General features: G+C 37.7%; 1 protein-coding gene and 1 pseudogene across 1 annotated transcript; one reads left to right on the top strand and one right to left on the bottom strand.

The window, feature by feature from the left end:
* Positions 1-6,060: 6,060 nt before the first annotated feature.
* SYDE2 (synapse defective Rho GTPase homolog 2) lies at positions 6,061-46,251 on the top strand. Its single transcript, XM_016220621.2, has 7 exons — positions 6,061-7,384; positions 16,770-17,468; positions 23,374-24,476; positions 28,485-28,611; positions 35,647-35,828; positions 38,868-39,099; positions 44,032-46,251. The coding sequence occupies exons 1-7, from the start codon at positions 6,076-6,078 to the stop codon at positions 44,505-44,507; spliced, it is 4,128 nt and encodes a 1,375-aa protein (XP_016076107.2). The 5' UTR covers positions 6,061-6,075; the 3' UTR covers positions 44,508-46,251.
* Positions 11,313-11,739, bottom strand: LOC107543163 (small ribosomal subunit protein eS24 pseudogene; annotated as a pseudogene).
* Positions 46,252-60,413: the final 14,162 nt, after the last annotated feature.

Here is a 60,413-nt window from a genome sequence, read left to right as displayed (position 1 = left end):
AGTTGAGGTTTTGCCAGGTGAGGAGGACCATGGGAAAGAGGGGCAAGAGAGTCGAGATTGTATGCAAGGGAGTGATTATACAAGGACCATGCAGCCTAAACTGGGAAAGCGTGGACGAAAGGACCCAAGGGCAGTGAGAGGCTTGGAGGGGTTGTGGGATTGAAGTATTGTTAGGATCTGGGTGCCAGAGGGAATGAGCTAGAAAATAAGAACTGGTGTGTGGAGAGTTTGCAGTTATTGGTTATGACAAACTCTAATGTATGACTCTGGGTTTGGGTGGCAGGGGTGGGTGGAGGGAAAGAGAAGTTCAAGGAAACAACAGGCCAGGGCATTGGACGGGTCCTTTTTGTGAATAATGAAATCACCTAGAGCGATGGCAAGGAAAAAGGCAGAGAAAGAGACAGTGAGGCAGGCGCTAGAATGAATGAAGGGGAAGTTGGTAAATGGCTACAAAAAGCACAGTTTGATGCCATGTATTTCAAAACAGCTGTGGGTTTTTAGGAGGAAGGAATAATGATTTGGAATTGGCAAAAGGTGAACAAGCGCTCTCCATGATACGTAGTCTTTGTGTATGTGACTGATCGAGGTAGGATATGAACTAGTTCTATCTGATTTCAAATCATCCTCATTTTACCACCTCAGATGGATCGAAATTATAATTCTTGGACCTAGATTCCAATGTTCTCTTGCCATCCCTGCAGTGCAAACGATTTGGCTGCCCTCAAAGTTATGTTGCTTTAAACAGCTGCCAGGGTCTATTTTAATAGTTTGATTCCTGTTAAAATAAAAATACATATTATGGAAAATTTCAAACATGTACAGAAGTAGATACACTAGTAAAACAAACTCCCATGTACTCCTCACCTAGTTTCAACAATTACCAACTCAAAGCTCATCTTCATTTTTCTACGTCCCGTCTCCTTCCTGAATTGTTTTAAAACAAATCTCTGATTGCATATCATTTTATCAGTATTTCAGTATTTACCTCTAAAGGGTAAAGAACTATTTTTTAAAAGTTACAACTAAAATTACAATTTCTCAGTATCATCAAATACCTAGTCAGTGTTCAAACCTTCCTGATTGGGTCATAATATTTTTTAAACAGATGTTTACTTAAATTAGGCTTTAAGCAAAGTCCATACATTACACATGGTTAATATGTTGAGGAAACTGGATACTCTGACCTGTTTTTTTGTTTGTTTGTTTTTACCATAGTCTGGATTTTATTGCATTCCCATGGTGGTGTTTTGCATGCTTCTCCTCTGTTCTCTGAAATTCCTGGAAATTGGCAATCAGATCTCGAGGCTGGTCAGACTCAGGTCCATTTTCGGTAAGAATTCCTCCTAGGTGGTGACGTGCGCTTGACCAGGAGCCACATAACAGCAGGTTGTGTCTCTCTCTCTGTGATGTCAGTAGCCACTGGTAGTTTTTGCCTAGATCCGTGATTTCATTAGGGTGCTAAACGGTAATATTCTATCAATTTTTTTTATTAGATTGACAGTTTTCTTGAAGAGAGGGACAGAGAGAGACATTGATGTGAGAGAGACATGTCGATTGGTTGCCTCCCACATGGGCCCAACCGGAGAGGGGATCGAGCCTGCAACCAAGGTATGTGCCCTTGGCTGGAATCGAACCTGGAACCCTTCCCATCAGTCCTCAGGCTGATGCTCTAACTACTGAGCCAAACCGGCTAGGGCAAGAGTGATCATTTTCTAAAGGGAGCAACTTCCCTCCATCAATCACGGGCTACCCAGAAGTACAAGTCATGTAGGAAGGAGGCTATGCCATCATTTTACTATTGAAAGAGGTTTACCTGAGCCCGGCCAGCGTGGCTCAGGAGTTGAGCATCGACCTAGGATCCAGGTGATCGGGGTTTGATTCCCAGTCAGGGCACATGCCTGGGTTGCGGGCTCGATCCCCAGTCGGGGGCGTGCAGGAGGCAGCCGATTGATGACTCTCTCATCATTAATATTTCTATCTCTCCGTCTCCCTTCTTCTCTCTGAAATCAATAAATACATAATTTTTTAAAAAAAGAAAGATAAGAAAGAGGTTTACCTGAGAGCTCCTGTGGTTTTAAGGATGCATATATTTTGCCTTTAAGATATTTAATTGTAGCTTGTCCTACTTTTAAAATTAGACTACATTTACAGGATGCAGTTTCATACTGTGGCTTAAAGATGAATAAATTTACTGTTAAATGGGAATATGTTATAGGATTTAGTTTTAACACCCTTGGAGAGGACTGCCCTGGGAAGCATCCAAATGTTCAACAAATAGCTTTCCAACGTTCAGCTGCATTTCACAGGTCATAAAATATTAAACTCTTTTCTGATAGGTAGCCACCTAAATAATTTATAAAAATTAAGGCTCAAGTTGGTGTAAGTGCTTTTATAGCAAGTGACAATTCTCTTTTTCTAGTCGAGGAAACATGCCAGGGTGTACTGGATGTGGTATCAGATAGACAGGGTTCGAATTCCCCTTCACTTACGGTGACCTTGAGCAAATTACTCTACCTAGCGTAAATATATAATAGGAGAATCTGAAAAATCAGCAAATATTCTAAAAAGTTAGAAAATACATTTAGCAAAAACGCCTCTATTATCACTTTAGTTAGGGGTGGGATGAAGTAAGAAATGTAGCCAGGTATTGTTAATTATGAAAACACAAGCAGTAAAAATTGCTGTATTGAGGACATGTCATCTTTAATTCTCAGGGCAATGGTAGTGTAGTCAGCTTTAGGCTGAAGCACTTTTTACTCAATATTGATGGAATTACATGGCAAACCAGGCAGGTCTACTAGACCAGAGGATCCCTAGAAGGCAGTTTAGAGAGAGAACTGGGCATTTGCCAGAGTTAAACTTGCCTTTGGTTCCACTAAGAGCACAATGGAAGACTGAGCAGCAGTGAGACAGAAATGCACTCTAATTGCCTAGAAAATAACCATAACATACCCAAGCATTTTCCTTCTATTACTGCTAAACTTAGCCCTCTGCCTCAACCTGCCCATCTTCTTTCTCCCCCTCTTCCAGATCATCAGTCCTGGCCCACGTCTAGTTTGGCTCCCTGCCTTACTGGCGCCCTATTATCCCATAGTTGTTTCATCTTTTGTGACAGTGCCGACACATAGTTGTTAATTCGCGGGGCATCAAAATGATTTCCAAGTCAGTGAGAAAAAAGTACAAACACTGGAAAATGTACCCTCCCATCCCTGATCTTTATAGGAATCTGTTGATTAGAAATATATGAAAATGAGCTAACTGGAGGAATAAGGTATAAATTGTTCAAACACAAAAAGGAGTTTACAAGCATAGCTTATTATGTTCCTGTCTTGTCACGGCCTTAACTATAATATGTATAATGTACGTTCTACGGGCACTGTCTTCTTAGAATGGAATTTTAATAAACTTTTTATTGAAGAGTAATGCACATAAAGAAAAGTGAAATTTGCATTTTTAAAGTTATTAAGTGACACATTGCTATGGCTGCCTTAATAATTTGTTGTGACCAAAATACATCTTAAAACTTGTGAATTTATGTGATAGAACATTCTCCGCCTTAAAGTTGCATTAAGTTCAGTTGTGCTGTGCAGCATCACACTAGTTCTGAGTAATGCCTGGAACAATGTACAGTATTATATATTGGCTAATGGAGTTTTATAACTCCTAAACTCAACAAGCTGGCAAAATGGGATTAAAAATGAGGTTTAATCTAGACCTTTAAGGTTATATGTTTCTATTCATTTTTACATATATATATATTTTACATAAACTTATGTTATCTTAATAACTATGTTAACCACAAAGACTAAAAAGATCTTGCAACCGAGAGTGGAATGGAAACAATTTCTGAGATAGAGATCAAATTGTTTATAGACACCATCATTGGCAGCTTTTCTATCAGTCATTTCCTGTGGGAATATTTCACTGGAACAAAACTTTATGCCTCCACTATTCATTAAAGAGCCTTGGTTCCATGGAATAAACATAGTGTAGAACTAAAAATAGTAAAATATGCAAATTATAATGTAACATTTCATGTTATTTTTCTAGATCAGAATTAAGATAACTTAACAAACTATGTTCTTCTCCATCACTGAAAGAATTTTAAAACAACACTAATACAGTATGGCCCAGTGAAGATTTAGGCAATAGACTGGAAATTAAAGCCATTTATTTCCTTCAAATTAAAGTTGACATTAATTAAAAAATATTTATTTGCTACCAGTATATGAGATACTATATTTACACTCTGTGGTGAGTACAAAAGTCCATTATAAATAGCCTCGATCCTTCAGGAGTTTATGAATTTTGTTCTACAGGAGATAGGGCATGTTTTAAATAAAACAAACAAAAAAATAAATATACTACGTGTATGAATAAAGTACTGTTGCAGTTTGGAAGAATGAGAGATCATGTCTATCTGGGAGATTAGAGATGACTTTATTTTTATTTTGTTTTAATCCTCACCTGAGGATATTTTTTCCTTTGCTTTTCAGAGAGTGGAAGGAAGAGAGAGAAACATCGATGTGAGAGACACATCGACCTGTTGCCTCCTGCATGTGCCCTGACTGACCCTGCAACGGAGGCACTACCCTTGGCCAGAATCGAACCTGGGACCCTTCAGTCCGCAGGCCAATGCTCTAACCACTGAGAAAACCAGCTAGGGTGAGATGACTTTCTAAAGAAGGCATCTTCTTCTTTTCTTTTTTTAGAATTTTTATTTATTGATTTTAGAGAGGAAGGGAGAAAGAGGTCGATCGAATTGTTCCACTTATTTATGCATTCATTGCTAGGCCCTTGCATGTGCCCTGAACGGGGATCCAACCCACGACCTTGGCGCATCAGGACGATGCTCTAGCCAACTGAGCCACCCGGCCAGGGCTAGTTGGTGGAATCTTAAAGGATGGGTAAGATTTCTGAAAACAGAGATGCAAGTAAAAATATTCCAAGGAGGCAGAGACCAGGTATTAACGACGTTAGTAGAGATCACATTTAGAGACTGGAGCCTTTGACTGGTGGGGGGAAAAAGGAGTTACATAGAGAAATATACTTGAATAGGGTAAATTAGAGATAAATTCTCTTAGTAAGGCAAGCTTTTATTCAGCAATTATTTCTTGAGTACTTACTATGTGCAAGTACTGTGCTAGTAAAAGTAATTCATGAGCTAGCCCACAAAGGCCCTTTCTAATAGGTAAACACTGAAAAACGTTACTGGAGTCAGGGATGATGCAACAGATTCCAACACCAGGTATTTTCGTGCACAACTGTTACTCAGAGTATGTCTTGAGAGCTGGTATTTCCAAATGACATTGTTTCTCAATTTCAATCCGATTGTTTCTCAACCCAGCTTTAATAAAAAGGCAGTGTTATCTGGGTGATGGAAGAGGCACTACAAATGTGGTTCCATTTTACAAGTTCTGGTTGATGTCAGAATGAATTTTGTGTTAGCATGAACTGACAGGGGGAAAAAGGCTTTGAAAAGGAATCACGGCCAAGGTCCTTGAAGGAGCTAAGTCCCTGTGCAAATAAAACGATTCGGAACGTTGCTATCAGACACGGTACCGAGATACACCTGTACTCATACTTTGTCCGTCAAAGCAATCTTTGTTTTCTCGCAAGCTACGGCTTGCTCGGGCAATGGTGGCAACGGGAAAGGTGGGGAAGACGATGGACGGCAGCCAGGAGCGCACTTTCTCTTTCTGTCTTCCTAGCTAACTTTGCAGCCTCCAGCCTCCTCAGGCTCACCCCGTTTTTCCCTGCCCCCCACTGCAGCCCCACGCTCGCCCTCCCTCCCCTCGGTGCACTCTGCCCCCCCTCCCCGCGCCGCCCGACCTGGGCGCGCGGCTGGGCAGCCCGCCGCCCGCGCGCCCCGTCGCGGCCGGCCCTGGGGCATGCGCTCTGCGGCGCCGCCGCCCTCCCCCACCTTCCCGCGGCAGAGTTATGCCAAGTATGTGAGGAGCCCGCGAGGGCCCGCGCCAACCATGGGGAGCCGCCGCCGCCAGCGCCGCGCTCTCCGGAGCGGGACTCCGACCTCTCCCCGCGGCGGGGGCGAGCCCGGCGCCTGAGGCCGAGGGGATGGCGGACCCTCTGAGGAGGACGCTGTCCAGGCTCCGCGGGAGGCGCGCACCCCGCGCCGCCGGGGGACTCGGGCTCCGGGCTGCCGCCGCTGCTACGGTGGCGGCCTCCTCCGCTGCCCAGGGAGACGCCGGGGGTGCTCTGGCCAGCCCCCCACGCGAGCGCGCCGGCGGCGCCCGGCCGAGCCTGGAGCCGCCCCCGCCGTCGCTGCCGGCGCGGGGTCCGAGGGCGCGGGCGGCCGGCCGGCGGCTGGAGCAGTCGGGGGCGCTCGGGCCTCGGCCGCGCGGCGCGAAGGAGGCCGCCCCTCGGAGCCGCGGGCTCCCTCGCGCCTCGGTGGCCGCCGCGCGGGACTCCGCGGGCAGCGCAGAGGGGGACGACGAGGACGCCGCCGACTACTACGAGAACCTGCCCGGCGGCTCGGCGTCCGCGCCGGAGCCCGAGGGGGCGGAGGCGGAGCGGTGGCCCCCTCCTCCCCGGGCGGCGGGCTCCTCCCCGGGGGCGGAGGGCGGCCGCCTGGAGACGGGCAGGCTGCAGACCCAGTTGCGAGAGGCCTATTATCTGCTGATCCAGGCTATGCACGACCTGCCCCCTGACTCCGGCGCGCGGCGGGGCTGGGCGGATCGCGGCTGCCCTGCGGGAGCCCGGGCTCTGGGCCAGCCGCCTTCCGCCGGCGGCGCTGCGGACCGCCGAGCGGGCTCCCGAGACTGGGAGCGAGGAGGCCGGGGCCGCCCTTGGCAGCAGGTGGCCCTTCCCTGGTCGCCTCCGAGAGAGCCTTGGGGAGGCCGCCTGCGGACTCCTCGGATGCGTCTGTCCTGCAGCAGAAGCCTCGAGAGCCTGCGGGTAGGTGCCAAGCCCACTCCCTTCCAGCGGTGGCGGAGCGACAGCTGCATCAGGTGCGGCGCGCGCGGGGACCGGGACGAGCCCCCGCCACGTGGAGGCGGGATGGACGGCTGGAGCGGAGGCAGCGCCCCGGCCGCGCCGCCCTACGGCCTCCCGAGTCCCCGCTCCAAGGACCCTGGCAGTTCCCCGGAAAGCGCTATCAGGGATCCTGCGGGGTCCCCAGGGATCTGCAGCAAAGGAGACGACCAAGAGGGGCTCCCCTTCCTCAAGCCGCCCGCCGTGACAGTCAAGAAGCTGCAGAAGTGGATGTACAAAGGACGCCTGCTGTCCCTGGGAATGAAGGGTCGCGCCTGTGGGACACCTCCCAAAGTCACGGGAGCGCAGGACACCTCTCCAAATCTGGACGCTTTGAAAATGCGCGAAAGCCAAGTCCTCTCCGTGCCTCCAGACGAAAGAATTACGCTGACAGGTAGAATAGTTTGCAATCAAAATGCTAACGGTTCGAGCCTTAATGTTTACTAACTGGGCTTCTGTCTTTAGAGTGAAAAATAAGGCATGTTTTTGCAGACAGATGCATGCCCGTGCCAAAGTAAGTGTCATGTAAGTGGCAGCTTAATGCGATTTCGGGGTTACTTAGTAAAACGCATTCACTCGTTTTGCTTTTTCTTTTCGTTTTTCAAGACAGTGGCGTGAGGAACTTAGAATTTTTGTTTTTTCTTCTCTATAAGCCAGTGTGCCTACTTCCTAAGCACAACAGTGAGTAAAGGTTAAGTTCACCGCACGCTTTTGGTAGGTTTGGAGTTGGGCGGTGCTGCCTTCATTTTTATTCTTTGTAGCTCTAGGCAAATCCGTAGACTTGTGGAGTTTGTTCATTTGAGTTTGATCCAAGGTAGACTTTACGGGCTTCATAAACTCTCATTTTACTCATTACACTTTTCCTCCCCCTTTCTCCCAGGAGCGCGTGCACACAAACACACATACACACAACCAAAACACAACCAAACAACAAAAAAAACTACAATAGTAAAATTTCTTTTTTGTAAGGTAGGATTTCGCATACCTTTCCCTCCCCTTCCCTCCACTTCCCACAAAAAACCCAACAAAGTAAGTAATCTTTTTATTGTGGAAAAACAAGGGCACTAGTATTTTAATCAAAAGAAAAATATTCCTTACATACTTTTAAAGAAACTAGACATTTAAAGTCATTTGTGAACTTAAATATACTTGTCCTTATAATAGGATTTTGATGCCTATTTTATATGTGTGTGATTTTCAATTTTCACTGAAGGTTTAGGTTATTAGTTCTGGAAATCTCTTAATTTTATGTTGTAAATAACAAAAAATCTCTTCTGAAAGAAGTATGATACCTTCAGATGGAGCCAAAAACAAGGTGATCTTTTGAATTACACTCTTAACTATAACGACTTTTAATAAACATGACTTACATATCAGTAATAATTTTTCAAGTATTAAGTGCTGAAATGTAAAAAGTATTCACAGTATTTGGCAGTTTCTCTGGTAAGAATTACAAATCCTACAGGACTGGGTTTGTACACATTAACTTTAACTAATAAACACGAAACAGTTGGGGAGAAACAAAGTTCACAAACTAATCGCACAATGAGAACAAATCAGATGATCCGTTTAAAGTGTGTAGAAACTTGAAAAGTTTCTTTGAATCTATAAATCTCTATTCCACACCTGTCAAAATTTTCCCTCAAATTTATTCCATTTCACTTGACTAACAGGATAGTAGAATGTAATGTTTTGTGTGTGTTTGGGAAGAGAGGTTTACTTTATGCTAAATTCAAATTAAAATATGCATTTCAGGAGTAAAGTATTTGTAATCATTTATTACATTTTATTGCCGTTATAGCATTACCTCCCCTGATTGTGGTTCAGTTAACTCTTTGTAGGAAAGTTAAATTTTAGCCACTACAAAAATCTGTATAAAACTTAAAATATTTTTTACCCTTTGTTGTAAAGGTTAAACATTTACCATCTGATGGCTTTTAATGCCCTCAGTTGTAGTGTAAACATTCAAAGATTTTAAAAGCAATAATAAATGCAAATAAATAAATTCATTGATCTTTTTTTCCATTGAGAAAGGAATTAAATGAAACTAACTTTAAAAGAAATTAAAATGAAACATTAGAATTACTTGCCCCGCCGATGTGGCTGAGTGGTTGAGCTTTGACCCATGAACCAGGAAGTCACGGTTAGATTCCCGGTCTGGGCACAAGCCCAAGGTTGTGGGCTTGATCCTTGGCAGGGGGCTTGCAGGAGACACCTGATCAATGATTCTCTCTCATCATTGATGTTTCTCTCTCTCTCCCTTTCCCTTCCTTTCTCTGAAATCAATAAAAACATATTAGCCTGGCCAGCTTGGCTTAACAGTTGAGCATTGACTAGTGATCCAGGAGACAGAGGTTCAATTCCCCTCAGGGCACATCCTGGGTTGCTGGCTTCATCCCCAGCAGGGGGCGTGCAGGAGGCAGCGGATCAATGACACTCATTGTTGATGTTTCTCTCTTTCCTTCTCCCTTCCTCTCTCTCTGAAATCAATAAAAACATATTTTTTTAAAAAAAGAATTACTATGTGATGGCATTTTAGATATTTTATAAGACATCTAAGCAGAAGCTTAATCTCTGGTTTAAAAAACTTTCTCAGATGTTACTTCCTTTCAAATCACCAATTCTGTATTTTACAAAAGATAAAAATAATTTGTGCAATGTTTAAATATCTAATATAGATTTGGAGACTTTTTTTTTAATAACTAATTTTTTAAAGGTTAAAGTTATTAAAACCATTCTGGATACTTTATGTGGTTCACATACAGTCTTTATTCCACACCCCCCTACATCCCCCCAAGGTATGACAACTGTCATTTAACAACAAAAAAGAGGAGGGGTGGAATAGTTTGCCCAAGGTCACTCAAACTAGTGTATGGTTTGTATATACTAGTACTGTATATGGATTCAAGCTATTATAAAGATTCAAACTCAGGTCTTTATGACTTTAAAATCCCTATTGATATAAGATCAAAGAGACTTTAAAGTTCTTTAGAGGTTTGAGTCAATTCTACTAAATTGCTTGGGTTGAGCAGATGGATGGAATTTCAACAAGATTTAAAACTGTTAGTGACTTCCTCAAAGTTGCAAAGAAGATGGGGGAATTCTAGAAGAGGTTTTAAAACACTGTTTAATCAACTGCTGTATCCATTTTAAACCTTTACCTCTTAATATATACTTAGTTGAAATTTATGTTACCTGGATTCTACTTTTAAATCATGTTTTCTAAAAAATTAATTGGGCAGTCCAGGTGAATCAGCACATTCTTTTAACAACAAGCAAAGAAGAGGAGGGGTGGAATAGTTTGCCCAAGGTCACTCAAACTAGCGTATGGTTTGTATATACTAGTACTGTATATGGATTCAAGCTAACATAAAGATGTTTTATAAAGATGTTTTATAAAGATGTTAAATAGCCTAAGAAGTTTATATCTATTTTTCCATACAATATTATTTACAAGTGTATTTTCTTCCAAAATAGTTATACTTAGAATTTATAATGCAGAATAACTATATAATGGGCTAGAGATACCTAATCTTTGTAGGTATTTTGGAAATTTTTTGAGACCATATGACAAATGGTAGCCAAAATGATACTCTTTTTTGATTTCTGGCTCCTACTAAGAACCACTAAAACTTTTGGTAGTATAATAATGCCAGTGATTTGATGCAGTTGGGGATACAGTGTTCACAGATTGGCCAATTTGTTCCTAATTGAGGCGATTATTTACGAAATCTTAAAGTCATTACATGTAGTAAATATTGTCAAGTTTCTGCAAGTCTTAATATTACAATGGACTTTTAACCTATTTACCAGCTATATTTCTTTATAAGTCTTTATAAATAAGTTTTAATTAGCATATAGTACTCAGAAATAAATTCAAGAGCTCCAGGTTGAGCTATTTTGTCCTTTTACCACTTTAAAAAATAATTAGCCTTACTTTGACTCCGTTTTTCTTGCTCTGTGATCTGTGAAAAAAGAAATTTAGGACGTATAACTTGTTAATATTTTGTCTACAAACTTTAGACACTTCTTTTAAAATAGTATTAATTAGTAGTATGATCTTGTGCAGTGTATCTTAAAGTTGATACTTTTAATGCAGATTCCCATCTATTCTCTTTTCTCACCTAATTTCTTACCTTTATGAGATAAATTATTTTCATGAATTTTTCCAACAAATTCTTTTAGGTATCTGCCCTTTGAGATTAGTAGCTATAGGCATATAGTTTTTTGCTGTCTTCTAGTTTTATTTATTTTTTATTTTTTATTTTTTTAAGTTCTTTATTAATCCTCTCATGAAAAATCTGCAGTCATCACAGATAAAGTCACTGAAGAATTCTATTTGTCTGTTGTCCAATCTCCAGCTCACCTTTACCAGCACCAGCATTGGCCTTTGTAGTCCCCCTGCCTTTCTTCATTCTGTTCTTGTGTTCATTTCTCTTTTTCCTTGAGATCTTCTTTTCCTATAGGCCATGCCTTGCAAGTCTGTGTTTGGGTTCATTTTTCTTTGTGTAATCCAAAGAATCATAAAGTATGCCAAAGCCAGTTGTTGTCTTACCACCACCCAAATGGGTTCTGAATCCAAACACAAAGATGACATCCTGTGTGATCTTATACATTTTTAGCTAGTTTTTCCCAAATTTCTGTCTTAGGTACTGTTGCCTTCCCAGGGTAAGGGATGTCAATGAACATTTGTTTCCATGGAAGTAGTCTATTGGTCATGAACTCCCTGGTCTGGAGAGTTACTGTCATTCATGATTGAGGTTTATCTTCAAGCTGTCCTCTAAATCCCTGTCGGAGAAATTCTGCCACTTTGGCCCTAGAAGCAAGTCCAGTTTTTTTTCTGTTTGTGCGTGTGCTTTGGGGAAGAGTGCCATAGAACATTGATGGTGGAAGGAAAACTGAGAATTACAAATTCAGCAGAAAGTCAGTCCTGTGTTGATTTGGAAGTCCTACATTTCTAAGTAGTGTTTATGTTTTAAGAATCATTAAGAGTATTTTCTAGACCTTTGCCACTCAATGTGTATATGTGTTTCACAGTTTTAGAGCAGTGCTTTTCAAGTTTAATGTGCATATGAATTCCCTGAAAATCTTGTTAAAATGCAGATTTCATGTGTGTGGGCATGGGACCTGAGAGTCTGCAATTTAAGACTCCCACTAAGGATGCTGCTGTTTGGTACTCATTTTAAGTAGTAAGTTTTTCTACAATTCTCAGTCTCCCTCACTTCCCAATAACCTATCTTAATACATTTGTTAAACTTTTGAAAAAACGTTATACTTTATTCTGATACTTGATACTAACCCCTATTAGAGAAAAACACTTGAGCTCTTTCTGCTTTAGTTTTATATGTATGAATTTATGCTTACTATTTATATATGACAAGTTTAAGCAGTTCCCTCCATATTGGTCTGATCTTGCACCTATAAAAATGAGACTTTGGAATCTGCAAACCATATAGTATGGTGGTAAACAGAATAGAGATTCTGGGTTTCTGATAAGACCCACCACTTACCAGGTTTGTGAGCTTGGACAAGTTACTCAACCCTGCATAGCCTCAGTCCTCAGGTTGCTGTGAGGATGAAAACAGATAATCCATTTGGTACCATGCCTGGTGCTTAGCTGTTATCAAGAGAAAGGCAAGCAGGCTTTGTGAGAATACTGCCTTGCCTCAGATCATTGGAATTCTGGATGGAGAGTGAAATAATTGGATGTTGAGGAGAACTGCCTTGCAGAGCACTGGGAATTGAGCTAGAGTATACCCCTTTAGGGGCACTTATTTATTCTACTCATCTTTTCTTTGGGGCTTCTTTTTTCTCGCTCCTCCTCATTACTATTGTGGAACTGAAAATAGATTCAATGTTTTCTTCTCTACTTTCCTGTCCCAAAGGCTAACACACAGCTTTTTTCTTAAGGGTTTTTATTGCTAGTCACAAGGGAGGAAAAATAAAAGATAGAAAAGAGCAATTCTTTCCTTTTCATTGTACTCCTCTCCCCATTTAGATTTATCTGGAAAAGATTATATGTATATACCTAAGGCGAAGGCTTAAGTTTATTCTAGTCATTTCTTCTGGGCTGCCAGACTTGACTCTATAAGCAGGGCTGCTTGTATTTATTTAAACTTGAATACAGGGTTCATGAGAATACTTTTACTTAGGTTTTTTTAAAGAGAAGTAAGCAAAAGCAACAGAGTTTATTTCTGTAGTAGAAATTTTTAAAATGATGAAAAGATAATCTGTAGATATTGTACATTTCCAATGAGGGTTGGAATATGTAACTTCTCAGAAAGTTTGCTGCTGATGATTTTGAGCTGAGGCACTAGTTAAATGTTTAGTAATAGTGAGTCATCTAGATTTATTATGAAATAAAAGTTGAGAACACAAAATTGGCTTGAGTAGTTCACCACTATGTAAATATTTTTCTGAGTAAAAAATTTTAATTACACTTCTGGATTTTCTTATAGGTTTTTAAAGTAAAGAGATTTTAATTAGAATCTGTTAATTATAACATAACATATGTAGTTACAAAAGAATAAAGACTTTTTGCCTTGTAATTTTGCCACAGTTATTTTTATATTTTTTACTTGTGCTTTATGTTTTATAACTTTTACATGTGTATATACATATATACATATAAATTCTGAAGCTAAAGGTAAGTTTTAAGTTTGTATCAATAAGGTTTAACATTAATTTTAGCATAAAAAGGGAATGAAGGAAAGATTGCAAATAGCTTTCCATTTCTGTGTAATGTACAGCCATATGCATCCAGTCAACTGTGATGCAAATGAAATGATTAAAATTATTTATAAATAATTTCTCAAGTAAAATTTATTGCCCTGAATAATGTGTTGCTAATAGTCAGTTTTTTGTATATGTTTTTAAAAATATATCTTTATTGATTTCAGAGAGAGGAAAGGAGAGGGAAAGGGAGAGAGAGAGATAGAAATATCAATATGAGAGAGTCATTGATCGGCTGCCGCCCGCACGCCCCCGACTGGGGATCGAGCCCGCAACCTGGGCATGTGCCCTGACCGGGAATCGAACCCCAATCGCCTGGATCTTAGGTCGACTCTCAACTGCTGAGCCACGCCTGACCGAGCTAATATTCAGTTTTAATAACTGAATAAATTGGCCTTTGTCAGAAATTATAGTCATATACCTATTTATCTAAATTTAAACTTTATCATCACGTATATTGAAATGTTCAGCAATAGCAACGAAACTTTGTTTTCAAGTTTTTGCAGTTTGTAGTCTCATGGAAAATAATGTGTCTCATGGTATAATTATTCCTTTTAATATTACACATTCATTAAATACTTATATTAATAGAAGTATTAAATTCACTCAAATAGGGGATGCTAGCAGCTTTATTTTTCTCATTGTAGTTCCCTGGAATGTAGCAGTCCAAGTAGCAGTATGTTGATAGCATGTATCAAAAACTCCAGTAGGACTCAAAATAATATGTCAAACTGTAAAATTTTGTGTGTTTTTAGAGACATCTTAGAGAAAGGTAAAATAAGATGTGGCTCATAGCAGTTATGAGTTGTATAGTTTTACACTTTGCACTTCAAATTTATAATTGTGTCAAAACTACATACAATGTCCTGTGAAGGTCTGAAATGCTATTAAATAATATGGGTTTTGTGCCCTGGCCTGTGGGCTCAGTGGTTAGAGCGTTGGACCTTGCACCAAAGATGGCGGGTTTGGTTCCCTGTCAAGGCAATGTGAAATAGATCTAGATTTTAGCTCACACAGCAAAAGGATATAGTCACTAAAAACCCAGAAGCTCCAGTGATTCGTGGGTATGTGTTGAATTTCAGCTCTGATTAAGTGTAAAGGAGACAGAACCAGAAAAAGACCCCTGAATCTTCAGGTTCTTGTTAATTAGATTAAACTAGATCAATTCAAGATATATATTGAATATCTGTCTGTTGCATGTTTGCATATTAAATCCTGGAAGGTGGAGGTGGGTATCCCCTCCTAATAGCCCAGGTGTACTACTCCAGACTTTGAAGCCAAAAGAGTTTATTTTGAGTGCTGCCTCTTCCATTTTCCAACTAGGTCATCTTAGGCAAGTTACTTGACTTTTCTGAGTAGTACTCTATAATTTTCTAACGTTATCTCACTTATCAGCAGCCATCACCCTGCAAGGTTAGTGGGGTTGATATCACCATGTTCAGAGAAGGTTGCCTCCTTCTGTATCTTTAGTGGGTATGGTGTTGGGAAGACTGGTAGGAGCATGTTTAGGGTTAGACAGGCTTAAATTTGCATTCTAGGGCTAGCACCTTGACCATATTCTACATATTTTTTGAGGCTTATGAAAATAATCATACCTGTCTCATAGGATTATTGTGAAGGTTAAATGAGGTTAAGGGCTTTCTTACTGCTTTCTCTCTCATACCTGGCACAAAGTAAGCACTCAGTAAATGTGTTGAGTAAATAAATGTCTGGGAGCTTTCTTCCCTTCTGATTCCTAGACTGTTCATGCCTCTGGAACTAATTGAACTTGAAACTCAGTTTGTTTAAGGTTTAAAAATATTTTGTTTGTTTATTAATTATTAAACTGCATGGTTGGACAATGTTTACAATAAAAAAAGACAAATTTACATTTTTTAAGGATTTTTTTTCAGTAGAGGGGAGGTTACTGGAAAGCTTGATAATGCACAAAATAATTTTTTGGTTGCTATTAAGCTTCACATAGTTTTGTGTGTTTTTATCAGCCTCTGTTATTAGACTATTATATTTTACTTGCTGTAATTCTAAGATGAATCAACCTCATACACACTCAAACTAGCATAAGACCATAATTCCCTAATTTACGAACCTGTCATGACCTTAAATTTTTAAAAATATGGTTTTGTTTTAATTATCTATATGCAGTGAATTTGTGTTGTAGATATATATTTAGCTTATTCACTGTCATTAAAGCCTGCTTTATGCAACTCTTTGGAAGCACAAAAAATTTTCCTCTTTATATGGAATTAATGTTGTATATACAATTCTGGAGTCTCATATTAACATATACATATATTTAAGTATTTGATATCCCCCATTGGACAATGAATTCCTTAAGGGAAGGGACATTTTTGTTTATTATTGCGGTTTAAGTTTGTGCCTGGCCAATAATAACAGTTGTGTTGTGCTCATGGTGTAACAGTATTTTTGGTTCTAATCTGGGGCCTTCTTAAGGGATTTTTATTTTTGCCTTAGATATTTAGAACTTAAACCCTACATAAGATGCTACTGTATTATATAGTGAAGAAACAAATGTTGAAATCTTAATAATCAGTAAGGAATTTAATAATGAGTAAGGCTCAGTTATTTTGAAAGATTTACTCAAAGTTAATCTTCATAAAGGTAAGAAAATTACTTGTGTTTTCTAAAGACTTCTGGTCCGTGTCGTGAGTTGAAAAGTACTCAAATATTAATTAAAGGTATACTGTGTAAAAAGCATTCCTTATAAACTTTTTATAAAGTATGTTTTACTTAGGGTAAGGCTTTGTTAGCCCTGTCATGTTAATAAAGCAGTCTCAGAGTTTGCCTATCCTTTTTCTTAGAATTCTTCTGACTTATACTTACAGTCTGATTTCTAAGTAATAGAAATAATATTTAGGTGGAAAATCCAAAATTTTTCTTGTTTAGTTTTAGTCTCTGAATATGATTAATATTACTTTTCTTTTTATCTTTTTAAAAATAGCATCTGAATAACTGATCTCAAGGGACATGTCTTTCTTGGTATACCAGGCATTATATGATATTCTACCTTCTTTTTTTCCTTAAAACAGATTTATTTGAAAACGTTTATGGGTCTTCAATGAAGAGAAGAGAACTTGATGATTTGAAGGGTAATATTGGATTCAGAAGTCATAAACCGCTTAACAGCATCACTGTGTCAAAGAAACGCAATTGGCTGTATCAGAGTACTCTGAGATCTTTTCATTCGGAGGAAGAAGAACATAAGAAATGCCAAGATATAAGCCATTTACCCATCTCACCTGCTTCTCTTCCTAAACATCAGCTATCACCACCTTTCCTCAAATCGTCTGAAGAATATTGTACGTATATGGTGTGTAATGCTACAGATTCTTCATTATCAAGAAACTGTTCTTTAGACTTTAATGAGGAAAATGATGCAGACGATGAAGGGGAAATATGGTACAACCCCATCCCTGAGGATGATGACTTTGGTATATCAAATGCTTTGAGTTTGGGTGAGGCAAACTCTGCTGTTCTGAAGTTTCCTGCTGTCAGTTTGAGAGTATTAGCCAGTAGTGACCTACTGAAAACAGAACAGCATCCTGAAGATGTGCTGTGCTCTTCTGAACACGCAGGCAGTGTTCAGACCACACAGTCAAATGAAACAAAGCCCATAGATTCTACTCATTCCACAGAGTTTGTGCAGCAGTACAGGCAAAGGCTTGGACACAAGACACAAGACGGTATAATGGTGGATGACTGTACCATATTGAAATCTCCTTTTGCAGGTAAAGATGATCATATATCTGCCTTTTCTTCCACTTTTCAGTTCTTTGGTGGTAGCTAAAACTAAATATAGATGTCTGTTGTAGCTCTGTACTTTTCCTTACAAAGTGAATGTATTTTCATGAAAATAAAACTCAGAATAATTTATAAACATTTTATACACATTATTTTTACGCACTTGGGTTTGTGTATTGATCTTTTGAGGTAGTAATTATTTTTGTCTCAGTTGAAAGAATGGCATGATGGGAAGTAGAAGAGAAATATGTATTTTTTGTTTAAATCTTATTTTGCTTCATTCGTTTGTTCATTCATTCATTCCCACCTAGCGTGGCTACAGCTGAAAAGTTGCATTTTCAGTGTACCAGTAGTCATTAGTTTGCACTTTTATGCCTATGTTTCCTCATGAACAAAGGAAAGAGAGAAGAGAAAAAGAAATGAAAGGTAGAAAAGTAAAGACCTTATAGATAGGTTCTACGGTAGTTATGGAATCCAGAAAGGAAATAATTGAGAGTTGATACATATTGGACTGAACCATATGAAATTTCTGATATTCAACCATTTTGGATCTGCAAAAAAGCAGTATTTCATATAGTTTTATTCTTATTGATTACCTTCAGTTTTCTGATTTGCTGGTTTTCAAATTTAATTACTGATACACCATCCAGGAAACAAGAGCATAAGGCATGTTTAGTTGTAAATATCAAATATTGACAAGAAAGCAATTCTGTTTTATATCATCATTTTAATTTATAAAATTTGAAATGGTACAGAATATTTAAAGATGTGGGGTGCAGCAGATGCTGTGAGTACCTTGTCCATAGCCCTCAGGTTTTATTACTTATTTAAATGGGGAAAACCTACTTCTAGCCATCAGCTTCTGCATCTCTGCTTGAGGCTCTTTTCAAAGTGTTAGGGAGTCTTTCTGCAGGGCAGCCTGGGAGTCTCAACCAGTGCTGACAGGAGTTGCAGTAGGACTCTGCTAGCTCCCTCCTTCCTTGGATCGATAATTCTACATTTTGCAGAATTTTTTCATGAGGTTAAACTCCAGTTGCCCATAGTGGTAGCAGTCTTGAGATAATTCACCTTGAATTTTACTATGAATTTTCTCACTTCCTTGCTGATGTTTCTGTACTTTACAAGTAAACTACCTGCAATTGAATCCCTTTCTTAGGGATATGAGGAGGTGGAGTAAATGTTATATTGCTAAGAGAAAAATCAAGTTACAAGACAGTGTGTACTATCTGATGCCAATTTTGCAAGAAACACTGCAAAGCTATACTGGAAATATTAATGGTTTTCCCCTCTGGATGTTGGGGTTGAAGGCAATTAAAAATGTGTGTGTGTGCATTTCTAATTGTAGACTGATTTTCCAGAGTAAATTTGTGTTTCTTTTGTAATCTGAATGGAGAGAAGAATAAATACTATATAAACTAATAGTTTAGAATGCAGGCTGTGATCAGAGTGCAGTAATAGGGAAAGCTTACAGATGTATGGCAAATTGTGATGGGTGTGGAATGGGGCAGAAAAGGCAAGAAGGCATTAGGATAAGAGCAGTTAGAAAGTCAGTGTCTGTAAAGTGTTACACATTTTAAGTTACTGTCTTTAAACTTTATTATTATTTTTTCTGTTCGTGGCAAAGTGTGAACCTGGAAAGACCAACAGACATTTAAAAAAGTACAGTGGCACCCTGGCCAGTGTGACTCAGTGGTTAGAGCATTGGCCTGTGCACCAAAGGGTCGAGGGTTTGATTCCCCATCAAACCTGGGATTGCAGGTTCAATCCCGGCCCCAGCTGGAGGCAACCAATCAATTTGTCTCTCTCACATCAATATTTCTCCCCTCTCTTCCACTCTCTCTAAAAATCAATGGAAAAAATATCCTCCGGTGAGGGTTAACAACAACAAAAACAAAAAACAAAAAAAGTACAGTGGCACTGTCATTTATGGGTTTTTTTCTTAATATCTTTCTTCCCTGTAACGTATTAAAATATAATAGACACAATCCTAAACTGACCAAAGGAAATATTTAGATTATTTATATGCCATGTTTTTTTGTTTTAGTTTGACCAGAAAGGCTACCTAAAGTGGTCAGTTTTCTTTAGCAATATTGCCAGGAAGCTGTTGAGAAATAGTTGAGTTTCAAAATAAATTTTGATCAAGGAATAGAAATTATGACTTGTTTTTGCTTATTAACTTCTAGATGTATATGTGTCTTTTACATAGTTGCAATCATAGTGGACTATTTTTGGTTTTTATTATTTTCACTTTTTATCTTCATCTGGTATTGTACATGTTTAACATTTTGTTAACATTGTTTCCCAGTCATTTTGGTATTTAATTGGGTTGATGCGCCCTAATCTGTGTGACTGGTTCCCTAATGGGTGTTAATAGATTGTTCCCATTACTGTTGCAGTGATTTTCATCACTGTCTTTTTTGCTTTATTAGGATTGATTACTAGTATCATTACTGGTTCTTTTTGGCCGGTAACTACTCTAGGTAATTTCTATATTGTATTTCCTAAAAAGTTTACCAATTTACAGACAACTAACAATTGGCTGATTAATCTATTTATTCAGTAAACACTGAGTTTCTGCTATGTACCAGTTACTGTTCTAGGTGCTGAAGGAGTGAACCAGTTTCACTTGATTCTAGCCTGGTTTATACATTTATATTTAAGCATTTTCACTTTGTATTTTACCCTCATTGATAGTCTATGATTTGATTAGTATAATTGTGGTTTAGTTTTAAGTGATTATTGAATTTGATAATATTTCTACTCTTGGATTTTATAAAAACAAAGCATTTTTGGTTTTATAAATTCAGTCTTGTATGCAGTAAAAATTGCTAACATATGCAGTACTTTATTTTAATAATTAGTTAAGGACTTCAGTAGGCAATAGTTAATGTACAATTAAATATTTGTACTGGAAAAAGTCAGAATGTTAGATTAATTCCTTTATAACTTAATAAAACCTAGAGCAATTTAATATACTGGGTAGCTTTTTTTATGCCATGACAAAATAGATTGTAGACTAAAGAAGGACTCCAATTACTATAGAATGTTTTAGACCAGTAAACCAGTAGAATTGTACTACAATTTACAGTACAAGGGAATGCTTTGTCTAGTTTATCAAACACTCCATTTCTTATTAGCTGCTTACCAGAAAAGCCTAGCAGGCATACTTAAAATAGTCCTTTCTCTATAAAGAAACCACTTCTTTGTCATTAGGATACATAAGAGAGGTGGAGGGAGAATATTATATTAATACTTTAAAGAAAGGTCATTTAATCTATTGATTTTTAGAATGAATAAACACTTTTTTTTCCTCATTTCTAATTTTACACAGAGTAACCTCTGATATTAGGGTTATTTGGGACTTTTATGGGGAATAGTAAGATCAAGTATGTAAAGTTTAAATTTTAAATAATTGGGATAATACCTGATTGCTTCTTTACTGGAATAGTTAAAGTTTATGTAATATTATATTTTAGAAGGTAATTTTATGTTGCTCTGTTAGTTTGAAAACTTACTAGAACCAGGTTCAAATTTAAAAATAAAATTGATTAGTTTGCACATTTTTTTAAACTGGGGGATTGAAAGTTTAAGGTTAAATAGAGTGCTTTAACTTCTTAATAGCTGAGAAAAGTCTCTAAAAATCAATTTAATTTGTACAGGGTGGGGCAAAAGTAGGTTTACAGTTGTTCATATGGAATATAATACAATAATTAATAAATAATAATACAAGAATAAACTCTGTGTTTTGCCTGTTCACAACTGTACACCTACTTTTGCCCCACCCTGTATATATGGAAAAGGTTAGGAAAAGGGTAGGAAAAGGTTTAGAAGGATGGGGAGGTTGAAAGTGTAGTGTTGAAGAGCATAGGCTCTAAAGGCCTATGGTTAGGTTTGAATTCTGGTTCTGCCACTTACCAGCTATGTTGTCTTAGACCAATTAGACAGCTCTGTGCATGAGGTTCCTTATCTGGAGAATACGGTGCTACTGGTATCTTAATTCATAGGGTTATAATGAGAATTGAATGAGGGTCTGTGCATACTAAGTATTAAATTAACTTTTCATATTTTGTCCAGCTCAATAAATGTTGGCTGGTGTTAATATTTTTAATAATAATTAAATATTAATAATTTCATATTAAACTACTTTTAATATTATTTCACCACAATATTTACAATGGTTAATCGCTTGGTAATGCAGTAAATTTAGGCTGTTATTTACTTTACTGGTACTTTTTTGTATCTTTTAAAAACTTGTTTATTGTAAACCTGGCTAATTTTAACATTTAGAAAAAAGTAAAGCTATTTTTGTGTGGAAAAAAAATTAAAAAACATTTCAGTGTTTTACTCTATGTGAAAACTGAAAAAAAATAAGAAAACTTGTTTATATCTGTATGTTGTCTGTTTAATATGTTGAAATTGCAAGGAAAGGCCTTGATTTAGTTTTTGAAGTTCTAGGGAATTATTGTATAGAAGTAACACAAGAAAGAAAATGTCTTTACAATTTTGAAAATTATTCAGTTAGATTTGATAGTCAATGTTCAGTTATTCTTGATTGACTAGAGTTCATTCTATGTAATCTTTGCCTGTATGTTCTAGTACAATTTTTGAAGAAGGAGGGGCTCTTAGTTGTCAAAATTATAAACTCGTTTGGTTTTTAACTTCTTTTTAAACTAGCACTGCTATGTGATAAAATTTATTTTATTTTTTAAGAGGAGATTATTTGTATTTTAAATTGATTTCTTAAAACAAAAGAAGGGGATTCACTCTATGGCTCCCTGATACATTTTCGATATTTGTTACCATATTTATGTTTATATATTTTCTTTTTTAAAAAATTTTTTATTGAATTTATTGGGGTGACATTGGTTAGTGAAATTACATAGGTTTTAGCTGTACCATTCGATGATACATCATTTGCATTTTGTATGGTGTGTTTACCACCCAAAGTCAAGTCTCCTTCTGTCGTCATTTACCACCTCCTTTCCTTCTAGCAGTCGCCATACGTTTGTCTGTCTATGAGGGTTTTTTTTTCTTAATTCCTTTACCTTTTTCATTTAGTCCCCCAAACTCTTCCCCTCTGACAGCTGTCACTCTGTTCTGTGTATGAGTTTGTTTCTATTTTGTTTGTTTGTTTATTTTGTTCCACATACAAATGAAATCATATGGTATTTATCTCTCTCTGGCTTATTTTACTTATAATATTCTCAAGGTCCATTCATGCTGTCACAAAAAATAAGATTTCCCCCCTTTTTATGGCCTAGTAGTATTCTACCATGTAAATGTCCTACAGCTGTTTTATCCACTCATCCACTGATGGGAACCTAGACTGCTTCCAAATCTTGAATATTGTGAATAACGCTGCAGTGAACATAGGGGTGCGTATATTCTTTTGAATCAGTGTTTCAGGTTTCTTAGGCTATATTACCAAAAGTGGAATCACTGGGTCAACATATATGTTTTAGAGGATTATAAATATAGAGGAAGCATTCTAAATAAACATTAAAATAGGAAATGTGTTAATATGTTAAAATACAAAGCTTTCCTAGTTTCCTCTGATATTCACTCTTCATAGTTATAAAGTAACATACTCACTGAAGTAAATTATAGTGGAAAAGATCTAAAAAGAACCTATATTACCCTTCCTCCAAACCTTCAGAATAGAAAGCAGACGGAGAAGGAGATGCTTCTTTCCTCTGTAAGCCATTTAGAGGTCATTGTTATTCTGCTTGAACATGGTTATGAAGATTCTCCTAAACTTATAACTAAATCTTTCCCCATTGAGATGTGACAAGGGGAGAATTTCTGCTCATGAAAGCTTGTTAGGTTGTTGGTCTATAAAGTAGAAGTAAAAAAATATCACCTTTTATAATATCTTTTTAATTTTTTTTAAAGGTCCTGGCATCCTAGCTGCTACAAATAAGACTGAATTGGGAGTTATAGAACCATCTTCTCCAAGCCCTAGCCCTGTGAAAAAAGGCAGTTCAATTAATTGGTCTTTCCCAGATAAAATAAAATCTCCACGCACTGTGAGGAAACTTTCCATGAAAATGAAAAGGTTGCCAGAACTTAGCCGAAAACTGAGTGTTAAAGGAAACTTGAATTATGTGAACAGTCCAGATAATACTCCTCCATTGTCTAAATGTAACTGTCAAGAAATTCATCATACTGTTATTCTGCGTTCTGGGAATACAACCACAGCTGCTAAGAGGAATGTTATAAGTCGGTACCATCTTGATACCAGTGTGTCTTCTCAGCACAACTACCAGAAGAAAACCTCTGTGAGTTCTAAGTATTCTTGCAAAGGTGGTTATCTCAGTGATGGAGATTCACCTGAACTGATAACCAAATCGAGCAAGCATGGATCTGAAAACAAGTTTGGAAAGGGAAAAGAAATAATTCCAAATAGCTGTAGCAAGAGTGAAATTGACATTGATGCTTTTAGACATTACAGCTTTTCTGATCAACCTAAGTGTTCCCAGTACATATCTGGGCTCATGAGTGTGCATTTCTATGGTGCTGAGGATTTAAAACCACCTCGGATAGATTCCAAAGATGTCTTTTGTGCAATTCAGGTAGATTCAGTAAACAAAGCAAGAACTGCTTTGCTCACATGCCGGACGACATTTTTAGACATGGATCACACTTTCAACATAGAAATTGAAAATGCTCAGCATTTGAAATTAGTAGTATTCAGTTGGGAGCCCACTCCAAGAAAAAACCGAGTGTGTTGTCATGGAACTGTGGTTCTCCCCACCTTATTCAGAGTGACAAAGACACATCAGTTGGCTGTCAAACTTGAACCCAGAGGTCTTATTTATGTGAAAGTGACTCTTTTGGAACAGTGGGAGAATTCTCTTCATGGACTAGATATAAATCGAGAACCAGTGATGTTTGGTGTTGATATTCGAAAAGTTGTGGAGAAAGAAAATACAGGATTGATGGTGCCACTTCTGATACAGAAATGTATTATGGAAATCGTCAAGAGAGGCTGTCAGGTATTACTTCGCTGTTTCTCTACTGCCCCCTTATCTGTCTATCTGTCTCTCTCTTAATGAATTAATCAGTTAATTAATTAAATTTATTTATAAATTCTTGGGGAGAGGAATTAAAGGTAAAAAAATAATCTAATTTAAGCATTTCTCTTTTCTAGTCTTTATTTTCATTACATTCCTGTCTGGGTATAATTCATACCTTAACCTGTGTTGCCAGTGATTGAGAGCATGTTAGATGGTTCTACAGTTTATGTTGTAATGCAGAGCTGGTGGGTATTATACCTAGAGATCAAGGTTGTGTTACAAAGCATTCCTTGGATAAGCCAGAGCTGATAACACAGGCAAATAATTAATTTATTTAAGTAATGCTTGCCCGTGGTTTGATTCCTAAGGTGGAGAGCTCCAGTGGTGGATCTAATAGCCCTACCTTCTCTCCTAAAAGGAACTCCCTGCCCATATCCCGTACCTCTCTGCCCCCCTCTTTGGAAAGCATACGCTTATGCTTATCTGTCTCTTTGGGAGAGCGTGGAGGGCGAAGGCAGCTCCTACCAACAGAAACACAGAGTTTTCTCTTTTCCCTTTAAATATTTAAGATGGTAACAGCAGCCCATTAAAACGAACAGAAAGCCTGGCACTATTTGTGACCAGATATGTAAATGTTAACCAGTTAGTAGAACTTACTTTCCTTTATTTTCATTAATACATGTGGACTGTGACAATGAGAAACAGCATATCACAGGGTGTTATTCTGAGGTATAAGTAATGGTTGATACTCATTTTTGCAACACAGATTAAGCCTAAAAATCACTATGTCCTGAGGTATTTCTACTTCGGTGCTATGAGAATTCATAACATTGATTAAAAATAGAGTAAACGTCACAAAATCTGAAATATGGTTTCTTTATATATAAAAAGGAATTTAAAGTAATCTTCCATGAACTTATGGCAAATATAGAAACAGCATAAATTAGTGGAGTTTTGTATTAAGATGCAGGGAACTTGGATTCTGGTTTCTTCATTAATAGCTGTGTGATGTTGGGCAAGTCATTTAATCTCTGTGGGTGTTATGTGCTTATATCTACAAAAATAGATGCAGTAGCTTCCTGAAGCTGAAAGGTAGGGCAGCTGAACTTTTGAAACCTCTTGTTGGTGTGATACATCAAGTTTAATTTATGTTGTCTATGTGGGAGCGAGGCCTTTAGTTTCTAATCCAACTTTTGGTCCAGTTACTATTTTTTTAAGGTTCTCTGTTTTCACTCCATTTTTAAAAAAATTTTTTTTTAAGCAGCATGTAGAGTGGTCAGGGAGATTAGGCAGACTTTAAAGCTAATTATTAAACAGAAACTTTTACAATTGAGTATTAAAATAAGTAACTCAAACAGCACTGCAGTTTTATAGTCTATTTTCAGAAATATTTTATGAAGAGCAAGTATATAAGATTGTTGTAACATTTTAAATGCTGAGAAAGCATTTTTTAGCAATTCCTTTTATTTCTATACTTAAAATTTAGAAAGATTTATTAAAGACTTATTTTATATGAACTAAAAAGTAAATTTTACAGTTACACATTTGGAACTACACTTTTTAAGCATATATATATATATATATATATATATATATATATATATTTGTGTGTGTGTGTATGTCTTTACAAATTTTACAGTTACACATTTGGAACTACACTTTTTAAGCATATATATATATATATATATATATATATATATATTTTGTGTGTGTGTGTGTGTGTGTGTGTGTGTCTTTTTTGCTTCTTTCCACTCCCCTTCTTCCAGAAATAGGCTTATTCCATCTGCATTTTACAGACTAGCATACTGTTTAAATTTTGTTTCCCTTTTTAGCCGGTAATTATTCTTGGTTTTTCACCATGAAAATCAGGTTTTGATAGTCATGCACAAATAGCCTATGGCATCTTCCAAATGCTTTGAAGACTACTGTCACCCATCTTTTGCTTCCAAAAGGAAAAATTACTATAGAAATCATACTCGTGGGCCATCCAGTACAGATTCTATCTCTGATAGAGGCATCAAGCATGTACTTCAAGAAGTCAGCCTCTAAAGTTAGGAATATATTCTAAAATATCCTTTCCTGGAAATATCTATATTAGATTGTTTTTTCCTTTATTCACCTTTAAAAATGTTTCGTAATTTCAGCTTTTGGGATAACCTCTTCCATTAATGTATTACTTACTATTGAAATATTACTTCCTTTAATTTGTTCTAGGTTATCTCCTCCTCAAATTCAAGGGGGTGCATCCTTATGGGATTTTGTGACACTTACTGTGCCCACACAAGAAGGGCTCTCTACTCAAGTTAGTTTCTTCTAATGTGAGGGCATTTTCTTTGAATCTGTTTAATATTTTAATTTCATTTTCTGGACAATCTACAGTTCTACCATGTCTCTCTCTTGCAATAATGTGACCAGCATAGCACATGCTGTTCTCAATGTGAATGTGCTATGAATGTGGATAAAAGTAGGAAATTTGAATTTTCTTCCCAGTACATTACTTGGTTTGCCATATTAGGTTTATCCTTTTGACTATAATAGCACCTTGCATTACCTTCTATCAGAAAGATTTGTGGGTTCCTTACTGTCTTTCAGTTAATGTGTACTAGCTTATCATCTCAAATATTTTGGATAACATTTCTCTGTATCCATTATTGACACTTTCCTATATTGAGACCCACCTTCTATAGTGTATTCTATCAAATTTCATTTGTGTACTCCTTCCTCTAGATCATTTATAACATTTTAAAGTGATTCCTAGTTCAAATTCTTGGGGTTCTCCATTGTTTGTTTTTACTTTATTTCTGTCCTGAAATAATTTCTTTATCCATAACTTTCTTCAATTCAAGGTGATTGAACTTGCTAGATAGTCTTTGATGTGGAAGTAGAAGTCGCAACTGCTTATTTTCCTCAATTTTCTTGAAGGTTTATTTTTTTAAAAAACTTTAATTGCTTAATCAGGCTTGCCTTCTCTTTACAGATACTACGTTCATTTTTTCTCAGTGAATTTGTAGTGAACTTCCTAAGACTTAATGTTTTAGAACCTGTATGATCTAACAAGGTTTAAAAAACAAACCCTTTTAATGTAAGTTGAGGGGAGGATGGGTAGTATCTGTGCATCTTATATACATTTTGAACTGGAGGTTTTATTTTACCTTTACTATATTATTTTAATTGCATTTCCTCCATCACTTTATAATCAATTAATTTGATAAGTTTAAAAAACCCTAGGTTTGCTCAGCTGGCGTGGCTTAGTGGTTGAGCATTGACCTATGATCCAGGAGATCGCGGTTCGATTCCTGGTCAGGGCACATGCCCAGGTTGTGGGCTCGATCCCCAGTGGGGGGTGTGCAGGAGGCAGCTGATCAATGACTCTCTCATGATTGATGTTTCTATCTCTCTCCCCTCCTTCCTCTCTCTAATCAATAAAGATATATTTTTTAAAATCCTAGGTTTGCTCTTATTTCTTCCTGAGAATCTTTTTTTTTTTCCTGAAAAGATAATTTTACACAGACAGTATATTGGAACATTATTTCAACTATATACTTTTTTTAATGGATAAACAAACTGAGTTTTAAAGAGATTAAATAACTTGCCTAAATTCACCGAGGCTTTATGAATTCAAAACCCTGTTTAACCACTGTGCCATATTATTTCAGTCTAGAGCCAGAGATGTCAAGGGCACAATCTTGGCTGGAGAGATTGGTTGAACATATAAAACTAAAGGGAATGGACTGTATCTTTGCATAAGATAGTCAGCACTCCAGAAATCAAAGTATATTGTTTGAATTTAAATGAAAGAATAGAATGTTTTTATTCAACTAATCAATGTGGTCTATGGTGAAATTTCTAAAGCTGTGTTTGAAGTATTTTTAATTAAATGCCATCAGAACATATTTGATTGCCAAGCTCATGTGATTTATACATACTGTACTATTATATTTTCTCTTTATCAAATTTACCACAATATGGCCATAATTTTATTTCTAGGTAGTAGGCCTGTACCGATTATGTGGTTCGGCAGCAGTCAAGAAAGAACTTCGAGAGGCTTTTGAGAGGGATAGCAAAGCTGTTGTTCTGTGTGAAAACCAGTACCCAGATATAAATGTAATAACAGGTAATGATAGATTTCATTTTACGTACACATTTTGGAAAGACTACTTCTGCGGGAAACAGAATTGAAATACTGTTTTTTAGCCTAAACTTAATTTAGTTTTATTCTGTAATCTTAACTTTTTCTGGGAAAATTAGGGACAACTTCCTGGGAGAGGTGGCTCCTCAGACAACTTTTAAAAGGTGATCTGGACTTAGCCAGGTAAAGGTTGGAGGAGGGCACTCTATTAGCAAAAACTTCAAGGTGGGAAACTATATAACTTGTAGTGTTTGCTAAAGAGGAAAACGCCAGGCTGGTCAATGGTGAAAGATGGCTGGGATGGTCTCTCACCTGGAACCCAGAACTGACAATGGGGATCATTTGGAAACAGCAGAGTTAGAACCTGGTCATTTCCCTTCCCTTTCCTCCCCTCCCTCTTTCTCTCCCTCTTTCCCTCCCTCTTTTCCTTCCCTTTCCCCTTCCCTTCCTCCTGACCTCCTTCCTTCACTTCCCCCTTCCTTCCTTTCCTGACTTCCTTTCTTTTTTTCCCTTTCCTCCCCTCCCCTCGCTCCCCCCCTTTCCTTCTCCTCTCCTCCCTCTTCTTCCTTTCTCCCCCCTCCCTCCCTTCTTTCCTTTCTTCCTTCCGAGTTAGTTGGATGAGAGTTTCCAGGTAGTCAGTTTTATAATAGCGCTTCCACATTAGAAGCATACGGGTAGCTAGGAGAGCTGAAAGAAAGGTAAGGGGAAGTGATCACTCTTTATGGCGAATATGTGTAATTCTTTAATGAATCTTTTTTGTTGTTGTTATTTCCTGTGTGTTTAGGGGGAAAAAAATCTAAAAATTTGTTTCTTTGTGTTATGGTGCTAAAGGGTAAAATCGGAAAGAGTATTTTTGATTTTCTTCTCCAGATCAGAACTGGAGTTTTAAACCTCACACTGTATATTCCTGGGGTGCTAGCATGATAGTGGTAGTAGAAATTAAAGTGAGAATCCCAAAGGAGAAGGGAAGTCTGTGCATAGGAATGTCCAGAATCCACTTAATCGCTTACCCTTCCCTATCTGGAAATTAATTAATTTGTTTACTTACTAAATATTTATTGAACATTTACTACATGCCAGGCATTCTGCAGGGACAAATAAACAAGATGAACAGTTTCTCAATGGGGACAAATAAACAAGATGAACAGTTTCTCAAGAAAATCAGTAGTCAAGCCAATAAATAGTAAGATATAGAACTTACCTGTGATCAATGGTGCAATGGGCATGGTGCTAATCGGAGGCAGTAGTCAGCCTGGTGACTCCTGTACCAAGGTCTCAGAGAAGAAGGTCTCTCTGAGAGTTAACCATTGGAAGATCTAGGGACGGATTTCTTGGCAGAGAGAATGGGGTGAATTTTGTGATTGACAATGAATGAAAAAGAGCCTACTACAAACCAGCCCCAAGAGGCAGAAGTAGTTTTAGCGATTAGAATGTTGTTGTGTGTGTGTGATGATAGCAATATCCCACCATAGGATGAGTAGAATTTTCCTGTGTTAGTCTTTGTGCCTGAGTGAAGGTGAGAGGCATGTGGTTTCATAGTGTCTCTTACAGAGCAGCTTGAGAGATTTAGTCAGAACCATTTATTTATTTATCTATAATTGCCTGAATTTTCAAGTACATAATAAAAGCTTTACTGTGTTGCATTAAGTAAACTTCATCATGAGTTTCCTCCAAATCCCCTTAAATAGCTCCTGTAGCATTAAAAATTGTCTTAAGGTTTTAATCTTATTATCTTAAGATTTTTATGTCCCTAAAGTGTTTGAAAGATAAGAAGTCACTATGACTTAAGATGCCCCTGTCTTGTCACTTAGTTTTTGGGATAAGGCCATCTAGGTAATTTCTAGGTTGATGGGTAGTTACATTGTATGTGTCACAGCATTCATAAATACCTCTTCTTTGTATCATTTTATAAAATCTTTTAATTATTTTTCCTATGAACCCTTTGTGTGCTTATAGAAAAGAAACTGTAAGTTTACTTCATTGAACATAATGTGCATTGAGCATACTTTTAAGTGCTTAATATTTGTTAATAATTCTCCTATATTTGCCCTTCGAAGTAAGTAATCTTGAACTTAGATTAATTTAAAATTCTATTTATATTAATTGTTTAATATATTAATTGTGTAAAGGATAATGATATTTCAAATGTATGTTTCACTAAGCTATAAAGATATCTATTCTGGAGCTCATTTAGGTTTTAATTTAATATAATTGCATTATAGGGCAAGTCTCAAACTACCAAGAGCATACTGAGCTCTGTTAGAACTAACAAGTTTTGCTTTGTCAAGGAACATATATGGAATATTTTTGTTTTAAAAATTATGCCCTAGAGGGTTCATAGTTCCTTTATTTGGCAGCTACAGAAACTTTTATTTCCACTAATTATAACTCAGTTGTTCTTTAACACAGAATGTTGCTGTTCATTGTAGGTGGGGTTTAGACTGCAACACTAATGATGGTAGTAAAGATCTCGTGTAAGTTAAGGAATGGGCATAAACAATTATTGCATGCCTACTGTTTACAGAATGCTTTATCATTATCATTGCTGTATATCTAACATGTATTGATTGCTATGGAATGCCAAGCACTTTACACATGTCACATATCTTCATCATGTCAAAGAAGTTTGGTCAGTACTTTCTCTTGGTTCCCCAGTGCTATTTCCAGATTATACCTTTCACCGTGGAATAGAAATTTATGTTCTCTTGAGGAATAAGGCTCTCTTGGGGCTCATGGCACATTTCTGTGTCACCTTAACCTTTCTTATTTAACATCATCTACAGAACTTTTGGGCATTCCCATTTACTCAGTAAAGACTTTGATAATCTCGCCTATTGTTATGTTTCCAACCAAAGTCTTGTCATCATCCTAAGTGATTTTAACATACAAATGACCAATTCAGAATCCATTTGTTAAAAGGCCATTCTTTCCCCACAGAATTGTTTCTGTACCTTGTCAAGAATCAATTGACCATAAACATGAGGGTTTATTTCTGGACTCTAAATTCTGTTTCATCGATTTATAAGTCTGTCTTTATGTCATTACCACACTGCTTTGATTACTGAAGCTTTGTAGTAAATTTTGAAATTTTGAACTGTTAGTCCTCTGATGTTCTCCTTTTAAAAAAGTTTTTGGGTCTCTTGCATTTCCATATGAATTTAGAATCAGCTTATAAATTTCTGTGAAAAGCTACTTGGAATTTTGATAGCTTTTTCATTGAATCTGTAATCAATTTGGGGAGTATTGCCATGAACAGTATTAAGTCTTCTGATGTATGAACATGGGGTAGCTTTCCATCTATTTAGATCTTTAAATTTTTTCATAAACGATTTTTAGTTTTCAGAGTGCAAGTTTTGTTCTTCTTTTGTTAAATTTATTTTATAAGTATTTCTTTTTGAAGCTATTGTGAATGGAATTATCTATTTTTGGACTGTTCATTTCTAGTGTATAGAAATACAGTTGATTTTTGCATATTGATCTTGTACTTTGATAAACTTGTTTATTAGTTCTATTACTTTTTTAGTGGATTCATTAGTATTTTCTGTATAGGAGATTGTCATTGATAGTTTTACTTCTCTCTTTTCAAAATGGGGTCTTTTCATTTCTTTTTCTTGCCTAATTGCCTTGCTAGAACCTCCAATATAATGTTGAACAGCAGTGGCAAGAGTGAATATCCTTATCTTGTTCTGGATTTTAGGAGAAAAACAGTCTTTAACCATTAGTTATGCTACTGACTGGGTTTTTCATAGGTCCCCTTTATCAAGCTGAGGAAGCTCCCTTCTGTTCCAAATTTGTTGAGCGTTTTTCATCATGAAAGGCCTTGGATTTTGTTCAGTGACCTTTCTCAGTCTATTGAAATGATCCTGTGTGTTTTTACCTTTATTTTGTTGAAATGGTATATTATATTAATTGGTTTTCAGATGTTAAGCCAACCTTGTATTCCTGAGATAAATCCCACTTGGTCACAATGTATCCTTTTATTTCTTTTTTCTTAATATGTTGGTGGACTTAATGTGTTAGTATTTTCTTGAGGAGCTTTGTGTCTATACTCCTAAATATTGGTCTGTAGTTTTCTTGTGATATACTTGTCTGGTTTTGGTATCAGGGTAATACTGGCTTTGTAGAATGAGTTGCGAAGTGTTTTCTCTTCTATTTTTGGGAAGAGTTTGTGCCGAATTGGTATTAATTCTTCTTTCAGTATTTGGTAGTATTCATCAAGAAAAATATTTGAGTTTGCTTTATTTGTGGGAAGTTTTACAATTACTAATTCAATCTCTTGTTATTAAGTCTATTCAATAGGTTTTCTAATTCTTTAGTAACTTTCTAGTTTATATATCTCTATGAGCTCTACTTTCATGGGAGTTTTCTAACTTACTGGCTTACAGCTGTTCATAGTATTAGCTTAAAATTCTTTTTATTTCTGTGAGGTTGGTAATCATGCCCCCCCTTTCATTCCTGACTTTAGTTGAGTCTTCTCTCTTTTTTTCTTGGTCAGACCAGTTGAACGTTTGTTGTTTTTGTTGACCTTTTCAAAGAACCTACTTTTGGTTTTGTTGATTTTTCTTTATTGTTTTCTGTTACCTATTTCATTAATTTCTACTCTGATCTTTATATTTTTCTTTATTCTGCTCACTTTGAGTATAAGATGCTTCTCTCTTTCTAGTTTCTTAAGAAAGAAGCTGAGGCCATTGATTTGGTTAATTGAGAGTTGATCATACTCCAGAGTGTTCTCTGTGTGCTGGGAATACGGGGGTCAAAAGACCAACAATTCCTGTTCTCACCGAGTGGTGGGGGTGGGAGAGTTGGAGGATGGAAGTGAACACAATAGACACAAGAAGCTAAAGTGAAAATAAGATAGCTACTAATTATGTTTTCTCTTAGTCTCCCCCCACCAATTCTCCAGAGTGCCTGTTTAATGTCTTCTCGCTCTCTTCTAATCTTACGTCACCCATGCCACTCTTAGTGACGACCTTGCCTCCTGACTTCATAGAGAAAACAGAAGCCATCAGATAGGAACTTCCTCTACTTCTTGTGACTTAACCTGCCAGCCTGCCTTCTTCAGCATACATCCCTTTTCACTTTTCCACTATCCTTCCTGTAACAGTGTAGAAATGATCTTCCTCACATTTGGCACTAATTTTAATTCTTTCATGTATTCTCTGGAGCCTCTTCTTCCTTTCTTTTTGGGGGCTTTGCTCAAATGATTATATTTCTCTCTCCTGGACCTTAAAAACCATTTTAATATCTTCTTTACATTAATGTTTAAGTGTTAAAGTCCCTCCCATCTTTAAAATATTCCTACTTTGATCCTATTTCACCCCCACTTTTTCTCCTCCTCTGTGGTTATTGCCTTCTCTCAAAGCCAGATTTCTGGAATAGGTTGCCTGTCTTTTCTCTCTCTCTTTCTTTAATGTCCATTTGCTTCCTAACCAACTGCAGGTTGATTTCTGTGTCCTTCATTCTCCTGAAACTACGCTTACCAAGGTTGCTGATTTCCGTCTCTGGTGTGCATTTTTTGGTCTATCTTAAATTATCTCATTGCTTCGTATCCCTATTTGCAAAACCCTGCTGCCTTAGAACCACAACAGGAATTTGTCAAAAATGCAGGTACATGACCCTGACCCCTGGAGATTCTGATTTAGTAGGACTGACTCTGGGCTCTGGGATCTATTGTTTTAAAGTTCCTCAGGTGGTTTCATTGTGCAGCCAAGTTTGAGAAACACTGTTCTCCTTAGTATTTAAAAGTTCTTATCTAACCTAACTATTGTTGGGTATCAGTCGGTGCTGTAGACTCTTTCTTGAAACTTTCTCTCCTTGGCTTCCTTGGCAGCTTATTTGCCGGTCTCCCTCCACCCTCCTCTCCTCTTCTTCCCACTCATAATTTTTTTTTAAAAATATGTCTTTACTGATTTCAGAGAGAGGAAGGGAGAGGGAGAAAGAGAGAAATATCAATGATGAGAGAGTCATTGATCAGCTGCCCCCCTCACTCCCCCTACTGGGGATCAAGCCCGCAACCCGGGCATGTGCCCTGACTGGGAATAGAACTGCGATTTCCTGGATCCTAGGTCGGTGCTCAGCTGCTGAGCCACGCTGGTCCGGCACCACTCATATTTCTTTAGCTGTTATTTCGTTGTCACCTTTGGAAGATCCTCTTCCCGACAACCCATTAACAGCCGTCTTCAGGGCCTCCTCCTATCACTAGGCCTCATACCACTCGGTCTGCCTCCCTGCTAGTCTCAGTCATTCTCAAGCTTTTACTTACCATCTTCAGCTGATCATTCTCAGATCTGCGTCTCCAGCCATCTCCTTCCTGAGCCTCAGATTTTATATCCAGTAGCTTTCAGTATTTCACAGATACCTTAAGCTTAATATGTTCAAAGTAAAAATGCTTTCTAGCCCCTGAAACATGGTTGTCCTCCTTGTTCCCTGTTTCAAGTCATAGCACTGCTATTCACACCGAGATGCCAAAGCCCTAGACCTGGGCAACAGCCTTACTCCTCCATTTCCCTCAAATTTACAGATGCGTTTTTTTACTTAGCAGTCCTGTTTTGGGAATTTATCCTACACACACAAAGTAATGATGTGCAGGATTATTCATTGTAGCCTGTTTTAGAATAACAAAAGATGAGAAACAACCCAAGTGTCCATCTGTAGCCATTGACTGTGGGGCATCACATTCTGGTCTTTAGTGTCTTACCTACCTTCTTATGAGGGGGTAGAATCAATAGGATATATATATCAAAAATGACTTATTTTATGAGCAACAAACCTAATATGCATGATAATTGGAAATTCTATGGGTGCGTTTTTAGCATGCTTTCAAAATAAAACGTTAGTTAATGAGGCAATAAGAATACAAAATGCTATTGTTTTGTTATAATACTTTTAAAAATTATTGCTTTTATTATTTTCAGAATATTAAAAGTTGGCTGTAATAATACTTGAATTTTAAAAATCACCACAGTTTTTTATTTTACTTTGAAGACCAATTGCCACTTGTCTCTGGTTTGTTTTCTAAAGGTGTTCTCAAGGATTATTTAAGAGAACTTCCTTCTCCGCTGATAACAAAGCAGCTTTATGAGGCTGTATTAGATGCAATGGCAAAAAATCCCCTGAAAATGTCATCCAACGGTTGTGAGAATGATCCAAGTGACTCTAAGTACACTGTTGGCCTGCTAGATTGCCTGCCTGATGTTGAGAAGGTAAGCAAATGGTATACATTTTTCCTGAAAGCCAGCTAATGACTTGTGTACTTAGCTCCAGAGCTACAAATAACTTTTTGCTATTTTGACATTTGTGGCACTCATGAGTTTTGGCTCTGCCTTTACTAACTGCTTCTTAAACAGCATAAATCTAGAAACTGCTTCTTAAACAGAATAAAATTTAGAAAAGTTTTTTATCTTTCCCCTGTATGATTTTAGCCTAGGCATAAATACTCTCATAAGTTTTTAAAGAGTATTGCTATCTTATTATTAAAATAAAATGTTTATTATAGAATAATTTGGAATACATAGAAAAGAAGAATGGAAAATTACAATGATCAAAACCTAAAGGCAACTATAATTAACATTTTGGTGTATTTACTTTTAGTATTTTAAATATAGTAACTGTTTTGATGTACATGGCTTGGCCTCAAGATTTAAACAACTCTCACCACCATTTCCCTCCTCCTTGCCTCTTCCCATTAGTCCCCTCCCCACAGTCTAAATCTTGGGATCAATATCTTCTTTCAGGTATGCTTGCAGGAGAGATAGATGGGTGTGCAGAACCAGTCTTAACCTAACTTGAGCTGCTATTTCTTAGAACAAAAAGAAAAATAAGAGAAAAACATGTGGTTGGGCTTTTCCAGAGAGGATCGACTTTGCCTGTATTTCTTAAGTGAGGTCAAGAGTTAGTGGGTAGAAATGTTAATAAGCCCAATAGCTTCATTTACTGGTTTACTACCGTCTTTTAAACAGCCTGTGTGCTCTGTCCAGTTAGATTAGCAATTACCACTCCTTTTGTTGTGGGGAGGGGAACAGCTATAAAGAGGTGAGCAGATGCAGAAGGGGCGGAGGGTGAAGGGGTAGAAATAGTCCCTCACCAACACCAGGTATAATTATAAGGGTGATTTTAAATGTAAGTGAAGAAATGAATGTCAGGGAATTTAAATCACTTGCCCAAGGCTAGATAGCTTTTGTGAGTGTAGTAGTCTGTCACATGAATTTAGGTCTTTCTGGCCTTTAAACTCACGTTATTAACATCCTTTCTAAAAAGGCTGTATAATATTCCATTGAGTGGATTTGACATATCACTGTTCTCTTTTGTATAATACAGGGTGTCCCCCAAAATGTACACATACTTTAAAAGCCCATAGCTCAATTTTGAAAATTAAATGTATTTTAATAAACACTACCTTTATAATTATTCAAAGTGTGTGCATACATTTTTGGGGGACACCCTCCTTATAATTTGGTTTTGAACCTACTTGTATATATGTGTTCACAGATTTCTTTTCAGCTAGAATTATTTATATGAGAATCTCAGAGTGGAATTGCTGATTTAAATATTGTGAACATTTTAAGGCTCTTAATACATGTTTTTATGTTACTTTTCAAAAGGGACAAAACAATTACATTTTTTTGGCTCATTTTATTTAATAGACAAAATAGATTTCTTATTTTAAGTTGCATTTTTTGGGTTTCCATTGAGATTGGATGTAATATTTTTAACCATTTGTGCTGTTGTGTATGTATGTGTGTATGTGACAGATTTTGATTTCAAAATAACAATTTGTAGTCTTCTCTAGCTTTCATTTTCTCTTAATTCTTTCCCTTCACAGCCAGACACTGAAAGAATGTTTATTCCAGCTGTCATCACTTCTTTACCACTCATTTATTACTCAACACATTGTAATCTGGCTTTCTCATCCATCTGTCTGAGTTGCTCTTGCTAAGGTTACTAATGACCTTCTCATCACCAAATCCAAGCGTCAGTTTTAGCTCCAGAAATAATATATCATTTTAGTTTTTTTTATAATTTTTTTAAATTAAAGTTTTAGTTGGAATTCATTTCTTCAGTACAGTTATGAAGAAGAAATCACACACTCATTTTGTTTGTTAAATGATTGGTTATATGCCACTACTTCAAAGAAACAACATCATTCCTTTTCATAATTGCTTAAACTCAAATAATCATCTCACTTCTTGAGCAAATTCCCCTTATTAGACTAGTTTCTTCAAGAACTAAAAAAAAGTTTTTTCAATAAATTTGCTTTAAATTCTAACTGAACTACTATTCTCTTTTCCATGGTTTGTTTTCTTAAAATATTGATGAGTTAAACCGCATGTTGGTCTTTTTCCTAACCTAGAGCACAGTAGAACCTGGCCATGTTCTGAAATGTTTAGCCTCCTAGATTTGAGGATTGTAGTACCCTACTTTTCGACTACAGGATTCATCTTTACTTAAAAATGAACTCTCTTTACCCTAATCCCCTTTTTATCACAGCCTTTTTGCTGTCATTTTGGAGGAGGGAAGAGAGGAAAATGTTGATGGTATGTTTACCTAGGGATTCCAGCTGAAATCTGGAATGCATTCATGAACATTTTATAAAGAGCATATATTTTAACCACTTAGTGGATCAAGTTATGTTGTTGGAAACTAAGGGTTCTATGTAACATTTCTATAATAAAGTATGTCTCAAGTTCTAAAGATCCAACTTATAAGCAAATCTTTGAAATAACCTTTTATTTATTTTTATTTCAGGGGGAGTTTCTATTTAAAAATTTTTAAATTAAATTTATTGGGGTGACATTGGTTAATAAAATTGTAAAGCTTTCAAGTGTACCATTCTGTAATACATCATCTATATATTGTATTGTGTGTTCACTGCCCAGTCAAGTCTCTTTCTGTCACCATATATTTGACCCCCTTTACTCTCTACTACCTTCCTCTACCCTCTTTTCCCTCTGGTATCCACCTTTCTGTGGTCTGTGTCTGTAACTTTGTGTTTGTCTTGCTTGTTCATGAAATAACCTTTTAAAAGTAACAAGTACATTGGTATGGGGAAAGCCTGGGGTTGAGCTGGATGTGGGGTGGAGGGGATCAGTGGGGAGAAAAAGGGGACATTTGTAATATAAAAAAACCCCAAAAAACAATAATAAAAAAAATGAAAGTAACAAGATGCCTGTCTATGTTTTCTGCTATACATTGTGCCCTTGACTTTCCCCCTGTATATTAAGTGACAATTTAATTTAATTTAGGCAACCCTGAAGGTGCTGTTGGATCATTTGAAATTGGTGGCTTCTTACCATGACGTGAATAAGATGACCTGCCAGAACTTGGCTGTGTGCTTTGGACCAGTATTACTAAGTCAGAGGCAAGAGACGTCCAACCATAACAACAGAGTCTTCACTGATTCAGAAGAACTGGCCAGTGCTTTGGATTTTAAAAAACACATTGAAGTTCTTCATTACTTACTTCAACTCTGGCCAGGTAAATGATTCTATGGAAATATTTTTCTCTTTCCATGACAGAGTGTTTGAATTAGCTAACCATTAAATATGCCCATATGAGATTGAAGAGAATCTTTTCTGGATTTTGCTTTTTGCAATAGTTAGGAATTGATACCTGCCCTTTAGATTTCTCCATTTAAAATTTCTGCTTTTGCTGATAATATTGTAGACATTTTGGATTTGGTCAGATCTGGATTAGAATCTGACTGTGTAACTGAGCTGTCTGACCTTGGGCATGTTCCTTAACACCTTAGAGCCTCAGTATCGCCATTTGTCATATGGATTTAGAATGTTCGTAGAATTTATAGGAGGGAGAAGTAAAAAAAATTCTGCATGTAAGTGCTCAGCACAGTTTTTGACACATAATCGGTACTCAATAAATGTTTGTTTCTTTTCTCATTTTCAATTCAACTTGTATGAAGGAGAGCTTATTTTTCCCCTTAAATCAGTTCTTCTTCCTGACATCATCACTGTACTTATGGTCATTCAAGTTATGCAGGCCTGAATTGACAGCCATCTCTGATCTTTTTCTGCTTTCTTATTCATCCCTTTAACAGTCAATAACAAAAGGCTGACCATTATTTTCCTCATATATCTCTTAGGTAGTTTCAGAGCTAAAAGGAATGTATACTTAATTAGATGTTTCATAAAAGATCCTGTATTTAATTCCCCAAATTTTCTTATCCTGAAGTAATCCCTGCTCCCGTCCCCAACGCTGCACAGTGCTTAGATGCCTAGGGGAACACACGGTAGTTAGTAGAAGTGCTTTGGCCCAGGAGTCAGGCTTGGATTCAGATTTGGATCGTGGCACAGTGTGGGCTCAGGCAAATACTTTAGCTTCCCAAGACCTCAGTTTGCTTCTCTGTAAACAGTGTCTACTTTAGGGTTGTTGTGAAGATTGAGATAAAGCATCTTAGGCAATGAACAAAGATTGTAGCATAAAGTCAGCCCTCAGTAAATGTGCTTTGTTATCCTCTTATAGACGTATATGAGGAGAGATTAAAGTACAAAGGAATGCTGATTCAGTCTTTAAAATAAATCTGATTTTTTAAAATGAATTAAAATTTAAGCTAATAAAAATTTTCAACTTTTAAATTTGGAAAGTTAAAATTTTTGCTTGCTTTTAAACACAGGCTCAAAAATCATTTCTAATGGATATTTTAACTGAATTAGTATGTATTACTAATTATTTTAAAATTCTGAGTCAAGATTCTCTGTATAATTGGTCTGATTGCTGCATTTGGTGTCCAATATAAGGAATCACTCGGGTTAAAGTTTTAAATGTGAGCTTCCTAGCTTTTCCTAAAAGGGTTTTAATTCTAATAAACATCAGGGATTGGGAGAGGTGCTGTCTTAGTCTACTTACTAATGAAAACTTGCTTGCCTGGAGATACTGTTAAGTTTACTATCAGTGCCTGAGTCCTTTATAATTAATTTTGTATAGGAGGTTAATTTCATTTCATTGTTTTGTAATAGCCACCTTAGTTTTGAGTATAGAAGCAAAAATTGAGTTATATTCTTTATTATAAAAAAAGCAGGTTTAGAGTTCAGATTCACTATTTTCAATGATAGCCTTAAACATCAGACTCCTAGTGTATTAATACCTATTCCTAAGATTAGTGTTGTTGGATTTAACAATAACTGCTTCCTTTTCTATAATCTTTTATTTTTCTTTAGTTATACTACCTCAGACAAAGGACAGAACAGGGCAGAAAGATGAGAGGAGCCCTAGGCAGTTTTGTTCAGTGGTTAGAGAGTCAGCCTGCAGACTGAAGGGTCCAGGGTTCGATTCCGCCCAAGGGCACGTACCTCCGTTACAGGCTCTGTCTGTGGCCCCAGGGGCCTGCAGGAGGCAACCAATTGATGTGTCTCACATCAAGGTTTCTCTCTTTCTTTCTCTCCTTTCTGCTCTCTCTGAAAGCAATGGAAAAAAATATCCTTGGGTGAAGATTAAAAAATAATAATAATTTTTAAAAAAAAGAAAGATAAGAGGAAACAGCAGGTAGTTTTGGCCTCTAAGTCATTTCCTTTTGGATTCAAGAAAAGTCAGAAGTCAAGAGATGTAAGGCAGTTACTGAGCCTGAGAAAACTGATAGTGATATAGCATATTAACTTGGTGAAGGACTATCCCATAAACTCAGTAGAAGGTTTTGGTTCTCCTTGCTATGCATATCTCACTTATTCTTCTTTTTGGAATTTCCCCTACTCTAAAGGTAAAAAGAGTTGGTTCTACCCTTCCTTTTTGCTTTCTTAGCTTTTTGTTTGGTGTTATTTTTTGTTTTTTCTTTTTGGGCAAGATTATAATTTGCTTTGAGCTTTTTGTTTGAAAATGTTGTCTTCAAAGTGATCAGTTAGAACTCTAGCCTGTTGGCTTTGGAAGGGAAAATTAGCCTGCCAGTGGTTTTTCAGATTTTTTTTCTGCCAAAGCTCTAAGGTTCTTTGGAAGCAGCTTCTGGGCCAGATTGATAACATGTAGGGGAACAAAATGGAAACACACTTCCCTTTTGACCAAAACAGTCTTCTTTTCATCTTTTTTAATGTAGTAGGTTTTGGTAAAATTGTTGCTTTTAAAAAATAGGTTTGCTGTTTTAAGAAGAATGTTGAAAATTACTGTTAGGCCACCCTTTCACTTTACAGATGGGGAAATCATTTTAGAGACAGTGTAACTCCAGACAAACTGTTTCTAAATCACATTATCTATGGTGAGTAGATTTGGGGCAGGTTTTTTTTTTGGAAAAGCTGTTGATTTTTTCCTAATTCTTTTGTTTAATTTTTCCCACTAGACAAAACTTCATGAGGCCAGGGACTTATATTCCCAAGTCCTAACAGAATGCTTGGCACTAACTAGACAGTGTATTCTGTTAAATTAGGTACCTATACTGTAGATAAAATGCTAAATAACAAAGCGATGATTAAAGATATAAACCTATTGGTACAAAATGAGATAAGAAAATTAAGTTTCTTGGTACTTATCATTACATTTTGAAACTTTTCCAGCACCATATAGACTGTATTTTTCATTTTATTCTGTTGAAGGTGGGTAGTAAGCAGTGCTGGGAAAACTAGGACTTTTTGGGGGGTGGTTAAAATTAGCCATTTTCTCTGCATAATTAATAGGAAACCATTCTACCATCAGTAGTCTAAGAAGCTAGTGAGGTTGATTTTTCAGAAATTGAATTTTTAGTCTAAAAGATAAACTTATCATTATAAATCAGTTTCTTAAATGTTTATAAAATATACAAAAATGATGTTTGAATAAGGACTTGGTTAGTAAAATAAAATCTGGATTTTGCAGGTGAAAGTCAGAGAATGCAGGCGCAGTAACACAAGCTCAGAAACAGAGTCAGAGATGTTTTACTTTGTTGGATCACAACCCAGATGACCTCAAGGTTAGCAGAACACTGTAATGGGTTGGCAAAAACAATAGGCATGGCACTTAAGCAGTAAGAACAGAAATATCACAGAAAACGAAGAGAGAAGAGCAAGGAGACTTAGTGGAGATAAGAAGCCAGAGGAGAAAAAGGAATATGAATAATTAAACAGTGGAAAAATTTAGATATCCATTCTGCCATTACATCAGTTAATCGCCTGGGACATTCTTTATTAGTACTGTTATTAAAGGTCAATTTAAATACCCAACCTTTAGTTTCTAGGAAATTTTAGATCAAGTGCTTTTTTAGCTAGTCATGATATATAATAGCCATCATAAAATGCAGATAAACAGAAATGTTAAAAACGTATCTATACACAGTTACCAAGTATTTTAATAAAATCTAAGTAAAAAAATTATGATCTCTGAAAAATGCTATAATATCACTAAGTCTGGAAAACTAGAACCATATGCATGTTTCTATTGTTTTTCAATTACCTTATTATGTACAGTAGGAAGCAAACACTCAGTGTGTGTTGGAGAGTGTAAAGTTGCTGCATTGTCATTGATGATATGTTTCCTTTACCTTAGAGAAGGGAAGTATAAATGGAGAGGTACTTATTAACCAAGAATAAACAAGCAGAAAGAGAGGTATTAAGGACAGGTTTTAATATCTATGTCTCAGCATTTAAATTAAGTTTGTTTTATATACAGAAGAGCCCTGGACAAATATTTTGTTCAATGTATGCAAAAGAGTAAATGATGAAGTAAATGATGGTTTGTTATGAAATAATATTTATCTGTGTGGTGATCTGTACAGCTAGCTCAATGCAAACCCTTACAAGAAATTAGTCTTAATATGAGGAATGTTATTTGAGATTGTTAGATACCTAACCAGAATGGGAAAATAAAATATCTGTACTGTTTTCAGGCAATAAATGAAGACTGTTAGTAGCTAATGCTGTATAATCAAACTCAGGTAACAAGTAGTCAAGTCAAGTATTGGTGCATTTTATCAAAGTGAAATTGGGGCTGCTTGTAAAGTAAATTATGACACTGCTACTAATAGAATTGCAAAAACCCCATAAAGGTCAGAACTTTTAAACTAAGCACTTTAGATGCCTTTGCCTCATTTAGATGTTTGCAGATGAAGGAACTTCTTGTGTTGTTTTGTTTGCACAGCAACATGCCTTGCCTGCTTTTTTGCTGTAGCTTTTAATTTAGAAGAAGCTACCAGCTTAGCTCCTGTTTGAATTATGGCTAGATAATAATTAACAGAAGTTAATCAACATTGGAAATCTGATTTGTATGGGGATGTTCTGATATGGCATGAATTAGCACCACTGTACATTCTGCTAGCTTCTGTCCCTAATCTTGATTATGTCTGGTGATAGAAAAGATAATTATGCAATGCTTTCTTTGACAGTGTGCATGTTTTTGTTTTAATGCATGTTTGTAGTTATTAAGTGGCTTATCTTTAGCTGTTTTTTAAAAGGCCAGATGGATTACTATCACCAAAGCAAGTTTACTGTTTGTTTCTAGTGCAGCGTTTAACTGTCAAAGAATCAACAGAACAGAAGTCTTCTCTGAATTATTTGAGAAAGAAGAAGGAGCGACCTCACATGTTAAATTTGAGTGGTACCGATTCATCAAGAGTACTTAGGCCACGGCAAACCAGGCTAGACAGCCCACTGAGCAACCGTTATGCAGGGGACTGGAGCAGCTGTGGAGAAAACTACTTTTTAAATACAAAAGAAAACTTAAATGATGTGGATTATGATGACGTCCCTTCAGAAGATGGAGAAAATTGCAGCAAGATGTATGGACCCGACATAATGATTAAACAGCCAATTCCCTTGTCCAAAGAGTGCACATTTCAGACATATTTGACAATGCAGACAATTGAGTCTAGAGTGGATCGAAAAGTCAATCTCAGAGATCTACAGGAAAGTATTGATACATTGATTGGAAATCTGGAACGTGAACTCAACAAAAACAAGCTTAGTATGAGTGTTTGAGAGTTATTTGTTTTTTCATAATGTTTAAAGTTTCAAATCTTTCTCACAGTGATATTCTTATTTTTTTTTATTCTTGAAACCTTCAGTTAATTTCTAATAAGTTAATGTGATTAAATTTAAAACACTATTCACTAATATAATTTTTACTTATCTCATTAGAAAATTTTACTTGGGGTAAAGACAACTTGGACTTCTTGGGTATATTTTAATAAATCTTGCCGATTCTGTGGAGATAACTTTAAATGCACTTACAAGGTTTAGATAAGTTATTAGCCCCTCAAGATTTTTGTACTTTATAGAAACTGCTCTTCTGTAGCTGAAACAGATGTTCCTTTTAGAGGAACATTGCAACTGCTCAGTCGGATTTGCAGTGTGAGTTCATATCCACTGCAACGTCATCTGATCACATTTCATTTGCAATGCAAATGCTGCTATATAAGAAAACCTTTTTATAAATGAAAGTAAAATTATACAAATATTAATGTATTCTGTATTAACAGTTAGTAATTATTTAAGCTTATAAAATAAATATTTTTATAATTCTGAAAATATGTATATATTTATAAGTGCATATATGTATAGGTATTAGAATGGGGGGAGGAATTGGTTGCAGAATCACATGTATCTTTAAAATATATATGTCTTGAGGCCAAAATCATTAGCTTGAAAATGTCGTTTTCAGGGAAAGAACATTTAAGTCAAAGGAGGAGTTGCATAGACACACATGAACCAAAACACTAGAGTATCTGAATAGAAATAATAAACTTTTTCTGATTTACAGAAAAGTCACAATATCCCCAGTGAGAAGTCATCTTTAAAATTGAAATCCTCTAACTTAAAGGATTAAGTGCTCAGATGTCTACAGGTGACTTAGGTTATAAAAATCTTCACCTATTCTATGCATTTTTAAGTTTTGCTTTAAAAAAAAAGTAATTATGCATAAAACATATTTATTTGTAGTAGTACATTTATAACATTGACTTTATAATTACCCTCATTTGTTTCTAAAGAAATCTTGCCAGTGTACTACATGTTACTGATTTTTAAAAATTAACTTATTTTGGCTGAGTGTATCTACAGGGTAGTCATTATAGCAATCACAGCAGTGTTTGAAAATGTACATTTAAAAGCCTTTTGTTTTATTAAATTGGAATATATTTTTTAAAACTTTTATACCAACAGAATGTATAATTTTAAAATTATAAATAAAATTTGAACTACCAACTTAAAGATGTAGCAGCCATTAAGAAACTTGATTTCTTGATGTTTTTCTAAATATAAAATTATTTAACTATTTCTATGCAATGTACATTGGTAAACAGAACACCTTATTATTTTGAATACTCAATTGTTTTTTAAAAATACCCAGATAAATAAATATTTTATTTGAACTTTTTCAGTTTTTAACCTTTGTATAACAATCCAGAAGAATAACAAAAGAATATGTGACAGGTATATATTACTGAATAAATAATCAAAAGAAATGTACTTTAAATAATTTGTAGGAAGACTGTCTCAGTCTTCTTCATTTTGTTTGCTATATCATGTATATTGTACTATATGTATTAAGTTGTTCCAGAAATGTAAAACTTTTATTAAAATATTATAACCTTGGTGTCATACTGTTACAATCATAATTTTAAGGATCACTTATTTTAATGCCATTCTTTTTAAACAAATGTGTTAAAGTATTGGACCATCATATGTTATTCATAAATAAATGTAATAACTTTTTTGTCCAAAATTGATTTGTTCAGAATCTGATATAGTTTAAGGGCCACGTTTATTTTGTTATATTATTTTGGATGGGAATAGTTTTAAAGTTAAATCTCTGCCATTTTAAATAGAAAACACTAAACATTTTTGTTGTCTAAATCACCGAGTCATAACTATAAACCTCTTTAATCAACTCTTGTTGTGTTCAGTAGTCCTCAATAAGTTTATGTCTTTATTGTAAATGGCCTTTTAGTCCAAATCTTTTTTGAGTTTTTATACCTGATTTTTATAATCTCCTGGGATCTTCCTACAGCATTAGACTGTCAACTGCCATTTCTTTCAAAGGTTGCCAGCCCTAATGTTTTTTGAGATTAAAAGCAATTGAGTTTAATGCATGTACCTGAATAAAAATTTTCAATAATTCAAGTGGACAGAAAATAAAAAGTAAAAGTGCTCCTTCCTGTCATCTAAACCAACCCCACTTCTCAGACGTAACAACGGCTTAAAAATCCTCACCCGAGGATATGTTTATTGATTTTAGAGAGAGGGGGAGAGAGAGAGAAACATCTATGTGAGAGAGAAACATCGATCGTTTGCCTCCTGTATGCACCCCACCCGGGGACCCAACCCACAACCTCGGTATGTGCCCAGACTGGGCATCGAACCCACAGCCTTGCAGTGTACGGGATGGTGCGCCAACCAACTGAGCCACACCGGCCAGGGCAGCAACCACTTAAAAAAAAAAGTTCAATCCATTGAGGCAACGTTGGTTAATTTCATTATATAAATGTCAGGTGTACACTTTTTTATTCTTCAGGTACTACCTCCGTCGCTTGAGGGTTATTGCTGCTGCTCCTTGACGTGTCATTTAAGCAGTATCTGTTGACTATCCATTATGAATGGCAAGCAGTTTATCTCACTTCTCTTCTCCCCATTTTATGTTTTTAGTTTTTTTTGTTTTCTAACTTTAGTAATGTTTATTTCTTGATTCATTTGTTTTAAACATATCTCTTGTCTCCCTACTGTTGTGGAAATGACCAACCATGTACTTTCTTTCCAACTAATAGCCTTTCATCTCCTAATTTCTCTAAGTTATACTATTGTATAATCAATATTAATAGATGTGTATTATTTTGGAGAACTATAATTGGCTTTGGTTTTTCCTTTATATTGATTCTAAAAACTGAAAAGCAATAACTAGCAGCTATGTGCTAGATTATGCAAAAGTATTCACAGGTGAACCAGGTGATTTGGTTTCCTACATATCCAATCTTATATCCTAAAGTGTATGCTGATTTAAGCAGAATATTCTGTGCTAAAGGTCAAATGGATTATTTTATCTTGTAGCCATCAACTTCTCTAAATCATACTATCTGTTATTTGCTTTATAATTGGGACATGACTTTTGCAGATTTTTATTTTTCCTGGAGTAATTGTTTTTCTTTTTTTTTGAACAGAATAAAAATGTTTTCTTCACTGTAACACTTCTTTTATCATACTATTGACTTACCAATTTGTTCAGAGTACTTTTGCCTCTCATCCTGGGGTTCCTGAAGCATATTCTTGCCTGTTTAAATTTTACTTTGACAGAAGAAAAATTGCTTGTTCACTCTAACCCTGAGATCATTTTAAGCTTTTAAATCAACTTTACCAAACATGGACAAAGTGATTTTTGGCAGTCATCCTGGGATATATTTCCGTTGCATGCCTGTGTTCTATTTTGTTCTGTTTTGTATCCCAGTCTTTGATTTTTGTTGTTTGCTGAAGTATATTTGTAAGTACTCCCCCCTGCCCCCTCAACACACACAAAGGTTCATGGGAGATGAGCTTGGAGTCCTTGCATGTCTGACAAGGCCTTTATTTCTTCTCCATACTTCCTTTTGATTGGACCTGCAGTTCTAGGTTCAAAGTCATTTTTCTTTAGGACTTTGAAGGCATTTCTCTGTTGTCTTCTAGCATCCAGTTCTGCAGTAATCTAGGCAAGAAAGATGGCGATTTAGACCAGGGAAGAAGCAGTCAGGAGACCTGATGAGAAGTGGTTGTATTCTGGATATATTTTGGAAGTAGGAGCCAAGAGAATCTTCCAGTGGACTGTGAGAGAAAGTAGTAAGGCCCAAGCAACTGAAGTATGGAGTTGCCATCAAATGAGATTGAGAGGACTCCACTGTAACTTTAAATGAGCTCCTTAAGATGGATGTTGCTATTATTAATATAGTAGTTATAAAAATGTCTTATAATGTACTGTTAACCAAAAGTACTAATGCTTCTGTACCTGGTAATGATGCCCACAGAATCACTGGGAGAGTAAGAAAGCAAGAGGACTTCACATACATCTAAGTCCCACATCATAATTGTGTGGAAAATTTCAGATTGTGCAGCTTTCTGTTAGGGACCCAAAGAAACAGGTTTGGGTGGTGGTATGATTTCCGAAAAGAATTAAGTTTCCAGACCACAGAATGACTTTGAGTCTTAAGATTTTATAATTTAAAACTACCCATTTTTAGGCTCTTGGGTAGTGATGAAGTTGTAACATGTTTAATAATAAGTATTTATTTGAGTCTTATGGACCTGAAGACTTTGGTACAAGAGGAATGAATGCTCTTTCACTCTTCCCTGCCCAGTGTTGTTTTTGAATTCAGTAAGGCTCATATTTGATAAACATTGAAATTCCCGAAATCAGAGTTCTTGATCACATTCTGACTCAGCAGAAAACTGGCTAACTCAGGCAAAAATTGATTTTATTTTAAAAAACACTGTATCAGAGGGAAGGCTGCTTAGGGTGCTAAAAATGTCTTACATCTTAATATAGGTGGAAGTTTCCAGGTGTTTACATATGAAGTTACATATTTAAGATTTGTGCCCTTTATATTTTTTTTAGGTATTTTTTTAAATGGGAAAACTAAAGAAATAGACTTGGAAAATATGTAGGACTAAGAGAGGGGAGGTGATCAGAATGACAGTAACCACGGCTGTGCCTGATGAGGGTGCTGCTGTTGCTGGCTCTGCCACCAAACAGTCCGCCCTGCATACCACAAGGATTAATTACCAGACATTCCTGCTCCTCCGCATCGCTCCTGATTCAAAGTCCCCAACAGAAGCATCGGATTGTGTCCCAGCTGCCAGGAGTCACAACAATTAGCATCCTTTCCAAGAAACTTACACAGTGGTCACTTCTCTGAGTAGAAGAAGGGGATTCGGATACTGAGCAGGCTGAGCAGTGACAAATACCCACAACACTTCCCTAGTCTTCCTCTCTGTTGCCCCCCAAATTGGAGTCTCTGTCACTCCACATACCCAACCCGGCAACAGCTCTGACTATGCTATGTCCTGACGCCTTGTTTGTTGCTAACGCCCTAGTCCAAGCCATCAGCACCTCAGTTTCTCCCTGCTTCATCTCTGCTCACTCCTCTCTCCCCACACCCAACCCAGTCTACCCCCTGAAGCTACAGTAATCTTTTAAAACGATAAACCACATCATTCCCTAGGGCTAGCCCTTGCTCCTGTGCTCTAGCAACCCCGAGAGCCCCGTTCCTGTCTTAGGATCTTTGCACTTGCCATTCCTTCTGTCCGGAAAGCTCCTTATCCAGGTCTTCCCTAGGTAGCTCTTTTTTGTCATTTCACTTCTCTGCTCAGATGTCACCTCAGAGACTGCCTCTGAAAACCCAATCAGCGACCTGCTTTGAGAATTGGGGGAGGAAGAAGATGGAAATTTCTATTTCTTCTAATAAGCACCAAATAGTTATGGTACTATTTGATTAAACTCTAAACACACTTTTGGAAAATGATTACATTTAAACTAAATTTGAGAATAAAAACTTCAAAAAAATCCATTGTCACTGTCCTAGCTCATTTTCACAAGGCATTTTGTCACTGCCTGAAATTACCTTGTTGATTTATGATCTGTCCACCCTTCTAGAATGTAACTTCCATGGCAGCAGAGAGCCTGTTTATTTAGTTCATTGCCATATGCCTGGGAACCATAACATAAACGTTCAGTTGATTATTAATAAATGAATGAATGTAAAGGGATTCTCAGAGAATGGTGGTCTTTTTCTCAGAAAAAGACTAAACACTATGAGATGCCATGTCTATGGAATTTTTCAAATATTTACTCCGGAGTAATAAATTATTTGTGGTTGGGAAAGTAACATTACCTTTTTAAAAAATGACTTTATGTTTCTTTTGGAATCAGTTTCTTTTTAGTGACCTAAAAAGTTAGTGAGTTGGTAAATTTTGGGTTATATTTTGTAGTAACTTTTTGCTGCAGACTTTAGTAGAGACAATTATTTAAATGACATGTATGAAAAAGCACGTCTCACCGTAAGAAGGCAGGCCTCTAAAAAAGTTTTTGTTAAAATGTGTTGTTTCTTTACAGAAATTGTGAGCAAATAAATCCTCTTAATTTTGGCCTGGTTCACTTTAGCGTGCACTTCTTGCTAGAACTGAAAAAACCTATTTTTCATCTTATTAAAGAAAATATTTTCATAAAGTTGAATGAACTTGATAGAGCTCTCATTAGAGACCACCTTTGGAGACCGGCACTACATTGAATGCTTTTATTTTTCTCAATGTTTGTTTTACACAAGCGAGAAAAGCGCCTAAACGTTGCCCTGAGCGGATCAAGTTTAATTCTCACTGTTTGATCAGGCCGCTGGCGCGCCTTTAAGCCATTCGAGTCCGTCCCTGCCTTGTTGCTGACCGAGGTTTATGTAGCGTGGTCCACATGCTGCTTAGGCTGGGAATCCTGCTCTTCAAACTGAACTCTTCCAAGGAGAGTTTGAAATTCCAACTCTAGAAGGTACAGTGGACAGTCAGTCAAGAAAAGGGACAGTCCTTGGCCTCTGTGTGAAAGTTACGAGACAGCCAAGCCCGCTGCCCACATTCCCCCGCAGCTGCCGCGATGGGACAGCGGCCTCTCGTTCCCGACCTTTGCTCACGCCAAGGGGGGCCGGCCGCCAGCCTGTGTGTGTCTGTTCTTGCCTCCCTTCCCCCCCATGGCCATTGTAAAGCCCACATTTTAACCTAGGAACAAGTTTGAATCATCAGGCAAATAAGTGAAAACAGCTTGTCTAAACTGGTAGATAAGAAATGTCAGAGCATAAAGTGCCATCTGTCCAAGGCTATGAATTCGCCTTTGATCTGTACCCGACGTCAGAGCTCACCTGCAAAGCCCGCCGAACTATACATAAAAGAAGGTGCATTCGTGTATTTTTCTATCAACATTTTATTGTGAACATTTTAAAATATAAAGATAAGTTGAAGATTATACAGTGACTACCCATGTGGCTACCAGCTAGATTCTATAATTGTAAACATTTTGCTATATTTGTTTGATCATCTATATATCCACCATTAACTCTCTAAATTTTTTTTTTTTAATGTATCTTTATTGATTTCAGAGAGAGGAAAGGAGAGGGAGAGAGAGAGACAGAAACATCAATGATGAGAGAGTCATCGATCAAGCCCACAACCGGGCATGTGCCCTGACCGGGAATCGAACCCTGATCGCCTGGATCACAGGTCGACGCTCAACCGCTGAGCCACGCCTGGCCAGGCAACTCTCTAAATTTTGGTACATTTTAAAACAAGTTGAAGACTTCAGTACACTTCACATTGTGTCATTTTGGAAGCAAAGACAAAACAAAACAAAACTGAGTTGGAGATGAACTCTGTGTGATTATGATTAACCTCTAAAAGAGTCACATAACGTGCTCACCACAAATCCTAGGTCTCATCATGGTTAGAAAGATCCAACATTGCTATCAATAAGCTCTAAGAAGTAATACGTGTTTGGGGGACCTTGGGATCCTTTCACCTCGCTGCTAGCCATCCTGACTTCATCACTCACAACCTTTGCAGTTTCCACCAGATTCAAGTTCTATGGGGAATATTTTCTTATTTTCTCTAAAATATTTTTTTTTCAATTAAGTTTAACTTTAGAGTCAAACTTTATATTGCCATCATCAATGGAAAATCGGTATAATTTGTCACAAACAAGTTCACCATATATTTTTTCCATATACTAACATACATTTATTTATAACATACACCTTGGCATGCATACCACACTTTGGGAAATCCTGAGTTCTGGTTCCCATCCTTCCCCCTTTTCTATCACAACTATTGGACACGAGGAAAGTCAAAGCTGCATTGGAAGTTGAACACAGATGACACCAGGCCGTTCTCTTTTTCAGGGACAAAAACACCAAACTCAGGTTTGCTGAAGTCTCACCTTGACCCGGCAGTGGGAGAGCTGAAGGGTTTCCTGTAGCAGGGCTGAGAAGGGTCGGCAGCCTGTCTGAGATTTTGTCCCAAGCAGGGCCCATTCTTCATGAGCCATCGGTTGTCAATCCCAGCTGCCCTGAAGGCCCCACCCTGACAAGGACAGAGGGAAAAAAGGCCCAGCCCTTGCATCCTGAGTTTCTACTTTGTGGACGTCTCAGAGCTACGGCCCCGACCACACTTTCGTTTGGTTTCCTCTTGTACTTTTATCCCTCGCCCACCGGCGGACGTTCTCCAAACTACCTGTGTGTTACCATAGGTGTTGGGAGACCACAGCACACCTATCTTCCCTTCCTGAAATCAGAACCAAGATGTAGGAGGCAGGCATATGAAGGTCAGAAGGCCAGGCTGACTACCGATAGAGGTGAACTGGAGAACGCAGCTTGGGCGTATGGCCCAGTGGGCTTCTTCCCACATCCCCTGTGATGTGATCATTTCCACTCAGTCACTGGCGGCTCTGGTTGAAAACAAGCCTTTCCTGGCAGAGGTAGAGGGCCTGTCAGTGCTACAAAAAAACATGTGCTGGCGCTGCGGGTGAGAACACAGGAGGCATCCAGCCAAGCATGCGAGAGCCCTGCTCGCTTCGCCACCGGCTGAGGCAGTCTTGTGACTTGGGAGCAGGAAACGAGGGAGGCAGAGAGAAGCCGGAAGGGATCCTCTGGAGGCGGAGAAGTTCCCTCCCTTTTATGGAAACAGAAGTCCAGGATGTTATCCCCTGACAATTACCTCCTATTGCTTCCTCCTGTAGTGACTAAACGTCACAGGATGAACTTTGGGACCCTGCGGCACATGGAGCCGGAAACGGGACTGCCAACTGCGAGCTGCAGCTGGCAGCCAAGAACAACATGCGAAGATTTTGCAGGTACTTGCCGGCATTGCTGCCACTGGGCACTCTGGTTAATCTGCAGAGTGGCCAAAACTGGGCATATTCTCCCCTCTCTGGATAAATCCTGTGGTCCTGAGCCAGCTCTGAGCCCCAGGACCCCAAATAGGCATGCCCTTTTCTCCCATTCTCAGGGGAATCTGCTTCCTTCTCCGCCTCCAGGGAAAACTTGCCTTCCATTTGGTCCTACAGTCTCGCCTGTGAGTATGCAGTCTGATTACCTGATTAAAATCCTAGGGTGCTAATGGTGGTAGGGTTTATTTGTACTTCATTTTAAAATGAGAGCTTATTAAACCACTTTTAAAGAATATGCGTGAGAGAATATCTGAGGAACTTCTTTTGATTCAGTTTTGTTAAACGTGGGTCCCTCGAAGCTGCTGCTACCTTCCAGGTCATGTTCACTTCTGAAAGATTGTTAGCTTTTGTATTAGCTGTCTCACCTTCCCATGTCTGCTTATGTCCTCAGCTCCCAGAGAACTGCACGTAAGCTGTTGTTAGTGCACTGACACAGGGCCTGAGTAATGAAGAGGTTGGGCTTCTAGCAAATCACCTAGTGGAAATTTTATAAAAGTCAGATTTGCATCTGTAAATTAGCATAAATATACGCACGAAGGGCCTAGACTAGCTAGAACAACTTTGAAAAACACAAAACAAAACAGTGTTGGAAGACAAACACTATCTGATTTTATGATGACTTATAAAGTGACAGTTATCAAGATAGTGTGGTATTGCCCAGCAGGCGTGGCTCAGCATTTAAGCGTCGATCTATGGACCTGGAGGTCTGGGTTCGATTCCTGGTCAGGGCACATGCCCGGGTTTCGGGCTCGATTTCCAGTGGGGGGCGTGCAGGAGGCAGTCGATCAATGACTCTCTCATAATTGATATTTCTATCTCTCTCTCCCTCTCCCTTCCTCTCTCTGAAATCAATAAAAAAATATATATTTTTTAAAAAGACAGTGTGGTATTGGCATCAGGATAGACAAATAACTCCATGGAACACAGTGGAGAGTTCAGAAATAGACCCATACATATACGTAGAACTGACTTTTGAAAAAGGCAACCCAGTGTAGAAAGAATAGTCTTTTCAACAAATGGTGCTGGAATAATTGGATATTCATATGCAAAAAAAACAAAACAAAACAAAGCAAACTTTGATTCACACCTCATACTACATGTAAAAGTCAACTTGAAATGATCATAGACCTAAAAGTAAATCCTATAAGTATAAAATTTCTAGAAGAAACGCTTGGGTTATGCAAACATTTCTCAGGTCACCAAAGCTCTGATTCACAAAACAAATTGATAAACTAAACTTTATCAAAATGAAAAACTCCGCCCTTTCAAAAGACACTGTTGAGGAAACGAAAAGATAGACCACAGATGGGGAGTAAATGTTCGCATGTTTCTGGCAAAAGACTTATATTGAGAATATGTAAAGAACTTTCAAATCTCAATAATAGAAAAAAATAACCCTTTAAAAATAATGAGCAAAATATGTGAACAAACATTTCATGAAAGAAGATATGTGGATGGGAAATAAGCACCTGAAAGTAATTCCGCATTACCAGTCATTAGGGAAAGGCAAATTGAAACTACTATGTGATAACACTACACCTTCGTTGGAGTGGCCGCATTCGCAGGCTGAGCACCCCGGCGAGAAGGGAGAGGAGCCGGGTCCCTCGTGCGCCGCTGGCGGGAATGTGAATGGCGGCACCCCCTGGCAAACACTTGGCAATGTCTTAAAAAGCTGAACATACACGCACCATATGACCCAGACATTCTACTCCTGGGTATTTATCCAAGAGAAACGAAAGCATATGTCCATAAAAAGACTTCTATGTAAGTGATCATGGAGGACTAATTTGTAATAACTTGAAACTGGAAATGACCAAATCAAATGTTCATCAAAGACATTGTGGTAGTACAGGGTGCGGCAAAAGTAGGTTTCCACATGTTGACATGAAAAAATAATACAGTAATTAATAAATAAGAATACAAGAATAAACTGTTTCACATACAACTGTAAACCTACTTTTGCCCCACCCGGCATATCCGTGCTGTGGAATACTACTCAGCAGTAAAAAGTAATGGAGTATCGCTATGATACACACAACATGGGTGAATCTCAGAAGTGAAAAAATAAGACAAAAATAAGAAAATACCATATGATTCTATTTACATAAAATAGAAAACGCAGAGAGACTAATCTATAGTAAGAGAAAGCAGACCAATGATTGCCTGAGAATTGGGAGAGAGATGCTAGAGGGAGCTATCAAAAAGGGGCATGCAGAAACTTTTGGGGGTGATGGATATGTTTATTTTTTTATCTTGGTGACAATTTCATGTGTATGTACATATGTCAAAACTTAACCAGTTGTATGCTTCAAATATATACAGTGTATTTTATGTAAGTTATAACTCAATAGCACTATTAAAAGTGTGTATATGTGTGTATTATACATGAGACTCATGGAGGAGCATAATATTGCAGGTGAAAGCATAAACTCTGGAGCCAGACGGTCTTGCTTTGTGTCTTGTTATGTATCTTGGGAAAGGAACTTACTGTTTCTATGTCTCGGTTTTCTTAACTATAAAATGGGCATAACCATAGCACCCACTACCTCATAAAATTGTTGAGGGATTAAACAAGTTAATATATTTAAAGTATTTAGAACAGTACCTGACCCTGTAGCAAGGGCTCATGAAATGTTAGCTATTGTTATTAGTAGTGTGGCATCTAATTTTCAGCAGTAAACACAACCACTGTCAAATCAGAAAGGTCTATTATAAAATATTCAAGTAATACAGATCTATTAGAAGTAAAAGTCCCTTTGCTTCAAATAATCTGGAAGAAAGGGTTAATAGATTTAAAAAGATTAGCTATGCACTGATCTTTATTAGAGCTGGAATGGTGAAGTTCTCGTCTCCCATTCCATCCCTCAGAAATAAACATAATTAACATTTTGATGGCTATACTTCTAGGCCTTTCTGTACATATACATTGACGTATGAATATCTACATATTTGTACAAATACATATACAAACTTGATATATGGGGTCATATTATATAAATTGTCACACAACTTGATTTTCCCCTAAATAATTCGTGGCTATCTTTGTTGTCAGAATGAATAAATCTGTATCATTCCTCAACTCAGCTGAAGAGTAGCTCTTCCTCTGGTTGAATATAACATATTTTGTCATTTTCCTATTGATGGGCATGTGGATTCCTTCTACACGTTATGAGTTTGTTCTGGCTCATTTTTACTCTGTTTAGTACCAGAAGTTTACACTTCGTCTTAGTCAGCAACTCCATCAGCACTCTTAACAATAAGACTCTTATTTGTCTTCTGTTGTCATAATAAATGTTCATTGCAGAACTAGGAAATAATGAAGTTCTAGTTTTGGTTGTTAGGATTCTCGAAAATGGGAATTTTATTCTCTTATTCTCTTAAATTTGTTATATTTAGAGCCATACAGTCTAGATAGCTCATTAAAAGTGAAAAAGAGTTACCAATTTCAATTGTTAATTTAGTTTGTTTATTAAGGCTGAAATAAAGCAGATATTGGCCATATTTTAGATTTCACTTAGTGTTGTTTTCTTTTTAGAGGTTTGTGTGTGTGTGTGTGTGTGTGTGTGTGTCGGGGGGGGGATTCTTCTTTAAAATATGGCTCCTAAAAAGGGCTGGAAAATGTATCTTTAGTTGATAGGCAAGGATGTGAAATCTTCTGTTTTACACCTTCTTGCCTTCCCTTTAAGAAAAAATAATAAAAGAGCCTAGAATGTCACCTGGACAGGTGACTTAGAGCAAACTGATTTTCTGTGGTTTTAAGTTTGGAGCATTGGCATTATTGCAGGAAAACACAACCTATGTTATTTACCATACTTACTGTGTCTATTTTTAATGTCCTCTTTGTGAACAAGAAAGCATTTGGAAGCAATGACACTTATTTTTCTTAAACCATTGTTTCCCCCAATAAAGTTGCCTGGTTGGTTTCTTTGGTGTTTGGGATTCTGCTCTGATTGTGTGTGCGGTTCTTTTACACGAGCCTGTGACCCTCAAACAGCTCATCAGCCATGGGAAGCATGAATTCATCGCACAGGGTTTAATTTGCCCTTCGCTGAGATATTTAATTTCCGTTGCGGGTCCTTGCTCAGCTGCATGGTGCCTGACCTGGCAACGGCAGCCTAGCAACCGGGTGGGACTCCACCTGCCCCAAGCAATGCTGCAGGGTTGAGGGCCCACAGAAATGTTAATTATTTACAGTGGTGAATGAAAGAAGCTGCTGGAGTGGACCGGGCCACCATCTACTGGAGCCAATTGCCTTTTCAACTTAAATGCACACAGGTGATGTTTATCTGAGGACCTGAACATTTGCTTAATCTACAACATTTCTTCGCCAGTAAAAGGCAACTTGTAAAGTTGAATGGTAATTAAACTTAATCTAAATAAATCAAGCATTATTAGAATGATTAATTTTCTGAGTATCCATTAGCATTTTAAGTTATGCAGGAAAGAAAGCTACTGTTCAGATTTTAAATACTAGGTCCAATATGTCTGGTCATACTAAATGATCAAAGACTAATTTTAAACTAGGCATGTGGGACCCCTGGTTTTAAGTCCTATTTGAGAGGGAGAGATGCTCCCATTATTATTATTAATAACAATGTTAAAATGAAAGATTATTGCATAGGACAGACAGAAAACACTACGGTTTCTCTGGGGTCTGTGTGTGTATGTGTGTGGGTGTGTGTACGTACCTGAGACCAAGCAAGAAAACAAGGCACTACATTTATTAAGCACCAACTATATGCCAGGTATTTTACATATATTGTCTTTGCATGAGATAGGTACAATTATTATCCCCATTTTACAGATGATATAAGTAAGACTCAGGAGACAGTGCAGCTTGCCTAGGGTGATGAATTTGGGATTTGGACTCATCTGCTAGGATGCCAAGCTCCCTTTCTTTTCAGTACATTGCATGCCAGACTGAAGGGCAGAAAAAGAAGGCCGGATTGAGCCCATGGTGCACATGGAAAGGGGAAAAGGTTGGAGTCAAGGGGAATGCAAGGAGGCACACTGGTTAATTCCGTTTTTATTCATGCTTAATATTCCTACATCTTCAGTTATAGGCATTTAGCTTCCTGACTTGAGATTTGACTGCTTTCTTCTGGGATTCAGCAGGTCTGGCCTGTCTGCCCAGTGGAGAGTCTGGGCCAAAGAAAAAGACATTAGCCTGAGGAGCTGAAGGGCGGAGGGACCTCATCCCAGGGGAGGGGGAGGCAGCGGGTGAGTTTGCCCCCAGTGCCGCAGAGTCGGAGGGAAGTGCACATGCGGAGCTGTCCGAGACATTCCACCCTGTCTTCTTTCCTTCCCTCCCTCCTTCCACAGGCACCAGGCCCGCGAGGTCTGAAGGCTCCCCCTGGCTTCTCCTGCTCTCTCCCCCTGCACCTCTTACACCTGTGAGCCCACCTTGGCCTTTGCTTTTGCAGGACCTGGGCTAGCACAGGGGCCTTGTCCCAGCACCTCCCCCCCATGTTACAGGCCATCAGGCATATTGAGAGATGGGAGCCTTGAGTGCCTGGTGATTTCAGGCTTGTTTTTAAACATATTTGACTCCACCTTTGTCCCAGGGACGACAGGACACACCTGGAGGCCCTTTGCAGAAGATGAGATACCCAGTAAGCAGGTGGGGCAGGATCTCATAGAACTTGGGCTGTGGCTGTTTTATGTGATCCCACGGGTGGCCATAGGCTGGTGAGTGGGTGAGCCCTGGAAAAACTGAGGTTATGAACACACAATGCAAATATCATACTGAATCAATAATAATTGCTGTCATAAGTAAGATGAACCCCATGTTTTAGTTTCTATATCAATGATATTATAATCATGTTGTATTTTTAAATTAGGTGAAATGATAGCAAACATGTTCACTGCTTGCTGCATGCCAGACGCTATACTAAACTTCACTTGATAACCCTAAGGCAGACACTTATTCGCTCATTACCCACTTCTTCTGTGCTAATAAAACCTTGCTTTTGTTTGAGACAACAATGTGCCAGCCCCAGGTAATTGCTTTTGTCACACAATCAGAACACTCCTGTTCTCTGTAGTCCCAGCTTCTTCTGCACTGAGGGGTGTCCTCACAGTCCAGTTCTGTCCAGCAGACCTAAGCAGTAGTCGGCTGGGGGTGGGGATGGGGCGCTGGGTCACAGAACATGCTTCTCCTGGAACACTGCAGGGCACAGTCCCTCACCCTCTGGGGTCTTTGCTTAAATGTCACCTTCCCAGTAAGACCTACCCTGGACACCCTGTTTAAAACTATAAACCCTGGCCCAGCCGGGCGTGGCTCAGGGGTTGAACATCAACCTAGGATCCAGGAGATGGAGGTTCGATCCCCAGTCAGGGGCGTGCAGGAGGCAGCCGATCAATGCCTCTCTCATCATTGATGTTTCTATCTCTCTCTCCCTCTCCCTTCCTCTCTCTGAAATCAATAAAGATATATTAAGAAAATAAAAAAAACCTATAAACCCTGGCACACAGTAGGCACTCATAATATATATTTTTTCTCTTTGCATGACCGCTTGAAAACAAAGCAGGGAAAGTGACTGGAGAAAATGCAGCGCAGCAAGCGCAGATATCCTGGGACAATCACATGCCTGCCGTGTGCGGTGACGAGGAGGAGGCCAGCGTGACAGGTGGTGTGAAGGGGAGGACAGTGAGAGACGGAACCAGGGTGACGGTGGAGAGCCTGACCACAGAGGGCTTGTGGTCACAGTGAAGCCCTCGGCTCGTACTCTGAGTGCGCTGGGAAGCCCAGGAGGCGGCCGACAGCCTCCGAGTTGCATCGAAACTGCCACCTGGCTGCTGCTGGGAGACGGGAGCGGGTCACAGACGCAGGGGGAATAGTCAGGGGGTTCCCGCAACAATCCAAGCCAGTGGTGAGGGTGGCTTGGTCCATGGTGGTAGCAGTGAGCAAGGAGAGACGTGGCCAGGTCCTGTATATATTTTAAAGGCAT

Source organism: Miniopterus natalensis, chromosome 9, assembly GCF_054644295.1.
Source record: "Miniopterus natalensis isolate mMinNat1 chromosome 9, mMinNat1.hap1, whole genome shotgun sequence".
In the NCBI taxonomy this organism is placed as follows: Eukaryota; Metazoa; Chordata; class Mammalia; order Chiroptera; family Miniopteridae; genus Miniopterus; species Miniopterus natalensis.
This window is presented reverse-complemented; position numbering and strand designations above follow the sequence as displayed.

Coding starts and splice junctions, on each gene's coding strand:
- SYDE2 (XM_016220621.2), top strand. CDS start 6,076: ATGGCGGACCCTCTGAGGAGGACGCTGTCCAGGCTCCGCGGGAGGCGC. Junction 17,469..23,373: donor ATTGAAATCTCCTTTTGCAG/GTAAAGATGATC, acceptor TTTTTTTTAAAG/GTCCTGGCATCCTAGCTGCT. Junction 24,477..28,484: donor TCGTCAAGAGAGGCTGTCAG/GTATTACTTCGC, acceptor TTTTATTTCTAG/GTAGTAGGCCTGTACCGATT.